Here is a 72,089-nt window from a genome sequence, read left to right on the forward strand (position 1 = left end):
CACTGTCAGTTTCAGTAGATATCTTATAAATTATAATATTCAAAGGTTTTCAACTGAGCTTTTAGTAAAGCATACTATTGTTTTCATTAGAACTTCTCAGTAGTCCAACAACAACAGAAAAAGAGGTTTTGCTTTTACAAGAATAACTATCTTAAGTCACAGATAGCCCTGGCCAATAGCTTGGTTGGTTAAAAAATCTTCTTAAAGCACAAAGGTTGCTGGCTCAATCCCCTGTCAGGGCACATACAGGAACAGATCGATGTTCCTGTCTCTCTCTCTCCCTTCCTCTCTAAAATCAATAAAATAAACATAAAAAAATACAGATAAAGGGATGTTCCTGACCTTCAATATCCCACAATCTACTGGGAGAAAAAAAGCATGAAACAAATAATAACAGAACAAACAACATAATGTATAACAACACTTTTCAAAATGTTCCATTCCCTTCTTTGCTTAGGTAAACTTGTACAGAAGCACAGAAAAGAAACAACACATGCATTTCCTTATCTCCAGGCAAAATCTACATACACACATATTTTCTAATGGGTCCTGGAGCAGGTGAGGGTTAATTAGCAGGAGTTGGCCCAATTCATAATCACATATCAGTGAGAGGCCCTCTCCTCCTATTGCCAAATCACCCCAAAATTCCTGTATAACCTCAGCTCCAGAGAGAGATCAGATAATTCACTGCCCATGTGTGAACTCCTCAGACATAAAATCTTTATGAAAATTCGCCATGAGAGAAGCAGCAGGGTATAAGTAAGTGGAGAAGAGACCCATTTAAAGGAGCACTGTTTCCAAAGAGGTACATTTTCCCTCTTCAGAATCATGGAGGCAAAATTCCCAGGGACACCAAAGACCTACACTGTGGGCAAGCACGTTTCCTGATTTAGGAGGCTGCTGCTACATGGAGCAGGGGATGCACAGGAGCACAAGACAGGGGATAAAGGACAAGCCAAGAAATAGACAAGGAACTGATCTGGTCCCACTAACAACTGCCAACCCAGCCAGCTTCCCCAGCAGCTGGAGACTGGTTGTGATTGGGCAGGGAGCAGGCAGAGACCCTCCACAGCTGACACTTGGTGTTCTCAGGAAAAACAGCAACTGTAGCTTCTTGGCCTCTGGCTGAGGCTGGCAAGGGGGACCTGCTGGAAAGAACACCTGTCTCATGCAGTGGACAAGGATCGACCGTGGTGCCACAGCCTAGAAAGTCCTCAGAGAATCCCTTGCACTCAGTCAGAAATAAATCAAGCATCATATGCTCAAGGGCTGGAAAGTTTTCCTGCCCTTCAGGAAGGAGTGAAAAGGAAAAAATCTCAGAGAAAAATACCCTCTCTAATGAAAGAACAAATGCAAGCTACTGCCACTTGCTGCTGGAAATCTGCTAAGTGCTGAGAATTTTGCCAGGAACTTTATAAGAATGGTCCATGTTTACATGTGTGATTAACCCACTGTGTTTATCAAGAAATAGAAGGTGGCCCTGGCTGGTTGGTTCAGCGGTAGAGTGTCGGCCTGGCGTGCAGGGGACCTGGGTTCGATTCCCGGCCAGGGCACATCGGAGAAGCGCCCATTTGCTTCTCCACACCCCCCCCCCCTCCTTCCTCTCTGTCTCTCTCTTGCCCTCCCACAGCCAAGGCTCCATTGGAGCAAAGATGGCCCCGGGCGCTGGGGATGGCTCCTTGGCCTCTGCCCCAGGCGCTAGAGTGGCTCTGGTCCCGGCAGAGCGACGCCCCAAAGGGGCAGAGCATCGCCCCCTGGTGGGCAGAGCATCGCCACTGGTGGGCGTGCCGGGTGGATCCCTGTTGGGCGCATGCGGGAGTCTGTCTGACTGTGTCTGACTGTCTCTCCCAGTTTCCAGCTTCAGAAAAATACAAAAAAAAAAAAAAAAGAAATAGAAGGTAAGAGAGGATAAATAACTTATGCAACTCACATAGTCAGTAATGATTGACTTGGGATCTTGGGATCTGACTCTAGCTGTAAAAGATAACAAATATTCTTTATTTCTTCATGTTTATTCAATCTGGTGTTGTTTCAATTCAGCTTTGAAGAATTTCCTTTAGTATTTTTGGTAAGGCAGGTCTGTTATTGATAAAGTCTCTAAGTTTTGTGGGTTTTTAAAATATCCAAATGTCTTAATTTCTTGTTAATTTTTAACAATATTTTTTCTAGATATAAAACTCTTGCCTGACCTGTGGTGGTGCAGTGGATAAAGCATCGACCTGGAAATGCTGAGGTCGCCGGTTTGAAACCCTGGGCTTGTCTGGTCAAGGCACATATGGGAGTTGATGCTTCCAGCTCCTCCCCACCTTCTCTCTCTGTCTCTCTCTCCTCTCTCCCTCTTCCTTTCTCTCTCCTCTCTAAAATGAATAAATAAAAAATAAAATTAAAAAAAAAATAAATAAAAATAAAACTCTTGGTTGACAGTCTTATTATTTCTCCAGCACAAACTATATTCTAGACCAGTTAGTAATGGTGCATAATCTCATTTGCTAGTATTTTGTTGAGGATTTTTACGCCTGTAGTTATAAAGTATATTAATCTTTTAGTTTTCTTTCTTGCTAGTGTTTTTGACTGGTGTTGATACTAGGGTAATTCTGGCTTCATTAAATGAGTGAGATAGAGTTCTCATCTATTTTTTGGAAGAGTTTGTGAAGAATTAGCATTAATCCTTCTTTGAATGTCTAGTAATATCCCAGTGAAGTGATTTGATCCCAGGTTTTCATTGTAGCAAGTTTCTTTTTACTAATAATGCAAACTCTTTCTAGATTTTGATTTTCTATTTCTTCCTGGCCAGTTTAGGTAATGTCTTTCTTTCTAGGAATTTATCCCTTTTATCTAGATTATCTTATTATTGTATACAACTGTTCATAGCATTCATCTACCATTCTTTATATTTCTATAAGTTTAGCAGTAATGTTCTCTTTTATTTTTTATTTTACTAATTTAATGTTTTTTCACTTTTTCTTGCTCAATCTAGCTAAAGATTTGTTTATGTTAGTGTTCTTTTTTGAAAAGCCAACTTCTCATTTAGTTGATATTCTCTATTGTTTTTCTACTCTCTATTTCATTCATTTCTTCTGTAATCATTTGTCCCGATTATTTGGGCTTTATTTGGTTTCATTTCTTAAGATGGAAGGTTAGACTATTGATTTGAGATCTTTATCTTTTTTGACATAGGTGTGCAAGCACTGTTAATTTCTCTCTAAGCACTGGTTTAGCTCTATCTCATAAGTTTTTGTGTGTTGTATGTTTGTTTTTATTCATCCTAAAGTGTTTTCTAATTCACTGTGCCATTTCTTAATTTCCACATATTTGTAAGTTTCCTAATTTTTTCTATTATTGATTTTAAATTTTAGTTCATTATAATCAGAAAACATACTTTGTATGATCACGACTCTTTTCACTTTATTGACACTTGTTTTATGGTGCAGCATATGGCCGACCCCAGAGCATGCTCCATGTGTGCTGAGAAGAAAGTGTTCTCTAAAGTGTTCTAAAGATATCTGTTAGGTCTACTTTGTGTATACTGTCTCCAAGCTTTCAGTTTTATTGTTGATTTTCTTCCTAGTGTTTCAACTCATTAGTACATTAAGGTATTGGAATCTTTAACAATTATTGTTGAATTCTCTATTTTTTACTCAATCCAATCAGTCTTTGCTTCACATATTTTGGGATTCTTCTGTTAGGTGTATATATGTGTATGATCATTATTACTTCCTGGTAGATTAAACCTTTTATCATTATAAAATGGACCTTTATCTCTAGTAACATTCTTTTTAAAGTCTGTTTTGTCTGATGATACTAGTATAGTCACTCTAGCTTTCTTAGAGTCACTGTTTGAATGATATATCTTTTTTTATTCTTTTGCTTTTAATGTACTCATAGCTTTGAAACTTAAGTGTTTTTTCTGTAAACAGCATACAATTGGATCATATTTTTATCAATGCTGACAATCTCTGCATTAATCATATTGTTTAATTTATTCACATTTAATATTGTTATTGACATAATTGGATTATGTCTGCCATTTTACTTTTTATTTTCTGTGTGTCTCAGTTCCTTTTTTGTTTCTCTGTTCCTCTTCTACTGTGTCCTTTTTCATTAAGTGACTACTTTCTAGGAAAACATCTTAATTCCTTGAATGGCTTTCTCAAGTAATTTGCTAGTAGTTGTTCCAGGGCTTACCATATACACTTTAATTTACCAATCTACTTCAGATTTATTCTAACTCAATTCCAAAGAGATGGTAGAAATGCTACTTTTAGGTAGCTCTATTCCTTTTCATTCTTTTCTGGGTCATTCTTGTTATATACATTATATCAACTATATATATATTAGATATTATATATACATATATATACAATATATATACACATTATATCTATATATTATAAATCCACTAACGTATTGTGATATTTCTTATTTTATAAAATTTTGCCTATTAAAGAAGTTGAGAAAAGAGAGCAATTATGTATTTATGGTCATATTTACCTTTTCACTTGCCATTTCCCATTGTTTTCATTTATCCTATGGTTTGAGTTACCACCTGCTGTCATTTTTTTACTCCTGAGGCAGAACCTCCATCCTGTGGTTAGGGATTGTATGGAGGAAGGGAGCCCCTGGTCTCTAGAACCACAATCACCAGGAATTTAACCTCTTCAATTTAGGGTTGAGGGGATGAGAAATGCTAGCTGCCTGTTCTTTTCAATAAGACAGGTAAGCTTTTATTAAGCTGAGGGACAAGGATATCCCAACTTCTTGGCTATACCCTCCCAGAATGCAGCTTTTGTCTGGCTGAGTTGGGGTAAAGGGAGTGAGGGAGGTCATGTTTCAAATGCCATGGATTGTCACTGTTCTTATAAAATTTGAATAGATATTCTGGCATGAATTATTTATTCAGTTTATATGCCTGTGGGATAATATATAGACATTCAATTTTTTTACAAATAGTTTTCACCAGCTTTGGCTATTTTGCTGAAGAATGCATCTATAGTGCTTTTCATGCTATCATCTCAAAAGTGAAACCTCTCCTCTTATATTTTTAATGTGTCCTTTATCCTCAGGTAAATCTCCTTTTTGTTTTGATTCTTATTTATTATTCATTTCTTTCTCTTTGGTTAGATCTTATTGACAAATTTTTCAAAATTTTATTCATTATTTCTAAGAAAAAGCTTTTATTTTGACTAAGCATCTTCTAGTTTTATTTTCTATTTTATTAATTTCTGCACTCATCTGTATTAATACCTTACAGCTTGTCAGTATCAATATTTTTCCTGTACATTATTTTATTTTATTATTATTATTTTTTTATTTTTTTATTTTTCAGAAGTTAGAAGCCAGGAGACAATCAGACAGACTCCTGCATGTGCCCTACCGGGATCCACCTGGCATGTTCACCAGGGGGCAATGCTCTGCTCATCTGGGGCATTGCTCTGTTGCTGCCAGAGCCATTCTAGTGCCTAAGGTGGAGGCCGTGGAGTCATCCTCAGTGCCCAGGCCAACTTTGCTCCAGTGGAGCCTTGGCTGCGGGAGGGGAAGAGAGAGACAGAGAGGAAGGAGAGGGGGAGGGGTGGAGAAGCAGATGGGTGCTTCTACTGTGTACCCTGACTGGGAATCAAACCTGGGATTCCCACATACTGGGCCAACACTCTACCACTGAGCCAACCGGCCAGGGCTTCCCTGTACATTCTTTTGATTTGTTCTGTTATCCTGCTTTCATTTCTTGAGTTAAAAATCTTAGCTCATTGATTTTCAATCTTTGTTGTTTTCTAATAAATGACTTAAAAACTATAAATTTTTTTTCTGGATAATGCTTTAGCTTGATTCCATATGCTTTTATATATAGGGTTTTTATCTCTGTTTAATATGAAGTAATAACTCCTAAATTCCATCTTAATTAATCTTTAAATCACATGATGTTCAGATGGTTTTGTTTGTTTTAGGTGAATTGTAGGGCTCCCTTTTTTTTCGAACAGCAATATATTATTTTATTTTTATTCATTGACTTAGAAAAAGGAGAGATAGAATGAGAGGTGGATGAGCAGGAAGCATCAACTCATATTAGTTGCTTCTTGACCAGGCCAGGCTGAAGTTTCGAACCAGCAACCTTAGCATTCCAGGTTGATGCTTATATCCACTGCACTACCACAGTCTGGGCAGCAATACATTTTAAATGATTATCTCAACCTTATAATTTCTCCTCTGAAAACTTTTTTGTGAATTACTTGTGAATGTCTACATGGCTATGTTTTATAATGTTAAGGTGTAGACTGTGGTAAAGCTAATTTCAGTAAAATTGCCTTCTCCGGAGGAAGAGTCATTTCCTGAGTTTTTTATAATGTACTGTGGCTATAAGATTTTCTGCTCTCCAAGCCTCTTTTATTCTCAGGCTTATATCCAAACTGACTCTGTCTGCATAGCCTCGGTGTTGCCCCTCTCCATCTCTTACACCTTTTTTATAGTATAGTATAGTATAGTATAGTATAGTATAGTATAGTATAGTATAGAATTGATTTTTTAAAAAATTTGTCCTCTCTCCTTCCCTGGGATAGATTCATTGTTTCAATTTACACAGAGGCTTGTAAAATAAAGATAAATCCCTTGATTGCATTTCACACAGATTATAAGATGAAATTAAAAAACATTAAGTGAAATGTCTAGTCATTCCTTAATCCAAAGACTTTGGGTATAGAATCTGGGGTTGAGAATAAATAGAAAACTCACCCACGTGTTGTCTTATATACCTGAGAACAAGGCTCACATCCCTTTCTACAGATAAGAAACTAGAGAGTGGAGAACTATGTTAGTTATTAAAGTAATACCTCCTGGCCATGTATAATGTACTTGGGCAAATAAAGTTCTTCATTGACCAGTAAGCAGTCAGTCCTGGGAGTCAACTTATTTGGTCAAATTACCCCTTTACTTAGAATAATTGTGAGTTAAGAGCTGTGCTAAAGGTATCTGTACCTGATGTAAGAAAAAAAAAAGTATAGGTAGAAATAATTTTATTTTTCTTGATAATTTTAAATTTAAATCAAATTTATAAGGGTGGCCATATGCCACTTTAATGTGACATCTGAGCATGTATTTAACCAATCCCTGAGTAAAGCTGCGTTAGAGGAAATATTAATCTTTACAGCTAGGGTTGGGAGTCCTTTCATAGGACCTTCCTTCCTAGACAGCACAAGAGGAGACCAGAACTCTCAAGAACTCAGAGAACTACTTGTAAATGGGGACTGTCTAGCTTAGACCCCAGACCTTTTAGGACCCCACTCTAAATATTTGTCCAAGAGTTTGGATACAGGACAACTACACTCCCATGGCCTACTCATGACTAATTACAGCCCCTGTGCTGAAAGACTGAGGGCAGCTTCCTAGGAGAGAGTGAACTTCTGGCCCTCTAACACTTCCCCATTCTCAAACTCTCCAATCTTTCAGCCCAGCCATCAGGATACCATTAGTATCTGGTGCCTGACCGTGCTCCACTTGTTTGGGCCAATGATAATAACTGACACCAAGAGAGAGTAAACACTTTACATTTTAACTCTGGATTCCTGGAAGTATAGTATATTATCTCAAATAAATGAAGTTCTAAGGTTATGGTTTTTGAACACCATAGCATTTCTCTGTTGGTCCCAAATCAGATTGTAGAGGGTCTCTTGGTCTCCTTGTTTCCTGCAGTCAAATTCCTCACTCACTGTCCCAGAGCAATTACTAATTCAAAAGGTCCGAGGCTGAGTGGCTTCAGTTGCCAAGCATAGACCGTCTACAAAGTAGAGCACTGAATTGTATCAGTAATGCAACGGGAACAGAGAGAACCTCTTGCACACAAATGGAATCCATCTGCTTTTTTATCTGCAGCAAGGCAAAGCACTAGAACAGCTCTCTTTAACTCTCTCTCAATGCCTAACAGACAGTTTTTTTTGTTTGTTTGTTTGTTTTGTATTTTTCTGAAGCTGGAAACGGGGAGAGACAGTCAGACAGACTCCCACATGCGCCCGACCGGGATCCACCCGGCATGCCCACCAGGGGGCGACACTCTGCCCCTCCGGGGTGTCGCTTTGCTGTGACCAGAGCCACTCTAGCACCTGGGGCAGAGGCCAAGGAGCCATCCCCAGCGCCCAGGCCATCCTTGCTCCAATGGAGCCTCGCTGCGGGAGGGGAAGAGAGAGAGACAGAGAGGAAGGAGAGGGGGAGGAGTGAAGAAGTAGATGGGCGCTTCTCCTGTGTGCCCTGGCCGGGAATCGAACCCGGGACCTCTGCACACCAGGCCGACGCTCTACCACTGAGCCAACCGGCCAGGGCCAACAGACAGTTTCTTAACCCTCAGCCTATCAACCAAATATTCATGAGACTCATACAAACTGGTATGTCCTTGTTAATTTTAGCTTGGAATTGCCAAAGAAGGAGAAACTTTATACCTCTATAATTTTGAGGTCAATATCAGGAATTTCAGTGACCAGTTTCTCCATCAGTCATCTCTTGGTACCCTTGTCAATGCCATAATTCTGGATTGGCAGGACTCTGGGCAAACCAGGACGATCACTCTGAAGGTGCACTCATTGCATGGGAAGGAAAAAAAGAGCTGAAATAAAGTAGTGGAAGTCAGGCTGCTCCGGAAAGAAGGAGGAAGAAGTAATTTGATCGATTGTATCACTTTAATTGAATCCAAAAACATATACATAATTGAATATATATATATATATATATATATATATATATATATATATATATATATATATATATACACACTGTCATATATATATGACAATAATTTGCTAGGCAGGCAAAAAACAAGTTATAGAAGGGTTGACCTTCTGAAAGGCAGGAGAATTTCTTGCAAGAATTTTGTATGAATTCATATACCATAAAGCACTATTGCATTTTTAGCACCTTTCTCCAGATGAAAAAGAAAAATAACATTCTGTAGGTCTCTATGAAAGGAGTTTAGGAAGGATCAAATTATAATAAATGAATTTATATAAGGAATAATTTTTATCAAACATGAATACTTAAGATGAAAGAATAAGACATATGCACCTAAGGAGAGCTAAGCCTCTTTAAAATAATGCTGTTAGAATGTGAATTTTAGGAGACGATAACTTATGACTGTCACCAGCCCCTGGCCTGTCACCTGCGTCTTCTCCATGCCAATCTATTCAAAACAAGGAGCTGCTAATTCCCAACTGTGTAGAATTTACATTTTATCTACTCTCTCATTTCAAGTTCAGCAGAATGGGCAGAAAAGACTGTCAATCTGAAATACACTCTCATATCCTGTGTGAGTTCTGCAGGAGGCCTGGACTGCAAAGTGAGATGTACACAGTACTTAGAGACTGCCCACCATCACTACCACTCACATACTGCCCACAGGCATCAGGATGAGAGCTAGAGAAGTAGTTTTCTCCCCGACAGAGGTGCTGGCAGGAGCCATTGCTCCTTTGATGAGCCCTCCCCCAGTAGAGAGGGCAGGTGGGCATCATATCTGAGTCTCCATCAGCTTGACTATTACTGGTTGCCCCACCCTGGTGATTCCCAGAGACCCCACCCACTCAAGCTGTTTCCAGTAACTTTTCCATAAAAATGGCCTTTCTTGACTCATGTTTCAGACTTCCTGATATCTCTCAAACAAACAGCATCTGGCCTCAATGTGCCCCGTACTTCTCACTACATGGTTGCAGACCTGGCACTGGCAGCTGCCAGCCTCGGTTCACAGCTTTGTGTCTCCTGTGCCCCTCCAAGGTCAATACAGTAGCAGCCAGTTGCAGACTGCTTTGTAGCTTATGCTGGGAGGCCCCAGGCAGAACATAGGTGTTGGCTTACTGTACCCTGAACCACCCGGGGACGCCCCAGAGCCAGCGCACACCATAGACAGCTTCAGGCCATGTCAACATACCACCCAACCATCTGCACAAGGTGCTCACTGAAGGGGGCACTCCGCTGGCACAGATCCCTGCTGAAATAAGTCCTGCTCTGTAGGGTGGGCCCCTATACAGCTGATCTTCCACAGGGGTCCCAGCCAGTCCTTACACTTGATTGACCTGGGGGTAAACTCCTCTCATTAAAATGGCAAATAGTTATCAAGGTTTAACTACAACAAGACGGTGTACACAGCCCACATGAGGGTCGGGGGAAGTTGCAACTGGAGTGCCCAGCTTGGGTGAATGGAGAGCCTATGCCACTGGACCCTATAGGATACCTAATTCATTAAGCCACTCAGTCAAGCCCCAGAGACACAGCAGCTCTGCCTAATACACAGAAACAAACACAGGGAAATAGCCAGAATGAGGAGACAAATAAACAGGTCCCAAGTGAAATAACAAGAAAAAGGAACTAAATAAAATGGAGGCAAACAGACACAGAGTTCAAAACAATGGTGATAGGGACACTCAAGGTATGTAGAGCTTCAACAGCATAAAAAAGACACAAAAACCATAAAAAAGAACCAGTCAGAAATGAAGGATACACTAACTGAAATGAAGAATAATTTACAGGGAATCAACAGTAGAGAAGGTGAAGCCAAGACTCAAACTAGCAATTTGGAATATAAGGGAGCTAAAAACACCGAATCAGAACAGCAAAAAGAATAAAACAAAAAAATGAGGATAATGTAAGGCGCCTCTGGGATACCTTCAAGCATACCAACATTCACATCATGGGGTGCTGAAAGGAAAAGAGAGTGAGCAGGAAGTTGAAAACCTGTTTGAAAAAGTAAAAATGGAGAGTGACGTCACGGAAATGGCACCGTGAGCAGCGCGTCCGACAGCTCTCCCCTAAATCACAACAAATTTATCAACTAGAAACAGAAAAATTTATCCTCGGAGCATTCCGGAATTCCACACAAACTGATAGCGAAAGGACTGTTATCACTTGAATCTGAGAGACGAGGGTGTGGAGGAAGCTACCGCAGGGACGTTCATTCAAGCCGCGAGGAAGTGCGCCTGTGGTGAGTCAGCCCACACTCGGGAGCCGCGAGCAGCCGCGAGCAGCCGCGCGCGCGCCCGGTCCGGTCGCAGAGCGAGCACCGCTTACGTTCCCAGCGGCCGCGCACTGCGAGTGAGAGTTGCCAGCCACCGGTACCCAGAGCACCCCATTCGCACGCGTGCCCTGGGCATTCCACACGTCCAGAGCGCCCTACTGGCCCGCACACCCAGGGTGCTCCATTATCCTGCGCCTGGTGCGATCCAGCCGCCAGCGGCAGGGCGAGCGGGAGAGGCCCCAGGGCGGTATTCCCTACTTGGGAGATTCTCTCCGTGGGCGGGGCACCTCACCCAGCCATTCAAGCTAACAATCAAGCGTTGGGGGAGGGGCGCGCAGGCAGCCTAAAATACCTTCGGGAGCACAGCTGCGACCCAATCACTGAAATTAGCTTAACCCATGAAATCTGCGCACCCTCGGTTCTAATTGATAAGATCTCTCTCAGTTCAGCGATCCAAGACAAGAGGCGTGATATTTTTTAGTGCCTCTCGCTAAAGGGGCGGGGGCAACTTCTGATGGATAGAGCCTCCATATTCAGGGATAAACGCTAACAAGAAGGACTTGGCAGATAATAAGATCTATACTACACTAGTCGCAAGCAGAGACTAGTGCCTCTTTTTCCCAGCAAAAACAGGCTACAAAGTGTGGAAAGCCTGGGTTGAGTGGTCCAACTGAATGATAGGTGCTGAACAGTCACCTTGACAACAATTGACTCCCACCCCCGCCTGATTACACTGGAGGCCCTGACTGCCAGAGCCTTTCCCAAAGCCTTGCACTGAGTGGGGATAGAGTGGGGATTTCCCAGCTCTTTGAGCCTCTTACTCCCCAGGCAGAAGCAGTTGCAGCCTTATAGCTGGATCACCAGGCTGCTCATTCAGAAAGGGGGGACTAGGAGAGAGAATCCAGGAAAGCAAACTCTCTCATCGTTGGACCCTGCAAACGCCAACAAGCCTTGACTACCAGCAAGACTAAAGCCAATTATATGACATTGCCATAGAATCCCATCAACTGCAAATCCCTACCTAAGTGTGACACAGGGGCAGAGCCTGGGGTACAGAGTCACCAACCAGGAAGAGGGAGAGAAAAGAAAAAGGAAGAAGTTAACCTCTCAAAATCAAGAAAAATCCACAGACTTTACAACTTGTTCCACTAATTTTTTTGTTGTTTTTGTTTGTTTCTTCTATCTTATTGCCTTTATTTCCTCCACCTCGGTCCTTCTATTCTCTGCCCATCTTATGCTTCCCTTTTCTTGAACTACACTACCCATGAGTGTTACATTTTATTTCTCTTCTTCATCCTCACCCTCCTTTAAGGTTATACTCCAAAACACTTAACTCTCACTCTCTCCTCTTTTGTTTTTTTTTGTCTTGCTTTATTTTGTTTTTTTCTCTTCCTATTTTATTTCTTCCTTTGTTTTTCTCTTTTTCTTATTTTTTCCTTTCTATTCGTTTTTTCTTTTCTCATTTTACTTTCCTCCCATTTAATCCTCAATCACGAACAAATTAGTTAATTTGGGACTCAAGGCTTTTTTTTGGCTTTATTTTTCTTTTTTGCTTTTGTTTTTATTTTTTTCTTGTTTGTTTATTTTTGTGGCATTTTGGGTCCTCCCAACCCAAGGTCTCCATGGTATTTAGTCTTCGCTCCACTTAATACAACAGATTTTTACTTATTATTTTTATTTTTTTTCTTCTTTATTATTCTCTTTTGGTCCTTTTTTCTGGTTCCCTCTTATCCCTCTCATTATATCTCTTAGTTGACCATCACTTACAAGCAAATCATCTTATGCTTGTCTAAGATTTTCTTCCTTTTTTTTTTTTTTTTTTTTTTTGCATTTAGTAGGTCCCTACTCCCTTTTTCTGCCCCTTGAACTCTTCACCCCAAATCAGGCCCTCCATTATAGGCACAATATTTCCCTGAGGAGGGGAGAGGAGGGAAAGAGAAGACAGAAAAAAGGGGGAAATAATAAATTATTACTGTTTTTTTTTTTGTGGGGTGTTTTACCTTTTTTTTTTTTTTTTTTTTTACTTTTTACTCTTTATTAATTCTAATTAGTGCTATCAACAAGACCACCCTCAGATGCCGATAAGAAAGAGGAAATCGAATATTATGGATACAAAAGAAAGAGAGGTAACACAAATAGATGTGGAAAAATCTATGGAGAAAAGACTTAACATATTGGAAGCCTTGGAGCTAAATGACAGAGAATTTAAAATAGAAATCTTAAAAATACTCAGAGATATACAAGAAAACACAGAAAGGCAATATAGGGAGATCAGAAAACAACTCAATGAACACAAAGAATATATTACCAAGGAAATTGAAACTATAAAAACAAATCAAACAGAAATGAAATACTCAATTCACGAGCTGAAAAACGAGGTAACAAGCTTAGCTAACAGAACAGCCCAGATTGAAGATAGGATTAGTGAAATAGAAGACAAACAACTTGAGGCACAACAGAGAGAAGAAGAAAGAGACTCAAAAATGATAAAAAACGAGAAAGCCCTACAGGAATTGTCTGACTCCATCAGAAAGAATAACATAAGAATAATAGGTATATCAGAGGGAGAAGAGAAAGAAAATGGAATGGAGAATATACTCAAACAAATAATAGAAGAGAACTTCCCAAGCCTGTGGAAAGAACTAAAGCCTCAAATTCAAGAAGCAAACAGAACACCGAGTTTTCTTAACCCCAACAAACCCACTCCAAGGCACATCATAATAAAGATGACACAAACCAATGACAAAGAAAAAATTCTCAAGGCAGCCAGGGAAAAGAAGAGTACAACATATAAAGGAAGGCCTATTAGATTATCATCAGATTTCTCAGCAGAAACTCTACAAGCTAGAAGAGAGTGGACCCCAATATTTAAAGCCCTGAAAGAGAGGAACTTTCAGCCATGAATACTATACCCATCAAAGCTATCCTTCAAGTATGAAGGAGATATAAAAACATTCACAAATTCAGAAAAGATGAGAGAATTTATCAACAGAAAGCCCCCACTCCAGGAAATACTAAAGGGGGTTTTCCAACCAGATTCAAAGAACAAAAGAAAACAACACCACAAGTAACAGCTCCACCAAGAACACAATAAAACCAAACTTAAACTGTGACAACAAAGAAAAAAAAGGGGGGAGAGGATGGAGATTAACAGTAGCAAAGGACGATGAAGTGCAGAAATACTTATAAGATAGGGTACTACAATGAATATGGTAGGTACCCTTTTCATTACTTAATGGTAACCACCCTTGAAAAAACCACCACAAAAACACTTGACTTAAAAAAGGTAGCAACAGAGGAAAGAAGTATGGAACACAAACAAACAAAAACAAATGATAGAAAAACAAAAGAGAAGAATCAAACTAGATACAAAACTAACAGAAAGCAATTTATAAAATGGCAGTAGGGAACCCACAAGTGTCAATAATTACACTAAATGTAAATGGATTAAACTTACCAATAAAAAGACACAGAGTAGCAGAATGGATTAAAAAAGAAAATCCAACTATATGCTGCCTACAAGAAACACATCTAAGCAACAAGGATAAAAACAAATTCAAAGTGAAAGGCTGGAAAACAATACTCCAAGCAAACAACACCCAAAAAAAAGCAGGTGTAGCAATACTCATATCTAATAATGCTGACTACAAGACAGAAAAAGTACTCAGAGACAAAAATGGTCATTTCATAATGATTAAGGGGAAGTTGAATCAAGAAGACATAACAATCCTTAATATATATGCACCAAACCAAGGAGCACCAAAATATATAAGACAGCTACTTATTGACCTTAAAACAAAAACTAACCAAAATACAATCATACTTGGAGACCTCAATACACCGCTGATGGCTCTAGATCGGTCATCCAAACAGAGAATCAACAAAGACATAGTGGCCTTAAACGAAATACTAGAACACCTGGATATGATAGACATCTACAGGACACTTCATCCCAAAGCGACAGAGTATACATTTTTCTCTAGTGTACATGGAACATTCTCAAGAATTGACCATATGTTGGGCCACAAAGACAATATCAGCAAATTTAGAAAAATTGAAATTGTACCAAGCATATTTTCTGATCATAAAGCCTTGAAACTAGAATTCAACTGCAAAAAAGAGGGGAAAAACCCACAAAAATGTGGAAACTAAACAACATACTTCTAAAAAATGAATGGGTCAAAGAAGAAATAAGCGCAGAGATCAAAAGATATATACAGACAAATGAAAATGAAAATACGACATATCAGAATCTCTGGGATGCAGCAAAAGCAGTAATAAGAGGAAAGTTCATATCACTTCAGGCCTATATGAACAAACAAGAGAGAGCCGAAGTAAACCACTTAACTTCACACCTTAAGGAACTAGAAAAAGAAGAACAAAGACAACCCAAAACCAGCCGAAGAAAGGAGATAATAAAAATCAGAGCAGAAATAAATGAAATAGAGAACAGGAAAACTATAGAAAAAATCAATAAAACAAGGAGCTGGTTCTTTGAAAAGATCAACAAAATTGACAAACCCTTGGCAAGACTCACCAAGGAAAAAAGGCACAGGACTCAAATAAATAAAATCCAAAATGAAAGAGGAGAGATCACCACAGACATCATAGATATTCAAAGAATTATTGTAGAATACTATGAAAAATTATATGCCACCAAATACAACAATCTAGAAGAAATGGATAAATTCCTAGAACAATACAACCTTCCTAGACTGAGTCATGAAGAAGCAGAAAGCCTAAACAGACCAATCAGCAGGGAGGAAATAGAAAAAACTATTAAAAACCTCCCCAAAAATAAAAGTCCAGGCCCAGACGGTTATACTAGTGAATTCTATCAAACATTCAAAGAAGACTTGGTTCCTATTCTACTCAAAGTCTTCCAAAAAATTGAAGAAGAAGCAATACTTCCAAACACATTTTATGAAGCCAACATAACCCTCATACCAAAACCTGGCAAGGATGGCACAAAGAAAGAAAACTACAGACCAATATCTCTAATGAATACAGATGCTAAAATACTAAACAAAATACTGGCAAACCGAATACAACAACATATTAAAAAAATAATACATCATGATCAAGTGGGATTCATCCCAGAATCTCAAGGATGGTTCAACATACGCAAAACGGTTAACGTAATACACCATATCAACAAAACAAAGAACAAAAACCACATGATCTTATCAATAGATGCAGAAAAGGCTTTTGATAAAATACAACACAATTTTATATTTAAGACTCTCAACAAAATGGGTATAGAAGGAAAATATCTCAACATGATAAAGGCCATATATGATAAACCATCAGCCAACATCCTATTAAACGGCATAAAACTGAGGACTTTGTACCTTAAATCAGGAACAAGACAGGGTTGTCCACTCTCTCCACTCTTATTTAACGTGGTGCTAGAAGTTCTGGCCAGAGCAATCAGACAAGACAAAGAAATAAAAGGCATCCATATCGGAAAAGAAGAAGTAAAGGTATCACTTTTTGCTGATGATATGATCCTATACATCGAAAACCCGAAGGACTCCACAAAAAGATTATTAGAAACAATAAACCAATACAGTAAGGTCGCAGGATACAAAATTAACATACAAAAGTCCATAGCCTTTCTATATGCCAACAATGAAATATTAGAAAATGAACTAAAAAAACAATTCCCTTCACGATTGCAACAAAAAAAATAAAATAACTAGGAATAAACATAACAAAGAACGTAAAGGACCTATATAATGAAAATTACAAAGCATTGTTAAGAGAAATCGAAAAAGATACAATGAGATGGAAAAATATTCCTTGTTCTTGGATAGGAAGAATAAATATAATTAAAATGGCCATATTACCCAAAGCAATATACAAATTTAATGCAATTCCCATCAAAATCCCTATGAGATTTTTTAAAGAAATGGAACAAAAAATCATCAGATTTATATGGAACTATAAAAAACCCCAAATAGCCAAAACAATCCTAAGGAGAAAGAATGAAGCTGGGGGCATTACAATACCTGACTTTAAACTATATTATAGGGCCACGATAATCAAAACAGCATGGTATTGGCAGAAAAATAGACACTCAGACCAATGGAACAGAATAGAAAGCCCAGAAATAAAACCACATATATATGGTCAAATAATCTTTGATAAAGGGGCCAACAACACACAATGGAGAAAAGAAAGCCTCTTCAACAAATGGTGTTGGGAAAACTGGAAAGCCACATGCAAAAGAATGAAACTCGACTACAGCCTGTCCCCGTGTACTAAAATTAATTCAAAATGGATCAAAGACCTAAATATAAGACCTGAAACAATAAAGTACATAGAAGAAGACAAAGGTACTAAAATCATGGACCTAGGTTTTAAAGAACATTTTATGAACTTGACTCCAATGGCAAGAGAAGTGAAGGCAAAGATAAATGAATGGGACTACATCAGAATAAAAAGTTTTTGCTCAGCAAGAGAAACTGATATCAAAATAAACAGACAGCCAACTAAATGGGAAATGATATTTTCAAACAACAGCTCAGATAAGGGCCTAATATCCAAAATTTACAAAGAACTCATAAAACTCAACAACAAACAAACAAACAATCCAATAAAAAAATGGCAAGAGGACATGAACAGACACTTCTCCCAGGAAGAGATACAAATGGCCAACAGATATATGAAAAGATGCTCAGCTTCATTAGTTATTAGAGAAATGCAAATCAAAACTACAATGAGATACCACCTCACTCCTGTTAGATTAGCTATTATCAACAAGATGGGTAATAGCAAATGTTGGAGAGGCTGTGGAGAAAAAGGAACCCTCATTCACTGTTGGTGGGACTGTAAAGTAGTACAACCATTATGGAGGAAAGTATGGTGGTTCCTCAAAAAACTGCAAATAGAACTACCTTATGACCCAGCAATCCCTCTACTGGGTATATACCCCGAAACCTCAGAAACATTGATACGTGAAGACACATGTAGCCCCATGTTCATTGCAGCACTGTTCACAGTGGCCAAGACATGGAAACAACCAAAAAGCCCTTCAATAGAAGACTGGATAAAGAAGATGTGGCACATATACACTATGGAATACTACTCAGCCATAAGAAATGATGACATCAGATCATTTACAGCAAAATGGTGGGATCTTGATAACATTATAAGGAGTGAAATAAGTAAATCAGAAAAAAACAAGAACTACATGATTCCATACATTGGTGGAACTTAAAAATGAGACTAAGAGACATGAACAAGAATGTGGTGGTTACCAAGGGTGGGGGGAAGGAGGACATGGGAGGGAGGGAGGGAGAGAGTTAGGGGGAGGGGGAGGGGCACAGAGATCTAGATAGAGGGTGGCGGAGGACAGTCTGACTTTGGGCGAGGGGTTTGCAACATAATTTAATGACAAAATAACCTAGACATGTTTTCTTTGAATATATGTACCCTGATTTATTAATGTCATCCCATTACCATTAATAAAAATTTATTATAAAAAAAAGAAAAAGTAAAAATGAAAACCTCTCCTAACCTGGGTGAAGGAAATAAACATACAAGTCCTGGAAATGCAGCGAGTCCCAAACAAGATGAACCAAAGAGGCCCACACCAAGACACATCACAATTAAAATGCAAGAGGTTAAGGACCAAGAGAGAATCTTAAAAACAGCAAGAGAAAAGCAGTTACTTAGGAGGGAGTTTGCATATGGTTTCAGATGGGCGCAAAGGTGATCATTTAGTATTGATAAATTATGTTAATGCCTAATCACCGGGGTGTACACCTGAATCTAATCTAATATTGTATTTCGACTGTAATTGAAAAATAAAAATGACTTTAAATAAGTAAATAAAAGTGAAAAGAACAAAACCAGGTTGATAGATTTAAAAGGCAGCTTTCACCCAGGAGTTTTAGAAAATGTTCAAAGCCTTTATCCTGTGAACTTCAAGCTGCTTCCCCCGCCCACTTAGGGTGTAGCTTGATCTTGATCGTGTCTCCATGGGCACACCCAGCTTCCAAACAGGACAAACCCAATTTCTGTCTCTCAATGTCAGGCCTGCTCCTTACTTTTTTTGTGCACCTGTGTCTTAACAACAGTATTTTAATGATTCAGTTTAATCCATAGGATGAGAAGACAAAACAAAATTAAAGTAACACCAAATGCCAAACTCTAAGGTAAGCACTGAGTAGCCTGCATAGGAACACGAAAATGTTATCCTGGGGAGAATGCAGGTGCTGAGCAGTGTTCACCCAGTGTAAAACCAGGGCAGACTCTGGCAAGGTGTGAATGCTTAGAAAACATGCAAGCGTCTCTCTGGTTATCATTCCCCAGTCCCAATAATTTCACAGTGACTATTTTTCACTGCAAGTCACCATGGTGATTGATCAGACACAGTAGATGACTCTTCCATCTAAACCAAACTGCACATCGGTTATGTTTAAAAAAACAAAAACAAATCTAAACTCCTCTATTTCCTTGACACATGAAACATTTATGAATAGAGGCACATTATCAACTTCCAGATTTCACTTTTTCTTTTTAACTATCTTCTTGCATCTTCACTCTATGAGAGTCCCAATCTAAATGCTCAGCATGTCAATCAATAAACACAGCATCTCAGGGCACAACTAAGCCGTGCCCTCGGTGAACTGATGAATCTAGACTCAAGAATCCAGCATATTTACTCAGTGAAACTTTCAATTAAAAACCAACAAGAAAGCCCAAGATAAACACAAATATTAGAGAAATGAGAAAACTGTCATGTGTTAAGCAAATATTCATAATGCAAAATGTGCCATGTGACAATTGAATGAAAATCTAGATGCTGGAGGTTGCAGCAGAGGCAATTAGATTCAAAGAATTCACTTTTCTTTGTGAAAAAAAAAAGAAGTTTAAATAGAAGGAGGGGCAAGTTGCCTCTGTTCTATTGTCTATTAATGATATTTATTGATGAGAATATTTTGATGGTTTAACCCTTCCTAGAGGTGACAAAGTAGAATTTTTATTTGATCCAGGATATACTTTTGATGTTTTATATCTTTAGATTTTGAATATATTTAAGTTCAGGTCTAGTTCACACTGATTCCCTGGTTGGTTAAAATGGGAGAAAAAACAGGTTTGATTTCTGTTGGGAGAAAAGTATATATTTTGAATTCATTTATAAATTCAAAAAATTAATATAGCTACTTGCAGGTTTCAGAATTACAGTTTCATTTAAAAGCAACTTCCACACAGAAAATTGTGGGCATATGTATGCCCCTTTTGTTTCTTGGTTTAACATTTGTCTCACACGATAGCTATACCCCAATTGATAGTAAACAATTGGGTATCTTTATTTCTCCACATAAAAATTGCATGACTTTTTGTTACCATAATGTTTTATTTGCACCTCACAGTTGTGATACACAACACGAATTGATATATCTCATCCTAGAACTGTTTGTAACACAAATAGGTGGGAGCTGACAGTTTAACTTACTTCTTTACCAAAATCCTCACTTCCTTGCTTTCTCAATTGTGGACCTGTAAGTATAGTGTCATGTATCAGTAATTTAAAATAAACACTGTATTTCTTCTTATGATGGCTTCCTTCCTTTATTTCCTTCTTAAATCACTATGTTGGGACAGCAAAGCTGACACCCACATGTCACTGTTGTATAATAACAAAGATAAAATATCTGCCACATTTACCTGATTTTTTGCTTCTTTCCTCTTAAAATTTTAGGCATTACCAGACAGAAGTCTTTTAAACCACAAAACACAATATTAAACAAAATTCTGAGATCTAGAACAATACTCTTCTGGAGAGAATTTCTCTAGGTGCCTGTTATGACAATGTAAGGTGCTTTATTTTCCCAGATAGCTTCCCCTTCCAGGACATTTATCTTGTCCACATGCTCCTAGTTTATCAAGGAAAGTGTTTGCGTAGCTCTGAAAGACATCGTTTGTGCATTATTGCTTCTCTGCACTCATCTACAGCTCGGAGAAGGCAGCAGTAAACTAGAAAGTAAAGCGCAATCCTTCACAACATTCTTTTATGGGGGCAAAAACCACTCATCCCCAAGTCCATCCTAGAACAAGCACATACTGGTAAACAAATTCAAAATCAGAGGAACACAGCCAGTGAGCACAGTGGCACACACCCAGGGCAGGCAGCATGACCATCGTTCTAAGTTCCTCTGAGGGGATTTTCAGGCCCCTGTGTTTCTCCCCAGATTCAATGGTGTTTTCCAGAAGTTTCAAGTGACTGCCTATCTCGACATTTTCCAAGGCAGGATATACCTCATGCTTATTCAGTGCTAAGACTATTCTAAGCAGGACATTTTAACATTACCATTTGAGGAGGTTGTTTTGATGCTTCAAAACATCCAAGATTAAAAGTAAAGACACTATTTATTTTTATTATATAAAAAAATGTACAATTGTTATCCCAATCCTCACTCCATCCTTGAGTGTTACCCTCATCCTTGACACCCACTCCTCTGTTTAAACTTATCCTGAGGTTCACACCAGATGGATGCTGGTTTCACCTTCCAGTTGACAATTTTAAAAAGGTAAAATTTTAGTGGGTTGTGTTTTGGATTATACTAAAATGCTTCTATTGTAAAATGATTGCATTAAACTATCTCAGCGACATGTCAAAATAAACGTGCTCCTGGATGTGGGTGGGGGTTGTAGTCCTGCCCAATGCTGGTCAGGATCTTAAGTCATACCTGCCATCTAGCTCTCACAGAAAGCCTCCGCTCCCCCCAGAATAATTCTGAACATCACCTATCAAAACTTGCCCATCACTGGTCACATCTGCTGGGGAGCCAAGGCTCTGATAATACAAGAGTCTGATTGGAGCTCTAATATATACGGCTAGTAGGGAAAAGCAAAGAAAGGATCATTTTTAATCACCAACTTTATAATTTATAAACATTATATAATTCACTACACACATACATAAAACGTGTAAGGTATTATTGGACTTAGGTTACGGATGAGAAAACTGAGGCCAGAACATTACACTTATTTCCATATTCAGTCATCTAATAAATGACAGAGCCAGAATTAAATATGTGCTTCTGTCTGATTTGAACATCAGACAGATGTATGGTATGTTCTTTGTACAATATCAAGTTAGTTAATCTACTAATATGCTCAAGGATTATTTGCATTTTATTTAGAGCTTCAGCATCTTAAAAGCACCTGACAGGGCTCCATAGCAAATGCAGTCTGAGAGGAATAAGTTTCTAGAAGGCCAAGATGAACTGCCCATCAAGCCAGCAGTGAGACCTGAATATGAATGACCCTCTATCAGCTTCATTTAGATTGCTCTTCAACAAAGTTCCAATCCATGTCCCTCTGGTTCATTCAAGGGTTAGAGGACAATGAGGCTGAAAGTACTGGCTGACTGCCAATAAACTTTCTTCACTCTTTCATAGTAATAAAATCCTGGATTTTTTAGCTCAGTCTATGGCCATTCAGAAACAAAACAACAACAAAAAATTGTTTCTTAGGTTCCTAAAATATGGAGCCAGATACCTAAGGTCTAGCTGATGAGACCTAAACAAAAATGATGTGTCATACCTCCAGGGACTATTCTTCAAGCCAGTTGGCATGAACCCCTTATCCCAGCCTCTCCTCTTTCTTGTAGCTTGGAATATGAAATTGATGGCTGATGCTATTGCAGTCACCTGAGTCATCGATTGAAATCAGCAACAGGAGGCACAGAAAGTGGATCAATGAGCTAGAAGGAGACTGGATTGCTCACAGCTTATAATACAGGGACACCTTAGGCTGCCTACACACCTCCATGCACCCAAGTCAGAGAGGAAGAATGAATCAAACCAATCTTTAGTGAGAAACACAGAGAGGGTTGATACTAAATATTTCCAAGGCTTGTGGGCTTGGTGGACAATGAAATAGCCTGGGAAAAATCAATTTTGTTCAATAAGCACTAGCTTTGAATATGAAGATCTCAAGGAATATTAATAAGGAGAATAATTATAAAAAATGGGATAAAATTACACCAGTGTGGCCTTTTATCTATTCTTAATGTAACCACCATAATCTGAATACTATTGTGTCATTTTCTATAACCAATTCATTAGCATAAATAGAACATTCAAGTGTGTATCATAATTATTCAATTATAATGATCAAAGGAAACAGGCTGTTAAAAATCATCCCTAGTTCTGAATCCCTGCCTAAGAAAATATTATTACATTTTAAGAAAAGAGACCAGCTCTGATGCCATTAGCAAAAATGTGCTGTTTTCAGAATTGTATATCTACCTTCTTTAATAAGAAAGAATGAAACAGCATTTGCCCTGCCTGAGAGACAAAGAGAAATGAAATATTTCATTATTCCTAAAAGTTTTCCAACTGTGATTGCAAATCAGTAACTTTACAAGGATTTAGAAACAGACCAGGAGCCCTGATTCTGGGGTTAAAGGTGAGATTGCCTGGTTGGACCAGTTGAAGAACTTTCAAAGACAGTTATGTCTACTCTGTGCCTCTGCAATTATATTCAGAACCAAGCCCAGAAGCTGTGTTTCTCTATCTCCTGGGGATTTTCTCTTGCCTCAGAAAGATGCTGATGACAAGAAATTGAGAACAATGTACATTTTTGAAGCATCGTGAAAGTTTTTCTCTCTCAGATCATGGTCCAGACGGCACAAAATCACCTAGGAAGCAACACTTAATCGCTATTCCATGCACCTTCTGTTTCAGACATGTGGGGAAGTAAAGTGTAAGCTGCCCCAAGATTATCCTGAGGCCAAAAATCTGCCCAGTTCTTCTCTGGGGAGATTCTAGGCTGTTGTAGCCCGATTTCGAAGAGGCAGCTGTCAGACACATTTGGCCATGCACCTAACTGGGAGCCTCTGGCATTCTCAAATTGGCACAGCTGAGACTGCGGAAGAAGAGTCCACGACAAGGGGTCTCCATAAGGAATTGGAGAAGCAAAACAGTTTTTCTAGTTTTTTTCTTTTTAACTTTTGGCTGAACCTAAAATCAGAGATAATATTATGAACAAAATGTGCTTCAGAACTTGCATTTTGAAGGTCAGGCTTCTAAAATCATAAGAAGCAGGAAAAAAGGAAATTCCATTAATTGATTCTTAAAAAGATCTATAGGAACATTTAAGTTCAAGATACCCAGAAAATTTACCACTGAGACTGTAAATCCAGTAACTCACCAATAATCCTTGTGCTCTTGGTCCTCATATTCTAATGGCCCTGAGTCCCATACACTCCTAGAAATCTATTAACTTGCTTACTGCAGTTAAACTCTGCTATATCATGGCGCCAGGTGGCTTTGTTTTAATTAAGGCAGGTTAGTTTGTGCTATGGTAATAGTTAAACCCCATATACCAGTGGCTTATCTTAAGAAAAGTTCATTTCTACTCATTGCATACTCCAATGTGAACTGGGGTGCTATGGTCTAACCATAACTGAGAGACCAAGGCTACTTCCATATTCTGAATCTATCAACTTGTGACTTCTTGGTAGATTAGCCCTCAGATGATAAGGAAAAGACTGTAGGGATACTAAATCATTCTCAGCCTGGAAGTGACACCTGAATGATCAGAATTAGACACATGGCCATTCTTATTGCAAGGGAGTGTCGGAAATATAGAGGACCACAGGGATTCAGTGAGCTGGAAGTCTCTGCCAGAGCTGCTAAGCAAGTGACTGAATGTGGGCTTATCCAATAGCTACTCTACAAACCAGTTTTTTAAAAGATCCTATGAAAGAGAGAGAAAGAAACAAAGAAAGAAGGAAAAGAAGGAAGAAAGGAAAGAAGGAGGAAAGAAAGGGAAGAAGGGAAGGGAAGAAAAAAAAGGAAAAAAAGAAAAAAGTACACGTACGCATTTCTGTGACAACACATAGGAATTCTGAAACAAGGAAGAAGGACTAACAAAGAAGGTGGAAATGGTTGAATGACAGACACTGTAAGAAAAGCTGGGTCCATTTCTGGTAATAAGGTTTAGAGGGCTATGTACTAAAAAAGAACTGAGATTAAGATAACACTAAAATAAACAAAGAATAAACTAGAAATCATTTATAGCCAGAGAGAAGCACCAGAAAACAGGTTTTTAGAAGTAGAGGCACAGAAGAGATGGGGGGGGGGGGGGCGGAGAGAGAGAGAAAATTACCTCTGTGACTCAGGCAATGATGGGGTTAAAAACCATATAACCCTGAAAATTGGTCAAAAAGATATAATCACCAATTCATAAACATTCTGGAAGACAGTGGAAGAGTTGATAAGGAGACGATAATAGAAAATATCATCATAACTCTTCTCTACAAATAAATAGGAAAGGAAGAAATAATTTTAAAAGGCTTTCAGAACATGTATGAAATATAGATGATATTACACAAAATGTTTAAATTCATGAATTAAAAGTAAAAATAATATATATTTAGAAGCAAAAAGAGAACATGTGGTAATAAGGACAATTCTTTTTTTAATTAGAAAATTGTTCTATGTCTGAAAATTACCTTTCCTGGGTGAGTAAGGGGGAAGGATGAATGAAAACTGATCCTCATATAAAACAAAATTTTAGAAATCAGTTGGAAGCCCTAGGAGAAATCTTCACCTAAGCCTGTCTTATTAATTAAAAAAGATATTATTTTTCAAACTCAGCAATTATAAAGAAAAAATATAAAGTGGGTATTTCCTACAATAAATAAGAAACCATTACTAAAATAAATTAGTGATATGTAATTTAATATCTGCAAATGCAGGATCTTGTTTGAATCCAAAATTCAACTACAAAGGAGATATAATCGGGCATCTGAAAAAGGGGGCGGAGTTGGGATAAAGGAAAATTTAGGGGCTTTAATGAATAAGGGATGTGAGTTCCTCTGCTCTGTTCCAAGCTTGATCAGACCATATCTGTCATATTGGTCTTTAAAAGGTAACCTCAAACTGTTCAGCGCCGCATGATTTGAATGACTTATGTCTTTGTGCGGTCACCAGCTTTAAAATAAAGATTCCTTAATTTGGCTACGTAATTGTGTGGCAAAATGTCTGTTTCTCACTGTTCCGATACAACAAGATGAGTAGCATAAATTTTTCACTGTGGTACCTTAGTTGTTCATTGATTGCTTTCTCATATGTGCCTTGGCCAGGGCGTTGCAGCTGAGCCAGTGACCCCTTGTTCAAGCCAGTGACTTTGGGCTCAAGCGAGTGACCACGGGGTCATGTCTATGATCCCACACTCAATTCAGCAACCCCGTAGTCAAGCTGGTGAGCCTGCACTCAAGCCAGCAACCTTGGGGTTTCGAACCTGGGTCCTCTGCATCCCGGGATGATGCTCTATCTCCTACATCACCATCTGATCAGGCAAAGCTGGAAATTTTTTTTAATTTACAGAAAAAGCTATAGCATCATAAAAGTGATCCTCTGTAAAATGAGAGGGAATACTTACCAGTTTTCAAAAAAAAATTGAAATGAATTGTGATAAAAAACAGATTTCAAGATTTTCTGTGCTAGACTTTAGATTAAAATGGAAGATTGTCAATGATAGATGATAGATCAATCAACAGATATTAGAGCTTAATATGTATGTTAATATGTACATACTATGTATGCATTTATATAACAATATACATATTAAACTCCAAAGAGATAAGAGTCCCTTCCCCTCAACATTCCTAATTTTGACCATTAAAGACACAGCTGAAAAGAACCAAAAAATAAAAACAAAACAAAAAAAACCATTTTCTACTTCTAAATTGAGAACATACACACTTTGGGGAGCAGCACTCCCCTCAAAGGGTTGCTGATTTCATCAATGAGACCAAGAGGCCCGCGGAGCAGAATTCTCTGTTGGGAGACTTCTAGCTGAAGCTAACCCAGAGGATGTGGCCTGCAGCAGAAGAGACCATCAGTGCCTGATGAGCAATTTGGGAGTGGGCCTCTCACCAGCAAGCAGCATCAGAGTGGCCCGTGGACAGATGAGTGGATTAACAGTAAGGACCAGTCCAGGAGAGGACAGCAACCTCACAGTGTAAGGAACAGCCTTGGACTCATTAGGCTCCTGTTTCATCTCCAAGCACTGGGGTGAAAAGGAAGGAGTTGGGAATAGAGAATGGCTTGATTTCTGCAAGAGAACAAAGTTTTAAAAGAGTCAGGAGTGAATCTCATAGAACTTACTTGAGACTGCTTTGTTAACAAAAATATCTGAAAAATTAAGAAATCAGACTAAGGCCATAAGGAATCATGCTTCCTGAGATAAACGTTGGGCAGTGCACAGGTGATGACAGCTGTTGAGAAAAACAAAAGTACTTCCTGTTTATATGCCCAGAAGTTGTGTCCTTTCACTACTTGTCACATATAATGTATGTTAAAGTTTCCTAAATGAATATAAACATTGCCTGCCCTGATGTTTCTCATTTTACTCTCTATATATTTAATTATATGCCTATAAAACAATTATAAATGACTCAAATTTGTATGGTGCACTAAATTCCATGATTCTTTTACTTTTTCATCTTAAAATAATTATGTTGTTAGAAGCACACAGCCAGAAAATGGTGGCTCCAGGACTCCAAACAGGCTCTCAACGCCCACAGAATTCAAAGTCAGGTATTGGGGGAAAGCCCCAAAAGTCTAAATTCAGAATTAGTTCTGAAGAAATGACACATAGGCTTATCCAAATTCATATGAGCTTTAACAGGAGAAACTTACAGACGGAGCACAGCAGCTGCTTCCTCCCCGTGACGGTGGGCTGGTCAAATCCACACCCCTCCCAGAACAGGCAGGGTCCCCTTTTTATAAGGGGTTAATAGCAAAACCATCTGGTAGGTAGTCACATAGACCACCAGAAGGAACAATACATTTCTAAGTTAGAAGATAATATCAGGCAGTTGTTGCATTCTATGCCTTCATTAACCTCCCTCCTGGAACATGATGTTTGTGTTTGGGCCTCAGCATTCCAGTCAGCCCAGCATGAGACTGCAGAGTCACAGAGAGCACAGCACTTCCCAGACGCCTTTGCTGCTGGAGCCATATTGCGTCTCTATGGTGAGTTCCCCTACACAGGGTTTCTGTTTCCATCTCTAGCTGGTTTCCCCCCAGCTCTCTTCTTCTGTGTGCTTTTGTGATGCAATCCAGTTGGGTCACTTATTCTGTTTCATTCACCTCTCTGCGCTCTTCCTTCTTTATCTGCTTTTCTGGCTTTTCCCATTTCCTATTTTTCTCTCTGGTCATTACTCCTTCCCTCCCTTACCTCGTCTCCCTCACTTCATTTTTTGTTCACTCTCATCAGAGAGAAAACAGTCACTGAATTCAAAAGCCGTGATTGGTGGTGCCTGCAGGAAACTAATGGAGCAGAAGAAGAACACTCAGCAGTCAACAGCAGGAACACTGGGTCCTGAAGAGGCTACTTCACAGCTGTTGTGAGAAGGAACGTTTTGAGTGTTGTTTCTCTCCCTTTCGGCTAGAAGGATAAGCTTGTCAAATCAAAGCTGGTATTTCTTCTTCAGTGTCTGATTTAAGAGATTACACATCAGAGAGAGGCACTTGTAGTAAAAGGTCTACAGCATTATAGAAAAATAATTGGAATGCTTCCTCTCTCTGCATATTATAGCTTGTTAACAGAGCTGTGGTAACTAGTCAGATTAATTAGAAAGAAGGAATATGCTTATTTCTCTACCTTGACACTGTGATGATCAGAGATATCCTGCTTGTCTTAGTAAATGTTGAGTCTAGAGATAAACCAGAGGAGCGAATTGAAGGAATTAACCTGAAGCTTTTGGCAGCTTCCAAATGCTTATTCTCCCCCAAAATGATCTACTTAGGATACATAAGGAAGAAGTGGATTATAATGTTGCGCCATTGTTCACAACGCCGTGTCTAGCACAGTCAGATCTGGGATGTGAAGAGAAATAACATTTGTTGAATGCCTGCTCTGAACTAGTTGCTTTATAAATGTTACATCATTTAATTCTCCTCATAATCCCATGAATTTATCTTCATATGCAGGAAATGAACTAATGCCTGGAATTCAAATCAGTCTGATCTCATAAACACTTTCTTCAGCTCCACCAGGCACCAACTCGGGATTAAAGGTGTTTATCAGTGATAATGGCAGAGATCCTCCCAGATACTCATCACATGTTTTCTCCTTGGGCACTGTCCAACTTCCTTTGTAGTTAAGTTGGGGCCACTTGACTAAGTCATGGCAAAGGAGAGTGTCAGTGGGAGGAACACATTTCTTCCTGTTCGAGACTTTTAGAGCAGTTGTGTCTCCTCCACCTTACGCTTCCCTTTGGAAACGCACGACAGCCACCTGAGGGAGACAGCCCTCGAATGACGGACTCAGCAGGTGAAGAGAAGCCTCGCTGACCGTGTTGGATGTCCATGAGTAAGAAATAATGTTTCTTTCCTAGCCAGAGATTTCTGCATATGTTTGTTACTTAGCTTATCGCATGTAAGACAGTAGTAATAAGTACATCATTTTTTGTTGACCAAAAAGAGGGAACTGCAGGAGAAAAAATGACAGAAGAGTGGGGACCTCCACAACAAAGCCAGGGAAAAGTTTATCCTTCCAGTCTGGGGAAATCAAGCAACTGAATGACCTGTTAACAAAAAATAAGCTTTTAAATTAATGCTATTATATAAATAAGGCCTGATCATTGGTAGTCCAGTGGATAGAGCATTGACCTGAAACATTGAGGTCATGGGTTCGCAACCCAGGTCACTGGCTCTGTCCTGAGGTCACAGAGTTGAACCCAAGGTTGTTGGTTCAATCCCTGGTCAAAGCACCTATGAAAAGCAATCAATGCACAACTAAGAAGAACAAATTGATGCTTCTCTCTCTTTTTTTTCTCTCCCTTCTTCTCTCTCTTTCTCTCAAAAAAAAAAAAAAATGTAAACGGTCATCATACCACTTCTTGTGATCAATTTCCCATACCTTCTCACTATTTGTGCACAACCAGCGTGGTGTCTCTTTAATTCCCCAACTGACCAAAAAAATAAATTAGCCCACCCTTCTTCCTTGAACAGAAAGAATGTGACAGGCTAAAGCCTACAGTAAAAGGATCATTTTCCTTTTCCTTATGTCTCAAGGAGTGATTTAAAGGACATATGTCAATTACTTCATTCACATAAGTAATACAGTCAATCCATAGAGTTCATTACTCTGAATGGGTGTTATTACAAATCTGAGATAAGCAGTTTCATAGTATATTATAATGTAATATGATATAATATAATATAATATAATATAATAATTATAATTACGGTTAAAGTCTCTCTTTTATAATGAGTTATTGATCTGCTCCCCAAATATTTAAACACAAATAAAAAAAGCAACAGAAGAGTTAGAGGCTGGGAAAATTCTGAATTTAGAAAGATTATCACCCTGACTGGATAGCTTGGTTGGTTAGGGCATCGTCCGGAAAAGCAGAGGTTGCCCGCTTGATACCTGGTCAGGGCACGTACAGGAACAGATTGATGTTTTGTTTCTCTCTCTCCCCCCTTCTCCTCTCTCTAAAATAAAAAAAAAATAAACATAAAGAAAGATTATCTTTAGTGCTTCACTTTTTCTTTCCCCCTGTGCTTTACTACTTTCCTCTTACCCCAAGTATTCAACAACCTCACATACCTTCTTCATTCCCAGAATCTCCATACCTGTCACCTCTAGTAATACTCTAGTCTCTAAAAACTGACTAGACCTCTGTCCATTTCACAGAATCAGCCACAGGTAACCATGCTTTATCAAGTAACCCATGACCCACGTCTTCACAGTTTGTATATTACCATTCTTAGGTTATTTATTTGTACAGCATATTATCTCCTAGTTAACCTGATTATTATTTTGCTAGGACTTTGCAAAATATACCTAAATGCACAGGCGCATTTCCAAGCCTGTGACAGGCCAACGGAGAAATGGATTTTCAATAGGCCTTTACTGGCCTCCAGATCACACCACATAGGCAGTTGCCCTCATGCTCGTGCCTGGGACCTCATTGCCCTTCCCCGGGAAGGCTGACATTCTGTTCTCATAAAAACCTTCCTCCATCACAAGTGCATAGCCTCTTTAGTGGTCTTATGTCAACCTCTCACCTACAATAAACAAAAAGTAAAATTATTCCAAGTTCTCTTTAACTGTAGAAGCATCCCCTTCTTCTCTCTCCTATTTCTCACAGACTCACAACTCCAGGGGATCTTACTGCTGTGAGGTCTCTCCCACAATATTCTGAAATGCATTTCCTGTGAGCATAAGGTCCATGCCTGCACTCTAGTGTTCAAACACGGAACTTAACAGTGGCTAGAAGAGGAATGTATCTGGGGGTTAAATACCAATAACACAATAAAACCACCTGAAGAATCTGGAAAGCCTGAAGGTAAGATTAGAAGCTAGATGACTAAGCAAGAAAAAGCCCTCCTGACAATCAGCCTAACTGGCTGACAAGATGCCTCAGGCCAGCCCTCCCCAGACACAGGGAATATGTCTTCTTTCATTCCTGTCAAATATTTAAATCACTTTTTAAGATGTCTTTCTACAGATCACCTTCTTTTGCTTCTTCTGTACTTCATTTTTGCCTCACTCATTCAAATTATGCACACTGAGAGAGCACTATGGAAAATGCATTCTGTTAAGATTTTTTGGTAGAGTCTGGCCTGCATTAAATGGTATCAAGCTAGATACCCAATGCAAAGCTTTCTGATAACAGCTGACTCATAGGACATAAATTTGATTTCAGTCTTAAGTCTGCGTGCGTGCGCGCACACACGCACACACACACACACACACACACACACACACACACACAACTCTACCCCCACTAGCACCAAACAGAGATTCTCAGGTCAGATAGAGAGAAGCTCAGAGAACACTAATATGTGAAGTAGGAGAAATTAGCCTGCCAAGGTTCCCTTATCACATAGGAACAAGAAGTACCAAAGTACTGAAGATAGGCTTTACCTTCAAAGCAGTGATCGTGCTTACAAATAACTGACTCCCAGCTGGTTAATACTGAGTAGCACCCTTCACTCTTGAGAACAGGATGTAAAGCAGAAGAAATGGGAAAAAAGATATTCAAAGGGGCAGAAGTAAGGAAAAAAGAATAAAAGATTTGTTTCCACAATATAAAGAAGAACAAGTATGGACCAGACATTTAGAATGCTCAAAATCAAATTGCAGAGATCAGAAATAGAAAACGATAACAGGCCCTGGCTGGTTGGCTCAGTGGTAGAGCATCAGCCTGGCGTGCAGAAGTCCCCGGTTCGATTCCCGGCCAGGGCACACAGGAGAAGCACCCATCTGCTTCTCCACCCCTCCCCCTCTCCTTCCTCTCTGTCTCTCTCTTCCCCTCCCGCAGCGAGGCTCCAACGGAGCAAAGATGGCCCGGGCGCTGGGGATGGCTCCTTGGCCTCTGCCCCAGGCGCTAGAGTGGCTCTGGTCGCGACAGAGCGACGCCCCTGAGGGGCAGAGCATCGCCCCCTGGTGGGCAGAGCGTCGCCCCTGGTGGGCGTGCCGGGTGGATCCCGGTCGGGCACATGCGGGAGTCTGTCTGACTGTCTCTCCCCGTTTCCAGCTTCAGAAAAATACAAAAAAAAAAAAAAAAAAAAAAGAAAGAAAGAAAGAAAAGGATAACAAATGTTCAATGGAAAAAAAAATACTATGAACAATAAGTTTCAAGAGTTCAGAGGAAGAAGACTGGAGAAAAAAAAAATAGGTGGGAATGTAGGAAATTTGCTGAAGGGAATGAGACCTTTTACAGAAGTGACTCTGAAGCAACACACACAATCTAAGCCAGAGCAAGCAATAAATAAAGTGGACTTGTCAACCCAGACAAGTGTGGCCTTTCATTATTTCTTCCACAGATCTACCAGATTGTACATGTGCAACCAAGAACAGAAGCGGCATGGGTCCGTTTACCCTGCAGAGGAAGCAGCTGCCCTCCTGGTCACGCTGCGTGAGCTTCACTGTGAATTCAGACTGGAATGCTTACTGTTGTTCCTTATCCTTGGTTAGACAATTTTCAACTCTCAGATGCAGAGTGTAAAATATTCTGCTCTCTCCAATGCCAGCAGAGCCTGGACTTTTTGTTTTTCACTTCAATTAAACACATCATAGTAGAAATTTAATTAAAGGTTATATTTTGTAATTTGTTGGTTAAATGTCCAGAGGTGAGACCTGAGACTTTCTACCATAGCAAAATCTTAGGTGTATCTGTCAAGCTAGCAAAGCTCCTCAGAACACACTGACCACATGTTTCTAAAGTTAGTGCTTCAGGAAAAAGGTGTCTGGCATCTCATCTTTTCTATGTGTGCACCAAAAATGGGGCCACTGCATTTCATGTTTTATCATTATTCTCGATCATAATTTGAGTAGTAGCACTAGGAAATAAAACTTGGATCAGAGGATATCTGAGGTCAGAAGTAGGAGGTCAAGGTCAGGTACAACAAACAAAACCCTGAACTTAGGCAATGGGAAGATCTGAGAGGCACATGAACTGACTCAAACAGAATAAGAATTTACAGCCAGCACTAAAATAGAAGAGTAATAGAAGGTCCATGAACTGCGCATAGCAAGCAATAGAGGTAAAATCCAGAAACGTCTCAAGTGCAGTCTCTCTTTCTCCTACCTTGTAGGAAGAAAAAATCAGTAGCGAATAGGTTACCATAGCCTACTTGAAAGGTATGTGTCAGAGAGTTATTCATACTGATTGGTCCAAATTTACCTCTTAGAGACCAAGCCTGCTACCATGTTATTGTTGTCCTCATTACTGACCTAGAAGAGATCCCTCTGGAACTCTGTTAAGAAAAATAGCAAATTTTTCTAGAACTTTCCCTGAAACCTAGAGAATGTTAACCATTCTCTCTTTTTTTTCCTTTTAAAATGCTGCTTTTTTGGAGCCTGTAACTAAACCTGTACATATATGGTCAACTAACATTTGACAAAGAAGCCAAGAATACTCAATGAATAGAGATAGACAAAGGCTTCAATAAATGATGCTGGGGAAACTGGATATTCACATGTACATTAATGAAACGAGACCCCTATCTTATATCACTCACACAAATTAACTCAAAATGGATTAAATGCAAAACCCGAAACTGTAAAACACCTAGAAGAATAAAGCTCCTTGACATGGCATTGGTGATGATATTTTTGATATCACAACTAAACCACAAAGAAATAAAAAATAGAACTATCAGAGAATCAAGCAATTCTACTTCTGCATATTTACCCAAAAGAAATAAAAATCATTATATTGAAGAATTATCTGCACCACCTGTTTATTGCAACATTATTTCCAAAAGTCAGGACATGGAAACAACCCAAGTGTCCATCAACAGAGGAATGAAGAAAGAAAATATTTTATATATAATATAAACATTGTATATTATATAAATATATATATAATATATTACATAATACATATAATGTAATACTATTCAACCACAAAAAGGAAACCTCTTGGAGCATAATTCAACTTGTTAGATAGGAAACTGCTTGATTCAAAAATTGCTTAATAAAGCCATTTAGATCTTCAGATTTACTCAGTTAGTTGTATCTTGTTTTTTAACAGACTGATGGCAATGGTGGAATTATAGCAAGACTCTGATGGAATTCATAAAGAAAGAGAAACACAGGTATGATACTCATGTCTTTCTCACCATTTCTGAGCACCATTGGTAACTCTCTCTTTGTTTGAGCTTCCAGTATAATTAATTGGCTTTCCTTTACTGGGTGGGTCAGGTTGAGCTGATAGACAATTCAACCTGGAACCCAATTGAGCTGGCAAAGAGTTCTCAGAGCCAACTGAGCTGGCAGCTGGCACTATCCAGAGCCAATCCTCTAGTCTTACAGACTGCAATTCCCCAATGAAAACCCCAACCCTTAGCTATATTCCTGAATTTTACATTGGAATCTGCTGATGGTATAATCTATAATTCCCCGGTTGTTTGAAATCTACAGATTCCATGCTGGGAACTGTTGATGGCAGTTGCATTTTATTTATTTTTTTTGGAATTGGTCCACAGTCTCTATTCTTTGGGGTTTGCTGCCCCAATCCTTTCTCCAATCTAAGGTTCCATTAGGATTGGTGGAAATTAATAGGCCAGAAATTGAACTGGTTCTAATCTGAGGTGGAATGGATCCAGTAGGAAGCGTAAGTAGCTATTAAATAAAAACTAATTACTAAAGGGAATCTCAGAAGCCCCAAATACACAAAATTGGTAAAGACTTGTTAAATATTAGTGTGGCTACAAAAACCCCACAAGCCTAGATAAAGGAATAGGATCCATTTTATCCAAAGAATTGAGCATGCCACCTTATTGCACACCTACTTATTATGTGTTTAACAACTATAGTCACAGAAGTTGCAGATATCTAGCAAGATGGAAAAATCTTACTAAAAGCAACCTAGAATTGCAATGGAAATTATGAGGAGCATTCCAATTAGAAAAGACTTTATTTAAGAAGAATACCTAAGAGAAGTTGACATAAAGAATGGATGCTGCCTGACCAGGTGGTGGCACAGTGGATAGAACTTCAGACTGGGACATGGAGGACCCAGGTTCAAAACCCTGAGGTCGCCAGCTTGAGTATGGGCTCATCTGGTTTGAGCAAGGCTCACCAGCTTGAGCCCAAGGTGTTGCTGGCTTGAACAAGGAAAGGATCACTTGGTCTGCTGCAGCCCGCCCCCCCCCCCCGGCCCCAGCCAAGGCACATATGAGAAAGCAATCAATGAACAAGTAGGCACTGCATCAAAGAATTGATGCTTCTCATCTCTCTCCCTTCCTGTCTATCTGTCCCTCTCTCTTTCTCTGTCAAAAAAATAAATTAATGGATGTCTACTTTAATTCATATCAGAAGCTTACAAAACTTTAAAAAATTTAAAATAGTTTTATTAAAAGATTTGTTACAAAAGGCTAATGAAAATTTAAAAACACAAAAGACTTAGAATGAACCTAATTATAAGTGTGGCTCCTACTCTCTGCCCCTTTCTTTTTCACCAGAATATTCACACTTTACTAATTCTCTGTCTGAACTGCCTTTCCACTCTGAAGAAATTACTGGACAGTTACCATTTAAATTAACACTATCCAAGGCTCCAGACAAAATCCCTCAGGTGTCCTTTACCCTTTGATCAAACACTGACCTAAGGGCTCTATTTAAGAAATTTTCTGAACCTAAGGAGGAACCCCAAAAGTTCATTGAAGAATTTAGTCATTATTGGGGCTTATAACCCAGGGCTGCCAGATCTTTATCAATTGTGCACATGTTGATAAAACCTGGGGAAGCCCCAAAAATGTATGCAAGAAAGAAACTAGCAAAAACCCAAGAGACATTCAGGAGCTTCCACCAGAAAGGGCTCAAAAATAACAACTGACCTTTTACACAGCGTTCCTAGGGTCCTCCCTGTCTATATTGGATTGGTCTCTAGTATTCAAAGATGCAAAGAAAAGGAAAATGAAATTGTTGCAGATTTTAAAGTTCCCTTGGAAGCCCTTTTTATGGTATTCGGGGTGTCATAGAGAAGATAAGCCATTCCATCTGTTCTAGTTGCCCTCTTTGTAAAGGGATTCTCTCCTGAGATCTGTGGATTAACTAAAAGGCAGAAAAATAGGATGGGAGGCCATCCTGACTGATTTTAGGACTATAGGTGAACATTTTAAAACTTTATTTATTTTTATTTTTATTTTTTTAAGTGAGAGGAGGAGAGATAGTGAGACAGATTCACATATATGCCCCAACCAGGATCCACCTGTCAACCCCTGTCTAGGACCGATGTTCAAATCAACCCAGCTATCCTCAGCACCTGAGGCTGACATTGGGACCAATGACCTATCCTCAGAACCAATCAAGCCACTGGCTGTGGGAGGGGAAGAGGGAGAAAAAGGAAAGAGGGAAGGGAAAAGAAGCAAATGGTTGCTTTTCCTGTATGTCCTGACCAGGAATCAAACCCAGGATGCCTGTACATGTGGCTGATGCTTTATCTACTGAACCAATCAACCAGGACCTGTTGAACATTTTGAAAGGACCCTGGAGCAAGATTGTAAAAACTCATCAAGCTCATAGATTTATATCTACAACAGCTTCAAGACCACTAATTCAAAATAACACCTAGACCTTCTGCATTTTGTCCCTCCCAAGAGCAAAAATAAATGTTGGTCGTAAGATTGATCTCAATTGTAATCAACTAGAACACTAGGAAAAATGATTATCAAAGATCCTATACACATTCTTGAATGCCCCCATACCTACCTCCAGAGAAGAGCTTCACTGTGGGCCCATCCCACAATTGATAGGGTTCCCAAGGGTTTCTCCAGCAAACTATTACCAATAATACCTTTAAATAGCCAAAGGAAAACTAAAATCAAACTTAAGAAGAGGTCTTGCCTAGTTTTAGTGAATACTAGAGCACTTTCGTCATGAGCAGAGGAGTATCCTGAAAGGAGTCACTCACATATGTTTGTGTCTTTTCCCAATAACAGGTGTATTAAGGGAGACCTCCCCAATAAGCAAATAGAGTTACACACAGGTTACACATAGAAAGGGGAACTTAAGCAATAAAGTAAGCAGAGTGAGTGTTTGGCAAGGAGTCTAAGTCACTAGCAACACCCGTAGACAGAGAAGTGGGTATTGGTCTCAAACCAGGCAGCTGCAGTGGCAGTACAGGGTCAGTACAATGAAAGTCCTGTTGGACTCTGAGCATGACTTGTGGTACAGCCAAGCTCAAGCACTGGATGGTCAAAGCTCTCAGTTCTTATCCCCACAGTGGGCAGTGGTCCCCTTCATATAAGTGTCCCAATGGATTCCTTGTCTGAGTGTCCAGACTTGTGGTCTGGGTATTCTGGGCCCCTCCAAGGGTGTTCTTATTACATCCTATTACTTCACTCTTGGCATAGCAGTTGACATAACTATCATGGCGTACAGTGATTCCATCTTGGTTTGTCAGTGTCACAAAAGACCACTCTGCTCTTGTTCTATACAACTTTCTACTTTAAACCCTAGTTTCAAAAGACAACAGATCCCTTGGAGTAAAAAGAGGGTTTCCATAGTGGAAATATCTAATAAAGTTCAGGATAAATCTCAACCAGTACAGGTGACTCTGGGCCCTTACACTGAAGAAAAGAATTCCCTTTTGCTGTGTGATACAGTCTCAGTCAATCTATTAGATAGAGATTTCGTTACTGGATTAAATGGTCTAATCATTTTGCCTCCAAAGCAGATCTCACCTTAAAATTTTCTGGCCACATGAACCTGAACTTTTATATTCTTTATAGTTGGTCCTTAACATAAAACAGAAAGGATTGCAACAAAAGTCCCCTGATTTAATCAAGGTGCCTGAAAACCTGTGGGCTATTTCTAATACTGACATTGAAAGAATAAAAACTGCAGAACCTACAAACACTCAGATACATATAACTAAATGCCCTAAATGACCTCACTAGCCATTAGAGCCTGAGGCCATACAAGGCCCCACATCCATAAGAAAAGACTTAGTCCTTGCAACATGCCAATCTTGCCAGTCCAGAAACCTAATGGATGGGGATGGGGATTTGTCCAGGATATGAGAGCTATTTCTCAGTTGTTCCAAACCCAAAGACACTGTCACAAGATTCATCCAACTCTATATGGCTTAATGTCATAGAACTTTGTTCAGCCTTTCAGTATTCCTGCCAATCCCAACAGCCAATACCTGTTTGCTTTTACTTGAAACAATCAACAATATACCTGGACAGTTATGCCTCAGCGGTTCACTAAGGCCCCTTCTTGTTTTTCCCAAATATTTCACCAAGTTTTAAGCACCTTTCAGTTATCTGGGAAATCAACCTTTTTGCAATATGTAGTAATGTTTCACTGTGCTCAGTTACCATAGAGGAGTTTATAAATGATTTGCTGCAACAGTTGGCTGAAACAGAACACAGTCTCTAAGGACAAATTACAATCATCTCAACACTGCTCATTACCTAAGTCACAGTGTAAATGCTGAAAGAATTCAGCTATCTCCAAAAAGAATTAAGTTAATCTTGGAATTTCCTAGACCCACAACTAAGTGACAGCTTCATGGATTTTTAGGCTTGGCTGGTTACTGCAGAGTGTGAGTCCCTAATTTTTCTCTATTAAGACTTCCCCATTCTATGAATGTACTAAAGTTCCAATGCCTGAACCTCTGGTTGGGAAGATAAATATGAGCAGGCTTTTATAAGATTAAAACAAGCACTGCAAGAACCACCTGCCTTAGAGCAACCTAACTATTCAAAACCTTTTATTTGATTTGTGCATGAAAGACAATCAAACACTCAGAATGCTCATGCATGGTAATAACATAGGCCCATTGCCCATTACAGCATACAGCTTGATCCAGTTGCCCATACCTACCCTAGCTGTCCTTAAGGCTACAGCTGCGCTTTACAAGTGGAATCCTCAGCCGATTTGACCCTAGCAAATGACATTAATTTGCAAACTCTACATGCTATCCAAGGTTTTCTTAACTCCGAATTGACTCAACATATCTCTTCAAATAGATTAACTTTCTATAAAATCCTTTTGTTTCACCACCTACATTTTTTTTTCCTTAATTGAATTCGTTGGGGTGACAATGGTTCACAAAACCATGCAGGTTTCAAGTGTACAACTCAATAAAACATGATCTGCATCCCTGCCACAAGCAAAGTACCTTTCTGTTCCGTTTCCCCCTCTGCTGGCCCACTTCCACCTACCACCACCCTCCTTTCCCTCTGGCTATCACCACACTTGTCTGTGCCTATGTGTTATGCATATATGTTTTTTAGCTAACCTACATCTTACAAGTTATGAAATTCTTAATGCTGCTATATGACTACCTCTAGCTGACCCAGGTGAGCCCCATGATGGCAAGGTGATAACGTTCCATTCTGTGACACTGTGTTTTGATTTACAAAACATCCTTTTAACCAATCCTGATTCAGTCTTGTTTGTTAGTGGGTCATACTCTAAAGATGAAAAAGCTGGTGGTGCTATGACTACCCACTCACAGGTTGTGCTATTACTACCCATGGCCTACTCAAAATAAGAAACTTTCCATGGCTAAATCAGCCCGACAAGCAGAGTTCCATGCCTCTATCAGAACATGCCAGTTAGCAAAAGGACTAACCGTTAATGTTTAAAGAGAGGGCTCTAATAGAGAGAGCTCAAGTGCCTTTGGAGTTGTCCGTTATTTGGAGATGTTATGAAAACAAAAGGGTTTTCTTACTGCTCTGGGAACCTAATCAAAATGGGCAGCAAAGAAACAATCCTTTTACTGCTGTTTTCTTACTATCTGAAATTAATGTCATCTAAATTGAATCTTATACTAAAGGGACTTAACCCAAGTATCAGGGACATTCCCCAGCTGATATTCATGTGAAGGCCGCAGCCAGAGAATCTATCAAAATTGTGGCACAGATGAACTTCATTCTGTTTTTGCAACATATACCTCTCACTGCCAGATTTTTGTCATCCTGATGTCCTTGAACCATGGCAACATTCTGTTCCCTGAATCAGAGAAATTAAGATGGTTAAACAATGGTTTTAAATTAAACAACTAGTTGGGGCTATGGGAAACTCAAGATGGACAGTTGGATCTTACAAAGTTTCTTAGTAAACTTCACTTTTTTATTTTTCATTTCTTCACTCACCGTCATGCACTATGATGACACAAATTATAAATCAATAGTGGTTGAAAGACTTTTATAAAAGTACAAAAACAGTCTACCAGAAGGTCCACAGCCTTGAAAAAAAACTACCCTTGTTCCCAGAAGCCTTAGGTCTCCACCCTCTGGGCCCTTTAAACACCTGCAGCTGGACTCAATCCCAGGGCCACTTAGTAAGGGTTATTGACATGTTCTTGTTATTGTATGTGAGTTTTCCAGATGAGTTGAAGCCTTCCCCTGCCACAGGCTGATGTTCTTACAGTGGCAAAAAAAGAAAAACAAAACCCTGTTAGAAAATGTATCTATTTCCCACTTGGGGTTTCCTTTCACCACCTCCAGTGAATGAGGCACTCACTTTACTGGGCAAATTAACAAAAAAGCCTTGCAAACTTCTTGAAATTGTCACTGTCTCTGTAGCCATCAATGATCAGGCAAATTCGAGAGAACTGCCTGACCAGGCAGTGGCGCAGTGGATAGAGTGTTGGACTGGGATGCCCAGGACCCAGTTTCGAGACCTCGAGTTTGCCAGCTTGAGCACGGGCTCATCTGGTTCGAGCAAAAGCTCACCAGCTTGGACTTAAGGTTGCTGGCTTGAGCAAGGGGTTACTTGGTCTGCTGAAGGCCCACGGTCAAGGCACCTATGAGAAAGCAATCAATGAACAACTAAGGTGTCGCACTGAGCAACAAAAAACTAATGATTGATGCTTCTCATCTCTCTGTTCCTGTCTTTCTGTCCCAGTCTATCCCTCTCTCTGTCTCTGTAAAAAAAAAAAAAATTGAGAGAACTAATGGGATCTTCAAACATAATATCTCTAAACTTGTTGAATCTACTGAGCTCCCATAGCCTATGTTATTGGCTTTGGTCTTCCGGACTGTTCACAGCTCACCTTTGGGAAACATAAACTCATTCCACACAGAAGATTATCACTGGTAGGCTGATGTCTATTGGTATACAATCTTCTGCTAATACCTTGTTGTCTTGTGAAAGTACAACCTGCTAATGTAAATCTCTAATGTTTTATGCTCAAGTTCAAGTTTTTTGGCCATTTTTCTAACAATAAACTCTTAGAATTAGAATTACACATTAAAAAAAAAGGAAAAGAAAAGCTGCCCTGGCCGGGTAGCTCAATTCCTAGTGAGGGCACATGAAGAATCAACCTATGAATACAGAAATGGGTGGGAAAAATATTGATGCCTCTTTTTCTCTCTCTCCCATTCTTGCTCTAAAATCAATCAATAGAAAATATTTTTTAGACCCTGGCCAGTTGGCTAAGTGGTAGAGCATCGGCCTGGCGTGCGGAAGTCCCGGGTTCGATTCCCAGCCAGGGTACACAGGAGAAGCGCCCATCTGCTTCTCCACCCCTCCCCTACTCCTTCCTCATTGTCTCTCTCTTCCCTCCCGCAGCCAAGGCTCCATTGGAGCAAAGTTGGCCCGGGCGCTGGGGATGGCTCCATGGCCTCTGCCTCAGGCGCTAGAATGGCTCTGGTTGCAACAGAGCGATGCCCCGGATGGGCAGAGCATCGCCCCCTGGTGGGCATGCTGGGTGGATCCTGGTAGGGTGCATGCGGGAGTCTATCTGTTTTAACAGCTTCTATAGCATTTTGTCATTTTTATTATCTAGGTTTTGCACGAAATTTCTGATTGAGAAAAATCACAGGTATTTTATATTTGAACTGCTCTCATAGGTTATATTTTTCCATTATAACTTTGAAGTAATAGTAGCTGTATAGATAAAAGTTATTAATTTTTTGATATTTATTTTAGATCTGTTTATCTTTTTACACTCTTATTACTCTAAATTTGTCTCCATAACTTCTCTTAGTCTCCACCTCCTTTGGACAATTTTTCTTTCTGTTCTCCCCATATAATATATGACAATAAAAAGTTCCTGTATACCTTGTGGTTTGGGATGTCTGTAGTCTATGGTCTCCCACAGCAAGTGGTTTGGTCCAGGTAGTTTAGAATCCTTTGCAATTTTTTATATGAACATATTCAGCCCTGGCTGGATAGCTTAGTTAGAGCATTGTCTCAAAGTGCAGAGGCTGCCAGTCCAATCCCCATTCATGACACATACAGGAAGAGCTCAATATTCACGTCTCTTTCTCCCTTCCTTTCTCACTGAACTCAATAAATTAAAAAAAAATAAATATGAGCATATCCATCAGACAGAGACACAGAATGAACATCCCTATTTTATTTCCTCCTACATTCAACCAATCTGATATCCTTCAGATTTTTCCCAGCAACTTCTGCCTGGACCCCTCTTTCTCTAATTCATTTCTGCTCTATTTACTCTTTTAGCTTCTGTTCACTTTCTCCTAGAAGGCTTCTCCTATTCCACAGAATCACTCCTTGTCCAGAGTTCTGAAGGAACATCTTTGTTCCTTTATTATGAATCTATGTGCATGTCTGTCTCCAGACCAAAATCTAGAGCAGGGAATGACAATTCTCAAAACCTAGCTCTGTGTCTGGCACACAGCAGATGCTCAACACGTGTTTGTTGAAGTGAATTCCATTGAGTGAAATGCTCTCTTATATGTCTAAGCAAGTTAATAAAAAGAGAATCGAGAGGAACCAGAAGTGAATTCTCACATCTCTCACCATACTGATATTTTAAAAAAAAAAAAAAAAAAAAAAAAAAAAAAATTATTTGATTATTTGAAAGCTAGTGTTTGCTTAAGTCACAGCCACCTGCTGCTCTGCAGCTGTGTCAAAGAGCAATTCTGTCCTCTAAATTACCTACTCAGAGCTTCCTGGTGGCTTTTCTACTAACAAGCTGCCAATTGCAGAATGATGGTGTTTCTGTTTTAGCTGTCAACCGAAACAAAGTCTGGCTGCTCTAAACAGACATCTTTTCACTTCACCTGCGCCTTCTATAGCTAAGGTGCCAAATGACATACGAACCACCAAAGCCTAAGGCCAGGATTCCAATGGTAGTCCATGCATTTTCACATGTGGCATTGAGGAATTGCTTGCATATTATGTGTATATTCCTATAGAAATCACTCGTGTGAAATATGGGAAAACTTTACAACCTTAAAAGCTGTTCCAGATCTTTCCTGTCCAGGAACCTATTTCTGATGATACACCAAGAGCTAGAATGTGGGTGGGCTCAGTTTTCTGCCAGTTTTCTCACCTTGAAAAAGAATGCATGAGCTAATCAAACTTACCATTGCTCCTACAAAACTTCTCTTGCTGTTGGGCAAAAGAGTGACCCATAGTGCAAATCTTGGACACTGAGACAAAGTGATAAAGAGGAATTTAGGGACTAAGAGGTCTTCAGTCCCACTCACATTAACCTTGGTGTCTACTAAAACCTAGTCAGAGGTACTGAGTAAAATATGGATGAAAACATCATCATCACCACATTGGGTCCACTCTCATCTGGGAAAGTCTCTCGTCTGCTTTGGTGGAACCCATCTGGTGTGGGGGCAGAGAAGAGGAGGCCTCAAAACATCACAGATTGGAATAAAGTTATCCAACTTCCACATTCCATATCACTGGACAGGAGGAGGACACTTTCAATTGTCAGATAGTTTTAATATATCATAAACAAAAATAATGTTTCAATAACAATAATTCAAAAATTATAAAATATTAAATAGTTTATCCAGTATATAGTTACTATGTGTCAACCGCTATGGTACACTTTAAATAAATTAAAATCAGCACCCCCTCCCCAGGTCACACAGCTGTTAAAAGTTTGAGTAGCATTTGGACCCAGGAAACACTCCATGATTTGCTCTTATTTCATCTTAATCCAGCAAATTTGGAAGCTGTCTTTTCAGACTATCCAAATTATAGAGAGAAAATTCTCTTAATCCATAGAAAGAAATAAAAAAAGTGAGACGTTGTCCAGGTAGACCAAATGGATTTCCAGGATACCTGTCTTTCAGGAAGGGTTTCACTGTAACAAGGACTTTAGAAATGCAGCCTACACAAAAAGGACCCAGACCCTGTGCTCCATCATTCTATAGGGACACCTGATCCTGCAATGAGTTTCTGAGAACATTTGTCCAGAGATAACTCTCTCTCTTCCAGGAAAATGCCAAGACTCCTGCCTCAGTTATGACAGCCCCCACCATGAGTGTTTTCAGTTAGCTTTAGCTTTAGATAAATGAAGTTCTGTATTATTAAAAGTTGTCCTTAAAATGCTAATTGTAAAATGCTCTTTGATAGAAGCATGTCCTGGGTGCATGGTCTCTAGGTTATCACTTGGGCTAAGCAATTTATTTAATTGACAAAAAGATGTATGTACATATTTTGAACAATTGTGTTTGTTTTGAAATATAGTATATTTGTATTCTCTCTCAGTTACTTGTTTATTAATGAGTTGTTTTTGGTTCCTGACAAAAAAATATAATGATAGAACTTATTTTCTTCCTAAAACTTTTCATTTTCAACTAATATTGTTTGAACTTAGGTGGTACCAATATACATTTTATCACATAAGGTTAATAAATGTTATTAAAAATTTTAGCTATTTAGAATAAAATAATATTTGTTTATTTATTCTTTTTATAAAGATTATTCTAGTGACCAGTATTTGGCATCTTAGTCAATCTTGATTTTCAGCAGGAAATCTGTAGGATTTTTTTCTCAGTCCAATGATTATTACTTTTATTTATTTATTTAAAAAAATTTTAATTTATTGTGTTGACATGGTTTCAAGTGTCCTACTCAATGTAACACCCTCAACCCCCCACATCGTGCCCCCTATGCCCATGCAAATCTCTTTCCATTTCCATTTCACCCCCTTGCAGGATTTTTTAATAAATAAATTCTGACAATAGTGAACTACTGCTCTAATGATAGACAAAAGCAACTATTAAAAAAAAAGGCAGGTACAAGAAACGCAGAAAATATGTTTGTACCTATAGGGTCCAGTCTGTGTATACGTATACATCCGGTCAGCAGGAGCTATCCTACCCTATTCCAAAAAGAAAACAATACAAAACAGACACTGTTCACTGCCCCTTCCTCGTTCAAGATTATATAAGGATTTACACCAACTTTTCTTCTAATATTTTAAATACTGCTTAAAGGAATAGGCTTAATTTATAGCTTCCCTGGTCCTCATAACTCTCAGATCAAAGGCACTGTGAGACTTGTGCATTTAGTCATCTAACCCCTGGTTGGGCCTACTAGGCCTCAGGTGCCAAAACAACATAATCTCTACTGTTGTCCAAGATGTGGGTGGGAAATGGTGAATTAAAGCAAGGACCTTCTGGAATTCAAACTAATGATTATTTGCTGGACACACCACCAAACTCCTGTTTAAAATAGCAATCAATACTGCTGATAAATCCCACACATTGTCTTCTTGTTTTCCTTTGCACACACACCAATTATAAATAGGAGAAATGATGTATCTCTTAATGGGAACACTTGCATTCTCCCTGCCTCTTGCTTTTCTGTTTCTGTGGAAGAGAGTTCTCCATTCCTCCCCAAAGCCAGAAATGTGGACAAGGCAGATGTGAGCCCTGATTTACATGTTCTGTACTCTTGAGTCCCAGGGGAGAGAGCTCCTCTGATTAGTGAGAGCTGTCACTGATTGTGCCAGAGTGATCCCTGGATTAGTGAAAGATGTTCCTGATTGGCCTGTAGTTCTAGAGGATGGGTCCAATGCCAGATCTTCAGCACATGAGCAGTATGGATCTGGAATACTGGTTCTTGGCTGGCATCTGTGGATGAATTAAGTGCTGCTCTCCAGACAGCTTCTAACAGGTCTCGAGTTTTAACTAATGTGTAAATGGCACCTCTGTCCAGTGAGTAGAGGAGGCTCACTGCTTTCTCTGTGCCCCGAAAAGAGCTGAGAGTATAAGTATATACTGTTGGTTGGGAACATGTGCTTAAAGCCCTAGGCAGCTCTTCCCAGAACTGGGTCCCAGACCTTAATAAGGGTGGGGGCAGCCCTCATATAAGCCACATTCTCCACATGCATATGGCCATGTATTTGGGTGTAAGTTTGCAATAGTTTGGATGTTAACCAAAGACTTTAATCACCATATATCTAGTGAACTTCCTGTCTCTGTCATCCATCAGAATTCAGAAAGGTAAGAATTGGGCTCCCCTGACTCAGATATCATCCAAGTTCCTCACCAGGCAGGAGGCAGCAAAAGAATCTGAAGTCAAGTCTTCTCATTCCAAGTCAGCCCTGTCACAAAGAGCACACGGTACAATCAGAGCCAAGTTTGTAAGAGTAAGAGGTGGGAGAAGAGAGTGGAGATATGATTAGAGTCTGATTAAAAGTTACCAGTGTGTAAAAAATTAAAATTATTTTAGAGTAGTGATTCTCAAGCATGAGTGATTTTGTACTACCACTACCCCAAGGGTCATTTGACAATGTCCTTAGATACTTTGTGACATTTTTGATAGTCAAAAGTGGTGAATAAAGGACATAAATGCTGCTAAACATGCTCATAATGCACAGCATAACTCCCCCAATGAAGACCCGTGGGCTCCAAATGACAATAGGCTGAGATGAAGAGATCCTGTTAAAGAGGCTCCATAAAACATGGATGCTTAACGGAAATGCAGCATAACATATAAATGCATCAGGACCTCAGACTGATGAGAAGGGGAATCAGCCCTGCAGTGCAAACATGGCAGCTTTCTCACCACTCTCGTGGACCTGTCAGTCTGGCAGGTCAACACCAAAACTGTCAGGTAGCTGAAGCTTGCATTAGTCCCTAATATTCTCTTGTCTATTTTCTCCCCTCAGTCTCTCTGCACCCTCACCCTCCAGACTCTCCTTGGAGACATCATGACTCCTCCACCCTGGCATTCAGCCTTGACCAGTTCTTGAACCAACACCAAGCAGGACTGAAAAACAAAACCAGCAAGTTAATGCTTTTTGTCCCTAAAACAACTTCCCATAACTAGGAGAAAGAGTGCCTTTGCTATGCTAGCTAGCTATTTTCCATATCGCAGGCCATTAAATTTAACAACAGTCTTATGATATGCATATGATTTCTATTTTAAACTTAGAGAAACTCAAAGAGGTTGAGTAATATGACCACTTCCCTAAAGCAAGCAAGCACACTCTTGTGCCACATTTAGTTTATATTTGACTTTCCTGTTCTATAGTTGTATCAAATTAAATACAAATTACATATTTTTCAGATGCATATTTTAAATTATTTGAAATAAAACCACAAGCCAAATAAATTATTAGAGTCTTCCATGGTCTGTGTTTTAGTTAGGGTCCTTTGATTGCAAGTCACAGAAACCAGTTCAACCTAGATAAAATGAATTGGGACTATTTATTAGAAGAATGTAGGAATTCTTACAAAAACTAAATAGGAAAAAAATTAAGAAGCTGGCCCTGGCTGGTTGGCTCAGTGGTAGAGTGTCGGCCCAGAATGTGGATGTCCTGGGTTTGATTTCCAGTCAAGGCACACAGGAGAAGTAATCATTTGCTTCTCTATCCCTCCCCCTCCCCTTTCTCTCTCTCTTTCCCTACCACATCCATGGCTTGATTGATTTGAGCTCAATTGGCTTGGGAACTGAGGATGGCTCCATGGAGCCTCCACCTCAGGTGCTAAAATTAGCTCAGATGTGAGCATGGCCCCAGATGGGCAGAACATTGGCCCCAGCCGGGGTTTCCAGCTGAATCCTGGTCAGGGCACATGTAGGAGTCTGTCTCTCGATCCCCCCTCCTCTCAATTGGAGAAAAAAAAGAAATAAAAAGAAGAAAAAAATGAACTGAGAAGCTTTTGTTGCTTTTTCTCATTTTTACTTTCAATCAACTTTTTCTCTTCTAAAAGGAGGAAAACATGGCTCCCCTAGTCCCTAATATTTTTGTTTCAGTTTACTTTCATTATCTCTCTCTCTCCCCCTCTCTTTCTCCTTCTCTCTCTTCCAAATCCTATAAAAGAAAACATTCTCATTTTGAGGCAAATTTCAAACCATGATAAAGTTAGTTCTTCCCTAGGAGAAGAGTCATGAAACAAACATGGACCCAGAAGCCCATGCCTAGAGATTAAGAGAGGAGAATAGTTTCCCATAAATGGGAAGAGTCATTGGGTCATGACAGTGAATGACTCATCACAATGAGAATGTCTAGCACTCCAGAGCCCTTTGTCCCTTTTTTATTGAATTTATTGGGATGATACTGTCTGTGAGATGAGCACCAGCCCAGAACTGACAGTTGGTAGAGTCCTTTACAAAGAATTCTGTAAGGCCAATTGAAAGAATTTACACAGTGAAAGAAGATTATAATAACTTTTTCTGCTTATTTTTGAATTTTGATGAGTACAATTAACAGAATAGAACTGATTAGAAGACCTTCTGATTTCTGAATTATTGAGCCTGAAAGCTTTATTACTTCACATTTTTTCAGGACTCCTTATTCAAGAAAATAAAACAAAGAGTCCTATTGGGTTCTATGTAAGTCTTGGAATCAGAGCAAGAGTTAACTAAAAATTGGCTGCTTTCTCTCTATATAGGACATGCAAATGTGCCTTCCATAGAAAAGAACTTTGACTATTTAAAGGCAACCTGATAATAATCTTACTAGAGTATCCTTCTCCAACATCATATTTATTTATTCTTAATAAGGATGCTTGGCAACATGGAGGTAAAAAATAAAAACAAATAACTAAAATTTTCACTTCTAGGATTTTAGATTACCCAGATAGCCATCTTGGTCAAAATGATAACAGCAAGTCTTGTTTTCTCCCTCCTCCCCCCTCAAATTGCCCTTCTAAGTCAGTCTGCTTCTTTGCTACTGTAAAAATAAAAGAAAATACCTTGAACACCAGAAAATGGTATTGAGAAGCAGACTAAGTGCACTGAATAAAAAATAAGCCAGGGCAAGTGAAAACACTTTCTTTTTTAGCCTATAAAATGCGGATAGCTGAAAACCTACTGCAGACATCATCAAATGGCTGTACTTTTAACCCCTACTCATTACGGCTCTTAGTGACTAGTTGCTTTGTTATCTTAAGCCATTCATTTTTAGAGAAATAGGGCATTTCTCTGTTTATTTATCTCTTCAGAAATGTGAAAACATAAACTGTTGCACTATAATAAATTTTCTCACTCTTTTTTTTTTTTTTTTTTAATTTTTCTGAAGCTGGAAACAGGGAGAGACAGTCAGACAGACTCCCGCATGCGCCCGACCGGGATCCACCCGGCACGCCCACCATGGGGCGGCGCTCTGCCCACCAGGGGGCGATGCTCTGCCCATCCTGGGAGTCGCCATGTTGCGACCAGAGCCACTCTAGCGCCTGGGGCAGAGGCCACAGAGCCATCCCCAGCGCCCGGGCCATCTTTGCTCCAATGGAGCCTTGGCTGCGGGAGGGGAAGAGAGAGATAGAGAGGAAAGCGCGGCAGAGGGGTGGAGAAGCAAATGGGCGCTTCTCCTGTGTGCCCTGGCCGGGAATCGAACCCGGGTCCTCCGCACGCTAGGCAATTTTCTCACTCTTAATAGTCCAAATGGTTCAATAGTAAAATGAAAGTTAAGCATTTTTTTCCTTAGATTTTTGTCATTTTGAGCATTTAGCACCATTTGATGTCAGGATCCCTAAGAATGGACACAATTCAATTATCTATCTTCTGAAGATATTTTTCTCAAACTTTAGACAGTGAAAAGTAGACTACAAAAGAGCTTACCCATCTCTTCTTGCTTAAAGTATAAAGAAAGCAGGTGTTTTAGATACCTAATTTCTAACTCACCCATGCAACTTCCAAAATGTAGAGAAGTAAAAACAGAGATGACTAAAACTATCCCAAAATAAGGTTTTTTTCTAGGACAAAAGGAACTAAACAACTCCAAATTATTTTTGACATGGAATTTAACTGCAAATTTAAAAAGCTAAAAGAATTTTGAATGCACCAAGAATATGATTTAATGACACTTTTGCTATTCAGACAGAGAATTAATTGTCCTGTGTTTTCATGTGAAAAGATTGGTGTTGGGTTTATATACTTCATCTGCTTCAACCTGGTTCCTGAGAATTATAGTACAAGAGATGTTTCAGATAAATGCAGACTCTCTATTTTTGGACAGATCTTCTACCCTGACTCCCTGCCACTTTTCATATTCGCAATGAGCTGACAGGGACAAAGTAGAAAGGAATTTGAAGGTTCTTTTCTCATCCTTGAGTTCAGCACCATAGCTATGTAGCCCACTTTCTCATTGTTTCTGAGCTTTCTAGACTCAAAAGGGACTCCTGCTAGGAAGGCATTTAAAGAAGGAAAACAGTAAGAGAGTGAAAAACTCTCAAAAGCACTCACAAAAGCACTCAACTAAAATACTTCCAACCACACAGGCCCTCAGCCACTGCCTTCCTCCCCAACTCAAATCTCCAATCAAAATCTCTAAAAGTGGTTATCCTTATATTGTATTTCTATCAAAGATCCCATATACAATCTTGTCATGTCCATGGTGAAGTGAGGAAAGGACATGTCCATCTCACTCTGTAGATGGAAGAATTTCTTGTCTCCTAATTTTTCCCTGTATAAATGATAAACTTTTAATGAATTGACTCGTATTCTGGGCCAACCTCTTCTCACGAGTCACATCTAATGGGTCAGCAAAATGTCATCTCTTTGATTCAGCGTGTCTGCCTTAGATTGTAATCCTTCATTTCTTACTAGATTATAAACCACCTGAAGTGAGAGCCATTGTCTCCTGCAGTGCTGTAGTTAATAGCATGGTCTTTGAAGTCAGACTGGCTGATTACTAATCATGAGTCTGTCTCTGACTGTCTGATTTTGTTACTTTACCTTCAGGTGTCTTGATTTCCTCACCTGTAAAATGAATGAGGATACTGCTGGTGACTACTTCATGGCAAAGTAGATAGAGTCAAATGAGTTAATGTATGTAAAGGACTTGGAGTACCGTGACCTATGATTACTTGTCACTCAATGCTCACTGTTATTTTTTCCCTAGAGTGTGGTGCAGAGTGGCCACCAGTCTTGTGTTTGATGCATGAATGAATCTGAGAGGCATTTGAGTTCTCTCTCAGGACATAGTCTGGCTTCAAAAAAAAAAACTGGGTAATCTCAGAACCCTTTTGTGGCTTGAAAAAGACACATCCAGAGAGACTGGCAAAATATACAAATCTTCCCAAACAAAGGTTTGGGACCAAGCCTAATGGAGTCCACATTTTACCTATTGCTTTGTTTTTCACTGTTTATGACCCAAGAAAAAATTATCTTTGAGAAAACAGAGGAATTTAGAGTTAAGATAAAGATCATGTGAAAGGGGAAAGTATGAGTCTTTCATAGGTAGGGCTCTTTGTCTCCTATACAGCCTGCAAAATGGTCTCTACCTAGGAAAGAAATGGGGTGCAGAGAAAATTAAGAATACAAGTGGAAAGTTGATTTTGGTTTTTATGAGCACTTGAGTAGTATCTCAAAAAATTTAGAAGCCATCTAAGAGTACCTTCTTTTATTTATGGTTTCACTTCCTGAATGAAATATTATCTGTATTAATCCCATCTGGAATTACATGGCCTCTCTATGTTTGATGCCTCCCGGAACTTAGAACACAAACACCTACCAAAGAAAAATATACGAGGAAACATAAATTAGATGTTTGTCCCCATTGGGATGCATTCATGCACCATAGCTTATAAATTTTTGTCATATCTCTACTGCCATCATGTGATAGAATGTTTTTTAGAGGAGATATCTTAAAAGGAAAATAAAAAAACTCAGAACACAAGGAGCTTTCAAGGAAAAAGGCTGAATTCTTCTGTATCTGACTGTAAGGCCAGGGGCTGTCGCCACCATCATGGCCATTCACATGCAGGTTCTCACTGAATTTGGGCAGATGGTAAAGAAACAGCGGAGTCGGAGGATGGCGGGCCATTCTATTTATTGGTGTCTTACCAAGACAGGCAAGCCTCGAGATAAGCCAAAGCAGAAAACATGCTTTTCCCATGGAGGGCAAGGGATTAGGGAGCAGAAAAAAAAGAAATCCTCCTGCACCTCTGGGTGGTGGGGACAGAATCTCTTTTCCAGTCAACATTAGCAAGACAATGGCTCCTCCCAATCAGGAAGGCAACCTGCAACCTCACAGATCACTATATCATGCATTGCTCAGCCCCCAATACAAACTATAAGTGAGCAAACATACACATAATATATATTTACAAACTTATTTGACCAACATCTGCCTATCAAGCAATGTCACCTTTTCTGATGTTTGTGATCAAAACAAAAATTTAGGAAGCATGCCTAACCTGTGGTGGTGCAGTGGATAAAGCATCAACCTGGAAACACTGAGGTTGCCAGTTCAAAACCCTGGCTTGCTTGGTCAAGGCACATATGGGAGTTGATGCTTCCTGCTCCTCCCCCTTCTCCCTCTCTCTCTAAAATGAATAAATTTAAAAAAAAAATTAAAAATTTAGGAAGCTCTCTTTTTCTTCACTCAGAAAGAAAACAGGGAGGCAGATTACAGAACACTGAAAGAACATGAAGGCAGTATCTAGCTATTTTTCTCAGCCATGTGTAATGAAAGAATAATTTTATTTTGTTTCACTGTAGATGGGAAGCTCTAATTTTAGAATGCTATACCCTTGCCCACCCCACACCTATCCATCTCCCAGCCTAGAACTCTCTGCCCTATAATGGATCAGGCCATGTGAGCACTATTCTTTCCTTCTGTATTTCCAAACAACTATGTCCTCACTCAACTGGGGCATCCCCATTCAGGTCCATTTTTTTTTATTTATTTATTTATTTATTTATTTATTTATTTATTTATTTATTTATTTTGCTGCTTAGATTTCTGTCTTATTGACAATTACTTCCATCATTTTGAGTTTTTGGAAATTTGAAATATACTGCTCACAAAAATTAGGGGATATTTCAAAATAAATACAAAGTGATAAAATATCCTCTAATTTTTGTGAGCAGTAAGAGAATAAATAGAATGTCGGATTCCCTCTAATCTTGACTGGATTGGCTGGGGAGAATTCAAGTCAGAGAGTAAAGAGAGTAGGTAAATTTTATGGAAAATCCCTCAGTCTCTGCTCAACTTGAGAGAGAAGGTAAAGGCAAGGAGGAGCAGAAGTGTCAGACACAACTGGGGAATTTAGGAACAAAGGGTCCCCTCTCTTAGGGTAATAAGAACAGTTTCCTGCACCAGCATGGTAGAACAGAAATTGAGTAGAGCTTAGACTATGATGTGTTCAGCAGAAATGGGATTTAAGACAAATTTCCCCTCCCTCAAAAAAAAAAAAAAGAACAGTTTTGTCAGAGTGTCTTGAAAGTAGTTTGTAAGGACTTATAAACCTAAAAGACAAAATGTAAATACAAGGGCGGGCAGAGTAGGTTAACAGTTGTGAATACGTCAAACTTAAGAGTTTATTCTTGTTTTACATTAATCATAACCTGCATGTTCTTTTCCATACAGACAACTGTAAACCTGCTTTGCCCAGCCCTGAATATGTATAACTATAACCAGGTAACAGAGAGTTAACACAGACATTTCAGTGGATTTTGGTAGAAATGAAGACCAGTGACTAAGAGCCATTAAAGATGATGAACATATTGTCCAAGGTCATAATTATGAAGATCCAGATAACCCTCCTGACATCTGGACACCTCATAACCCAATTCTCTTCCACCCACCTTAACGTCCAGAATCTAAAGAAAGGGCAGAAATCCTCAACTGACTGAATGTATACCAAATGACCAAGAAAACCTAGAATGAGAGGACTTAGCTGTAAATAACTAGACTAACTAAGGAAAATGGGGGCTTGAGTTAAAAGATAGGCTGTTACATTAAAAAATAAAGGAAGCTGTATTTATACTATACTTTTGAGCTTATGGTCAGAACCATATAGAGAGTGTTATGAGATCTAGGGAAGCATGGAGGACAGAAACTCTGAGTAGATAATAAGGTAAAGGACCTCCTTGGTGTCCTTGAAAACTCATTTAAGCAATCTATATTCCCTACATTGATCCAGCCTCCACATCTACACAAGATCACCAGGTTTACTACACTGAACGAGAGTTAAGGCATTTGCCATACATTGTCTCTCATGCAACCAGGTCAGCGCAGTAAAACTCCAACTAACCAGAGCACAAGGGAAATAAAAGTTTCCTGTAAATAGCTTTCTGGTTAACCAAGTGTTATCCTGAATCCCAATATCCATTGTGAGATTTATCCTGAATCTTTAAGTCCACTGCCTTGAGTCTTCAGGGTCATCATTCTAAGCCAGGGGTAGGGAACATTTTTGGCTGAGAAAGCCATGAATGCCACATATTTTAAAATGTGATTCCCTGAGAGCCATACAATAACCTGTGTACGTTATGCATTATCCAATAAAAATTTGGTGTTGTCCCAGAGGACAGCTGTGATTGGCTCCAGCCCCCCGCAACCATGAACATGAGTGGCAGGAAATGAATGGATTGTAATACATGAGAATGTTTTATATTTTTAATGTTACTATTTTTTTTATTAAAGATTTGTCTGCAAGCCAGATGCAGCCATCAAAAGAGCCACATCTGGCTCGCGAGTCATAGGTTCCTGACCCCTGTTCTAAGCAATGCCCATGCTCTTCTTCTTTCTCCTCCATATCTTTTCTGAAAGGTCCCAGACCAGGCAGGAGTCACATCAACCATGCAGAGGTCAAAGTGTAGTAGAGAGGATTTATTGCAAACACCTGGAAGCAGGTGGGCTGAATTCCATAAGAGTCAACCCTGAGCAGGGGTGAGAGGGTTAGTTTTATATTCTGCTGCCTCCTTCTGACAGTTTTTATTGAAGATGGTTACCAGGCCTCCAGCCTGAGCTTGTGGTAATCTTCTGTTTCAGTTCCTGCCTCCATTGGTAACAGGTTTGTTTCGGTTCCTGTTTCCATTAGTAATGGGCTTTTTCTATTGTTCTATCTCCTGACTCCATTTGTAATGGGCTCCGGAGGTAATGGGCTCCTGTTTTGTCAACTTAAAGCAGTGGTTCTCAAACTTTTTGAAGTCAGGGCACATTTAAAATCCTAAAAATAATTGTAGGCACAGTATATATAAATTTTTGAGAAATGTGTTAAAATAATTAAGTCAAATATTAAAGAAAAAAAATATAAAGTCCAAGCATGCTCTTATGGTAATTAAATGAAATAAATACAACAAAATTAAATTTATTCTGACATTAAAACATTTTTATGTTACATTTTTTGAGTTATGCTCATAAAAATTCATAAAAAAGAGAGGTTAAAAAATAAAAAAATGATAAAAAGTTATCTTTTTATAAATATAAATACATTCTTAGTAAGATTTAGTCAATTTGGCAGGTCCCCGCATCAATGTGTTAAGTTTTTTCATTCTTGTGTTTATGAGAAACATGAGCCTGATGTGTCCTAGTGATTTCTACAACATTTGGGCTTATATTTGAAAGGCAAACTCTCATTTCCTTGTCAATATATTGAAGAATTCCTCTCTTTTTACTCTTAATTGTGTTGAGGGTAGAAAATCTTATTTCACATAAATAGGATGTTGGAAATTGTAGTAAAATGTTCAAAGTTGTTTTAGATATTGCCACATATTCTTCTTTTATAGAAATCCAAAAGGCTTCAAGAGACAATTTCTTATGTTTAATCATCAATCCACGATCACTGGATACAACTGCCAGTTCTTCTTCTGTTAATGTTAGACCAAAATCACTTGAAGCTTCCATGAATGGGTTTCTAATCCAATTGTATTGTTCAGTGTTAAGTGATGGAAAATGCTATAAATTAAATTCTGCCCATCAGCCTTCAAGTCCTATTTTATTTATACTTAACTTTTGCTCACTTCCAGAATCAGATTCTTCAATATCATGCTTCTTTTTGAGAAATCTATCCATTTTATTTGGGTGTATTTATCTAAAAATAATATAATAATGTGTTAATAATAAATATAATAATGATGTGTTAACAAAAAAACTGTATATCTGTAAAGAAATGGTATAATAGAGTAACTATACTTATTTTTATATGTGGGCACATGTCACAAACCAGCGCAGCTAGTAATTTCAGGTCCTGAGTGGGAACAGTGCAGAATTAAGAAAATACTCAGAATTAAGAAAATATGGGGTCGGAGGGTTTTGTAATTGCTGAAGAGCAGAGCATGCCCAAAAGCTGCATCTTGCTGTATTTATAGGAAAAGTGGGCTATTAGCAAATCAATAAGATCTTAAATTATGTTTCCAAGGCAACCCAAGAATTTTTACCAAGTGCAGAAAACTCCTACCATACATATAATCTTAACTTCATACCAAAGGATAGAAGAAATTTGCCTCCAGTCCTTCTGGGGAACATGGAGGATAGTGTAAACAATCCAGCACCACAGTTTAACAGCCTTTTGCAACCTAATCAGGCAAGTGAGGTGGAGGGTTGAGCAGACTGTCAGCTTACAGCCAATTCCCCACACCTCTGTCCCCCAAAAATCTAAACTCCAAAAACCTGTTGGTCTTCTGGTCCCCAACAGGCACATATTTCTCTGGAATACCATAGGGCACACCTGGAAATCTTCTAGGGCGCACCAGTACATCCTGGCGCACACTTTGAGAACCACTGACTTAAAGGTTAGGTACAGTTCATCACATACGGACAAAGGGCTAGAAAGGGACAGTTTTGGGCCCTGAGGAAATATTTTGCCCTAACACTTTCTTCTCTATGACAAACTCTCTGCAGCTCTTCAGCTTTTTTGTATATGACAGATTCTAAGGCACTCTCCCATTAAGTGTCTGGTTTGGGTTCATCTCTTGAAAGAGTCATCAGAAAGTAGAGCACAAATTTTCAGGTTGGCTTATGTAAAAAGATTAGATCTAGACATTAAACACTCTGCTTTGGTTAATTTCATCTATAGTCCCAAGAGACCTTTTGTGACTACATCAAGTTGTATGAATCCACTGGGTCAGGGATTCTTAGCATTAAGTTTATGGATGGGCTTCAAGGATATATGAATTTCTTAAATGTGGTAGGCAACATATATATATATATATACACACACACATATACATATATATGTATATGTATATGTATATATATATATATCAATATGCATACTTATCTGTGCATGTGTATATTTATGTGCATACATGTGCTTTGTCAGATGCTGAAGGATTCCATGACTTAAAAAAGTAAAAATTGTGTCCTGAAGTGTCTTTTTCAAATACTGCTGCTAAGCCCAGATCTCTACTCCTGTATACTTCTTAACTTAGTACTGTTTTCAGAAGCTGAGAGAATTGTGCATTTGATGCTGGAGACAGTAAGAAAAAAAAATAAGATCAAGACATATTTAATCCTCATTGAGTCTTGCCATCTCTCTCAGGCATCAACCGTCTGTCCACACAGTGGATGCACTGACTCTGTATCTTCATCCATGTTATAAAGAATATACCAGGATAAGATAAAGCACTCCAGAGTATCATGAGGCCCCTAGCTCCTAGTAGATATCAAATTTACAGCATCCCACTTATTCTTAAACCACTGAATTGTGGTAACCACAATCCACATGTTGACATTTTGTATAAAAATATATAAAAAGCTCTCCATGTACCTTATTAAAGTCCAGAAACATTAAAATTTGATTTTTCTTCAAGTGTTCTCAGCTGAGTGAGAATTTAGAAATCATCTATGTCAATCCTTTTACTTTATAGATAGGAATAATAGAGTTCAAATATAAATTAACTGCTATAGATTAAATGTTTATGTTTTCTCCCCCAAAATTCATCTTTTTGAATCCTACCTCCCCCAAGGTGATGGTATAAGGAGTCAGGGCCTTTGAGAGGTAATTAACTTATGAGGGCACAGTTCCATGAGTATTGTCCTTATTAAAGAGACTCCAGAGAGCTCCCACTCTCTTCTGCCAGTGAGAGCACAAAAAGAAGTCAGCAGACTGCAACCTGAAGATGTCCCTCCCTCAATCTAGCCATGCTGGCACCCTAATCTCAGATTCCCAGTCTCCCAGAACTGTGAGAAATAAAATTTCTGTTGTGTTATAAACCACATGATCTGTGATATTTTATTATAGCAGCCTAAACTGCTGCTATACTAAAGCTAAAGCTACTCAAGTAATGGCAATGGCAGGGGTGGCCTAAGGCATTAGTCTCTTGACAGTCAGCCCAGGGCTGTTGCTGCATTCCAAGGAGCCCATAGGCCATGATTCATTCCTCTTACAGCTGCATCAATCCCATATTATCTTTGTGCCATTTCTAGCATGTAGCTCAGACTCCCAAATGAGATGTGCACCATTATGGGGGGTGTAGGTGGGTCTCAGCTGGTTTGTTTTTCTCTCTCAACAGAGACTACAATGATTGTGAGAATGTGAAGATATGAACTTTTTGCCAGAAAAACAGGGTCCACTTTGTTTCCAAGAACAACGTAAATCTTGTGATTTTCAAACAAAGGCAAAAAATTCCTTTCTGGCCCCTTCCTGGAATGTCATCGTAGCCTGAAGTGCACTGCCCATAACTGACAGCAAAGGACAAGCTTGCACACCATGCAGTGACCTTCTGTCCAGCTCCTGCCAAACTGGGCTGCCATTGCAGTGACCAGACCTGCATCATGAGGACAGCGTTGAGAACTCTTCACCTCACTTCTATTTAGAGAGGCATTAATATGTAAAAATGCTATTCAAAAGCAAAAGGAAAGGAATAATTAGTGCGAAGGTCACTTCATTAGGCTGACAAGCCAGGACTGGGGCAGGAGACAGGGAGGCAGGGGTAGCAGACAGACATTATATTAAAACAAAGAAAGAAGCAAAAACCTGGGATGAAGACCTTCTGTTCTCTTGACATTACCAGGACCATTGTCCCAAAGTCTGGAGTCTATAAGTAGGCAAAGTTAATGTTCAGTGCCTCCGCCTCAGCTTCTGTCTCCACTACTCATCTTAGGACCTCATCAGATGCCCATCCTCACCCCCCTCGGAGAGCCACAGGGTATTCACTTTTCTCCCTGTCTTCTTTTCACATCTTGCTCACTGACATTTTCACACTAAAATGTAAATATGTTACCTTTTCCCAGAGACATTTGTTTTTAACTAGGTCAGAGCAGACATTTTATCCCAAAGAAAAAGATTATGGAACTAATGGTGGAGGTGGGGTGACAGGGCAAGTGGCATGGAGGAGCTTCCTGAGTAGAAATTCCTTAAGTAAGACTCATTGCTTTCGAAGGTCCATTCCACCACCCCAGGCACTGTGTCTTCAACTCTCTGAGGGGATACAGTACCAGTGCATATGCACGTGCATTGGTAGAGTAACATTTCACTCACTTTATAATGTAATTCTTGTATTGGCTAATGTGTTTTCTGGTCTTTCTTATGTGCTAACCATTTAACTTCATGATTGTATCTAATACAATGTGTCCGTAAAGTCATAGTGCACTTTTGACAGGTCACAGGAAAGCAACAAAAGACAATAGAAATATGAAATCTGCACCAAATAAAAGGAAAACCCTCCCAGTTTCTGTAGGATGATGTGGCAGCATGTGTGCGTGCACAGATGATGCTGTAACACCGTGTATACAGCAGAGCAGCCCACGGCCATGCCAGTTGAGATGTGGACAGTACAGAGGAAAGTTCAGTGTGTTCTATGGCTCGCTAAATTCGAATCCGTGACCAAAGTGCAACGTGAATATCGGCGCGTTTATAACGAAGCGCCACCACATAGGAATAACATTATTCGGTAGGATAAGCAGTTGAAGGAAACCGGCAGTTTGGTGGAGAAACCCCGTTCTGGTAGGCCATCAGTCAGTGACGAGTCTGTAGAGGCTATACGGGATAGCTACCTAAGGAGTCCTAAAAAATCTGTGCGTGAGCTCACATCGAACTGCACTGAATAGGTATGAAACTGGGAGAGTTTTCCTTCTATTGGGTGCAGAATTCACATTTCTATCATCTTTTGTTGCTTTCCTGTGACTGGTCAAAAGTGCACCATGACTTTACAGATACACTGTAGTTTTTTAAAGTGTGCTTCTTGATTAAATAGGGGATTTTGAACACCTCTTTAAATACAGCTAGAAATTAAAACCAATTTATAATGCCATATTTGCATATTATACTAGCCTTACACATTTGTATATCTCCAGAAACCGAGATATGCCTCACCAATTTTCCTGTATCTAATAAAATCATATGTTCAAATTGGCATCAAATTTCAGCTTCCTGTGTATGACAGAACAAGGAACCAAAGTTTCCAATGGGTTTTTGTCTACAGACATTTAGTAACGTACAATACCTGTTTTTATACTGAAAGGTTTATACAGGTTTATTAATAGCAAGTGCAACTAACTAACTGGTGGTACACCTTGCAAACCAGTTTGGATATATTGGCATGCTTCTGGGTAAAAGCAAACCCTAAACCTGTTCTCTTTTGCAGTCTTTCTGAGATCAGTAAAAAAAAAAAAAATTCATATGCTTAAGTGGGAATGAAAATATGGGTATTTAACTTTGTATAGCCCACGTACCTACTTTATAAAGAAAAATAATTTAAAACATTTGAACTGAAGGGGGTAAAATAAGAAAGTCATAAAGTTTTTTGCATTTTTATTTAAATAAAGAAATTCCAAATGACTCACTGGCAAAGTTTTAGTACAAATATAGCCATTGTAAAGTGCTAAGATTTTAAATAAATAATTGTTATTTCTGAGAAAAAAGGTAACTCTGATCTCAGTTACAGTTTTTTTGTTTCTTAAGTTGGTTGTTTTTTTGGTACTTTGATTTTTTTGAGGTAGTACTAACTCCTATTGCTAGAATAAATTACTACAGGAGATATTATATTCTAAAAGAAAAATAACTGAAGTTACATATAACCAATTAATTTAAACTGTTGTCTTTTGAATTACACACCAAGAGCATATACTATGCGATACAGGTTTTTCTGTTCATTTATTTTTCTTTATTGCAGTAAGTTGATTTGAAAAATAGAGATATTGAATCACTACATTTTAATAAATTCACAGTTTATTAAAAAAAGAAAAATTGAACTCAAATTTTGTTTTGGAGGTATTTACAATTTATATCTGTTTTTGACAAGTCAATTTCAAAATAATTTTTCCTTTTTTAAAATAAGAACAGCCATTTTTAATACCCCAAAGAATTGGGTTGAAACCTAAATGACATCAGAGGTTGAGCCATTTATCTAAATACTTTATCTTATTTTTGTAAATTATTTAAAATAATTTTATTTTAGCTTAGGGAAGAAGGTCTTCTAAGTTTTGACACAGTCTCTAATAATTTTAATTCTATCTAATTTTATAGATAGATATTTTTAATTGTACATGAAAACATTAATTTATAAGTATCAAACAATTCTCATCTCAGCCGCCTTAGTATTAAAAGGATGCTGACTGTCAGGCTTGTCAGTCTCCAAGGCATGATTTCCCATGTTAATGTTGAGATCTATAGGGCTGGAACAAACTTCTAAAAAAAATTAGCTTTTATGGACACGTCTCCAGATGAGTCAAATGTCAATATTCCTACAGAATCACTTTATACCAGGGGTCAGGAACCTTTTTGGCTGAGAAAGCCATGAACGCCACATATTTTAAAATGTAATTCCATGAGAGCCATACAACAACCCGTGTATGTTAAGCATTATCCAATTAAAAATTTGGTGTTGTCCCGGAAGACAGCTGTGATTGGCTCCTGCCACCCGCAACCATGAACATGAGTGGTAGGAAATGAATGAATTGTAATACATGAGAATGTTTTATATTTTTAACATTATTATTCTTTTTTATTAAAGTTTTGTCTGCGAGCCAGATATAGCCATCAAAAGAGCCACATCTGGCTTGCGAGCCATAGGTTCCCAACCCCTGCTTTATACTATAGAGAAAAATTTTTTCTCAGGCATCTCCATAAAGATTCTTAGTCACCTAAGAGTACCACAGCAAGGACCTTTTCTAAAATAAAAAGAGCCATTTTTAATTCTCCAAAGAATTGAATAGAAACCTCAATGACAGTGTCCCTTTATCTGGTTTTATGAAAAAGTAGCCTTAGAGTTTAAGAACTGAAACACTATTTAGATCAAGATGATATCTTTAGCCTGCAAGAGTTTCAGATCTTGTGGCCATTAATCAGGTTAAGGCTATTGTGTTCTACCTCAAATGTTACTATTCAGGGGATAAGCAAGGTATATAAGAGGTGTATTAAGAGAAGAAAAAAAATAATTTTTAAAGCTATACTCACAACTTATATTAAAATTGTGAGAACCTTCCATTTCACCTATAGAGGATTTTTATAAGTTTCTTTTTTTCTTTGAGCCAAACTGACAATACATGTTGAGGAGAAAGATTGAATGCTCTCAAAAATAACTATTTTGCAGTTTATGTATTTAAAATTTTTAAAAGAACATAAGGAAGATTACATGAAGGTGGGAGAGAGCAAGTTAGGGATAAGATCATAGGATAATTAAAACTGTTTTCTCTTGAGAGTGGTCATAGTTTAGGACACATGTATAATGACATATTTTTTATTATAATATCATAAAGAAAATTTTCACTGTTGTAAAAATTCTCTGCACTGTGACTATTCATTTCTCCTTTCCTGGACCATTTTTTATATTAATTTCTTGGATTGGACATTCCAAATTAAATAGTATTTTTCAATGTCAAACTCATGTGAAGGCAAAGCTGTTATTAAGAATTTTTATGAAAATAATTTTAAAAATTCTAAGCAAAACTTAAGCCAACCACATATTTTTTTGTTATTTCCCAGTTAAGTTGTGTGGGGACTAAACTATATATATAAACATGCATACATATATACACACAAATACAGTGGTACCTCGACACATGAGTTTAGTTCATTTTATGGCTGAGCTCATGACTCAATTTGCTTATGTGTAAAATTGAATTTCCCCATTTAAATTAATGGGAATGCAATTAATCCATTCTGGCTCCCAAAACCACATGAATATTTTGTTTTATATGCTTTCAAATAAGAAAATGAACTTTATAAATAATATAAATAATAAGCATATATATCTATATAATAAGAGAGAATGTAAAGAAATAAACTGGTCTATGAAGTATATTTGCCTTCAAAGACAGGCAAAGATGTTGGCAGAGGGGGAAGAGTCTGGCAAAGAAAGTTTTCATTTCATGTGATATCGCTTAATATAAGTTACTCTCTACACTCTTAACGCTACATTTAATTGCAAAATTTAACTTACACACTACCTATGATATGTAACTTTATTACTAAACTTAATTGCTATTTTTTTACTTTGCTTAATCATCATTTTCTTCACTAATTTTTGGCTTTTTCACCATACTTTCCTCGCTTTCACTTAGAGGCCGTTTCAACAAAATCCTTTCCATGGAAGCTTGTTTCTTCCTCCCTTTCAGAACATTTGGCAGGCCATCTAGTGGAGGGTGACAGAAGCTTCTTATTTAAATATCTGCTCATGACTTAAAACAGTGGTCCCCAACCTTTTTTGGGCCACGGACCGGTTTAATGTCAGAAAATATTTTCACAGACCGGCCCTTAGGGTGGGATGAATAAATGTATCACGTGACCAAGACAAGTGTCAAGAGTGAGTTTTAGACGGATATAACAGAGGGAATCTGGTCATTTTTTAAAAAGAAAACGTTGTTCAGACTTAAATATAAATAAAACAGAAATAATGTAAGTTATTTATTCTTTCTCTGTGGACCGGCACCAAATGGCCCATGGACCGGTACCGGTCCACGGCCTGGGGTTGGGGACCACTGACTTAAAGCAAAAAATCTCGCAAGTGACTGCTCGTCAGTCACATTGCTAGTGATTTAAAGTGCTCATGTGTTTCAAGGTACCACCATGTATGTAAATATATAGTTTCCTACCGCCTTCCAAGTTCTTCTAGTGGGCTTATAATCAAATTGATAGATACAGAAGAACAAGAAAAATGTACAAAGTTTATTATACAAAAGCACTTAGAATAAATGTATAGAAAGATTATGTAGGAGTAGTAATAATATAGAGAGGAGACATTGGGAATTTAGATTCATGGTAAATAGAGAACAATATAGAGAAGTAAAAGACAAAGACCAATGTGGACAAAAAAAAAGGGGGGGCCAAAGGTTCCAGGAAAAGTAACCTCACAAGGTGAGCTGATCATAAATTCTAAATGGGGCACATCATGGTGTGTGGTTATACCCCAGGCATATAACCTTTTCAGTAAAAAGCTTATCTTTGCCTTAAGAAAACCTTTTCCATTCTTTCTGTGCTTCTAGTTTAACACACTTTTGAAATGCCTCTTTTCAGACTTCTAAAGTGTGACCATTGTTCACCTGACCTGTGGTGGCATAAAGTGTTAACCTGGAATGCCAAGGTTGCCAGTTTGAAACCCTGGGCTTGCCGTGTCAAGGCACATATGGGAAGCAACTACAATGAGTTGATATTTTCTTTTTCTATTACCCCTTTTCTCTCTCTCTCTAAAATCAATAAGTGACCATCTCCAAGAGAGGACATAATCCAATGCCTGCCTTGCCTTTGCCTACCTTTGTGTAATCTTTCTTCATCCCCTCATTTATCTCAAATAGATTAAAAAACAACAACATTATCCTCAGTAGCATTTATATCAGTCTGTAGAGATCTTGCTTCTAAGTGATTTTTTTCTTCGGTTCAAATGAAGTTTTTTTTAGTGAATTCTCTACAGGTTTGGATACTTTTATGTTGATATCCTAGTCTTTTATTTTTCTCTTCTTTCTGGTATTAACATAAAAAACATACAAACCTATAGAGAATTTTATAAGTGTTCATTTGAGCCCAACTAATGACATATGCCAGGGAACAATACCTCAAGCTCTCTGGAGAATAACAGTTTTGCAGCTTTTATGCTTACAAAGGAAATATAAAGATTACATGGAGGTGGAATGAAGAAGGTGGGGATGGGATCACAGGACAGTTAACAAGATTATGACCCTCCCAGCTAGGAATTTATGATCAGATCATACCCTGAGATGATATTCTGTAGGACCTCTTTTAAGTCTATAGTAAATCAAAATAATAGTGAACACAGACCAAGTCAAACAATGTTAAAGTTAAAGTGAAATTAGAGAATATCAAGTTTTATTAATCTAACCATTTTACAATGAGACCTAAAGTGCTAAGCCTTGTATTTCAGTAAGTGGTCCATCCAGGAGTTCATCCTTGCTCTCAGGATAAGACCCTCTCCACTGTTGTAGATAAGAGAGGGAAGAGGATGAGGAACGAGGCAGGAAACCGGAAATGGTGAGCAGTGCTGATGGGGAAATGAAAGGCTCGGTAAAAAGCATGTGGTTGTGGGCAGCAATGGGTTTTTCAAATAGGGAAGTTGGCAGCAGGCAGGTTTCTGTTGCAGAGAGGGGGCTAATAGAATAGAGTGTGAGACTGTGATGGGTGGGGACAAGCCATCAGAGTTCTCAGGAGAGTTCTCTCTCTGAGAAAACAAAAATCACCCACTGAGGTGAACTTTGGAAAGTGCCACATAAGAGCTCAAGGAGAAGTGAACATGGGGATGTCTGTGGCCTGAGCACCAATGGGACAAGATTCAGGAGCCCTGGGAAGACTAGTGATGGAGGGAGAGCACTGGGTTCCCCCAGGACGGCCAGGACCCTCTAGTCAGACTGGATGTTAATTACAGAATATCTCATTTATCTCAGATTACTCCTTTGGGATTATGTATGTCTAGAGGGCTTATATAACCATTTCCTTCTCCACCTATTACATTATATATAAACTTTACATTTTGGGATCTTTGTTCATAAGTATTTACTCTTACAAATAGTCTGTCATTTTTCCTTCTTATGGAGTCCATTCTTGTAAATGCACAAGAACTCCATCTTTTTAATATGACTTTTCTTAATTCAAGATAGCTTTGTCCAGTCTAGTAGCACCATGACTCACTTGCCTCCTTGTAAACCAGGTCCTTTAACTCTGCACATGCTGCACGTCCAAATAATCATTACACCCTTAGAACATCAGGATTTAGTCAGTATCAAATTATTTTAAGAAAAAATGTCAGGTCTATTGATCAAAGAACAGAGATTTGGTCAAATCAAAAATGGCATCTTGACCTCAATTGTGTTTTAGTCCCAAGCCCATGAAACTGAAGCAACCATATCAAACCACAACCACATGAAACTAGACAGCATGATGCCATGGTTGACATAAGGACCTGATACAATAATCAACTTACTCCATACCGCAACTCCATTAGTCATTATGACTAATGATTTTTCCCATATGTAACCTATCTTCTTGAAGCTAGCTGTAAGCCAGGTTTTAGAGCATTAGCTGGCCTGTTTCTCTGGGTTTGGCACTACTTCTTTAAATTAACCTTTACTTTTTTTGGGCGGCAAACTCTTATTCTTGTTTTATTGGGCTTTAATGCAGACACAAGTTAACCCCTTTAATTCAGTAACATTCTCCCCACCTCCCTTTTCATTAGGAATTGAGCTATATGAGACTTTGTCTATAAAACTGACATACTTAGGAGTTTGAATTATTTTTATTAAAGTGAAATGTCTATGTGTAAGCTTAATATAATAGTATTTACATTTTAGGTACATCTCTCAAGCAGAGTGCTAAATAAATATGTAGGATTTTTTTTTAATCAAATGAGAGGGAGGCAGAGAGACAGACTCCTGCATTCGCCCTGACTGGCATCTACCTAGCAACCCTCATCTGCCCATCTGGGGCTGCTGCTCCATTGCTTGGCAACCAAACTATTTTTAGCTCCTAAGGCAAGGCCATGGAGGCATCCTCAGTGCTGGGGGGCAACATGCTCATTTGAGCTATGGCTGTGAAAGGGAATGAGAGAGAGAGAGAGGAGGAGAGGGGGAAGGGTGGAGAGGCAGATGGTTGTTTCTTCTGTGTGCCCTGACTGGGAATTGAACCCAGAACTTCCATACACTAGGCTGATGCTCTACTGCTGAGCCAACTAGCTGAGGCTGAGAGAATTTCTATTGCAGTGTACAGCTAAGAGATTTTGTCAGTAATTCAGGTCACACATAAAGAGAGCAGAACTATATTGACCTAAGAAAAGTCCAAACTTGTATAGAATGTTGATAAGAGTTTACTTGAGTCAGACTGATAATATATGCTGAGAAACAAGATCTCAAATGTTCTGGAGAAGAACAGTGTTGCAGTTTCTTTTATGCATTTAAAATTATGGAGGGGACGTAAGGAAGATTACATGGGTGTGGGAGAAAGCAAACTGGGGAGCAAATAGTAAGATTATATATATAGTCTTTTGAAGGTGGTTTTGGTTTATTTCTAAGGTGTGTTAACTTAAAAGCACAGGGCTTTCTTAAGGCAAAGATAAACGTTTTACTGAAAAGTTATATGACTAGGGTATGACTACCCACCATGTCCTGCCCACTTAGGAAGTTTTGATAGATCACACTAAGAGGCTACTTTCTATAGAAGTGCTTATTTTTCTTTTTTGTCCACAACTAAATGTCAGTGAAGTTAGAGAATAATAAATGGATTTTACTAATTATAAATAGAAATGATATAGTGACATGATGACTGTGGGGAGTAAAGGAGAAGTTTCTAATGAATGCAGGTTTCTAGGTTCTATTAGATCATTTCATGGGTATTCCATGTTATAGGATGGAACTGTTACCTAATTTTCTAGTTCCCCTGATGGAAAATTTTCCCTACTTTTAAAAAACTTATTTCTTATTATTTTCCATGAAAATTGAGTGAAGCATCTCATTATGAGTATGAATGAACATGGGTACATAAACTTTCTCAATGGCTCCCTACTCTTTATCTCTCCAGTCAGTTGCTCTCAGTAATAGTTTTAGTTCTTGTCTCCTCCATGCCCCGATTCCCACAAGAACAAGTCCTCAAGTGAGAGATTAAGGATTTCTTAGCATTTCCTGAACTGAGTGAGTATATTAGTCTGTCCAGGCTGCCCTAACAAAATAACACAGACTGGGTTAAGCCAGATATTTATTTTCTCACAGTTCTTGAGACTCAAAGTCCAAATAGTTTGGTTTCTGGGAAAGGCTCTTTTCCTGGCTTGAAGACAGCTGACTTCTTGATATCTGGCTCCCACGACCCTCCCTCAGTTTGTGGAGAGAGGCAGAGAGAGAGAGAAGGAAAAAGAGAGCTCATTTTTTGATATATCTTTTAAGGATTTCATTTATCTTAGTGACTATCTTAGAGACCTTATTTCCAAATCCAACCACACTGCAGATTAAGGGTTCAACATATGACTTGTGGGAAAACACAAACATTCAGGTTTTAGCAGTGAGTAACACTACTTTATTTGGAGTTCAATGCCAGCAAGATTAGTTGTATTACATACTTAATGAAAATTATTTTATTTATTTATTTATTTACTTAGTTAGTTAGTTACTTACTTACTTGTCACGGTCCAGCCATGATGAGTCTAATACCAGGTCTTGAATGGGAAAAGGTATGGAATTGAATAAATGATAGAGCCTTAAAGATATATACATACAGATCGGTTTGGGAGGACGCCACGGCGAACAGTCTCTATTGTTCTTGAACCTTAGCGCAACTGCTCCCAAAAGCACATCCGCCTTTATTCAGGAAAAATCGTGGTCCATTTAGCAATTCAATTAAGTTTCCAAGTCAACTCAAAGACAACTCCCACCATACCATTCAAATCTAACTTTACACTAATAAGAAACTAGCCTCCAGCCTCTTTCAGAGAACATGGCTAGGACAAACAAGAATCAGGTGTAGCTCTTTGTTAATTAGGCAGGTGAGGTGGGGATCGGGCCCAGCACCTCTGTCCAGATTGCAAAAATACCCTGTTTATTTATTTATTCGGTGCCCAACACTTACTTACTTATTTATTAGGTGAGAGGAGGGGAGATAGTGAGGAAGACTCCTGCATGTGCCCCGACTAGGATCTACCCAGCAATCCCATCATGGGTCAATACTCGAGTATCATGCTATTTTTAGTACCTGAGGCTAATGCACTTCAACAGAGCTACCCTCAGTGCCGGGAGACATGCTTGAACCAATCAAGCCACTGGTTGTGGGAGGGGAAGAGGGATAGAAGGGGGTAACGGATGGTTGCTTCTGATGTGTGCCCTGACTGCGAATCAAACCTGGAGTGTTCATACACCCAGCCGACACTCTATCCACTGAACCACCTGCCAGGACCTTAATGGAAATCTTTAGAATCTTTATCTAAAAGCTTAATAAAAAGTTGACAATCTGATTTATATACTTGATGTTTTATATTTTTATTTTATTTGACTCTGAATATAGAAGGGGAGAGAATATTAGTCACAGGGTTCTGTAATATTAACCAGTATATATGGGTTGTGTTGCAATGATAAATAAACTTGAGTATCTTAGAGTTCATTTCTCAGGTAGGCAAACTCTATGTAGACCAGGCAGCCTTGCTCTGTCTTGAAGCTCTGCCACCCAGAATAGGTGACTTCTGAGCTGACACTGCAGGACAAGCTTATCGGATGTGATATTTTACGTGCTCAGGTCTGGAGGTGGCTGACATTTCCAGCACAGAACAATCCATTGCCCAGTATTCAATAAATGGCCATAACACAATTACAAGAAAGTAAGAAGATTATAATTTTCCTATAAACCCACAGTGGAAAAATGTGATAAATATATAACATTGCATCAGCTATAGCTTCCTAAACCACAAACTAAGAGTTTGCCATTGACCAGGAGATTCAGGCAAAGATGAGGTCTGGGGCATTGTGAGTGATTTGGGAGAAGTTTATCCTATGTGTAGTTTTTGGAAGAGCTTATAGCTCATAAAAATTGCCAAATATCTGTGGCCATAATAGAAAGAGCTCGTTAAGTGTAATTTCCAGACTCATTATTAATGTTAACAAATATAAAAAAGAAATAGTGTGACAAATGAAGTTTTAAGTTACTGCTTCTTGCATTCAATAATTGCTTAAATTTTTTTAAAGACATATAATAATGAAAACATGGCCTGAATATTAAAAAGAATCTGTGTTCATGTATTCACACACATTAACCAGTGCGTGTCACTGACAAATCACCAACTACTTCTCAAAAGAACTAAAATAAACTCAAATATTAATAAACGTTATCTTTTTTTGCCAATGTATTTTTATCAGTTCACAAAATTTAACTCTAGTGTGAATTTTTTAATGTCTCCCCCAGTATCCTCTTAAAAAGTTGCATTTTCCGAGTAGGAAGAGAGGGCATAATGGAATCTGAATGCAGAGTTGAGTGGAGAAACTTAAAGCATTGTGATCTGTTTAAGCAAGCAGGGTCCAGAAAAGCCAAGTAGTTTCTGTTTTTTTTAAAACCATTTTTTATTTTTCAATTACATTTGTCATACAATATTGTATAAGTTTCAGGTGTACAACCCAGTGATTAGACCTTAATTATATAACTTACTAAGTGATCATCCTGATGTCTTTTGCCTCTCTGACACCATACACAATTATTAAATTATTATTAACTATTTTTCTTATGCTGTACTTTACATCCATTTCTATAACAACCAATATTTACTTCTTAATCCCTTCACATTTTTTACCCATACCCCCACGCATACTCCCATCTGGAAACTGTCAAAGTAATCTCTGTATCTATGAATCTGTTTCTGTTCTGTTTGTTCATTTATTTTGTTTTTTATATTCAATTGATATGTATTTATTACTATATTATTGTTCATATTTTTAAACTTTGTTTTTTCTTCTTCTTAAAAAAGACCCTTTAACATTCATATAATATTGGCATGGTGGTGGTGAACTCCTTTAGCTTTTTCTTGTCTGGGAACTTCTTTTGTGCCCTTTGGTTCTAAATGATAGTTTTGCTGGGTAGAGTAATCTTGGTTGTAGGTCATAGCTTCCCATCACTTTGAATATTTCTTGCTACTCCCCTTTGGCCTGCAAGAAAAGTTGAGAAAGCAGTTGATAGACTTAAGGGAGCACTTTTGTATGTAACTAACTTATTTTCTCTAGCTGCTTTTAAGATTCTCTCTTTGTCTAAACTTTTGCATTTTAATCATGATGTGTCTTAGTGTGGACCTCTTTGAGTTCATCTTACTTGGGACTCCTTATACTTCCTGGACTTTATGTGTATGTCTTTCACCAGGTTAGGGAAGTCTTCTGTCATTACTTTTTCAAATAGGTTTTTCATATCTTGCTCTCTCTTTTCTACTGCCAGCACCCCCATGATGAGAATGTTGATATACCTAAACTTGTCCCAGAAGCTCCATATGCTATCTTCATTTCTATGGATCTATTTTTCTTTTTGCTGTTCTGTTTGGGTGTTTTTTGCTCCCTTATATTCCAAATTGCTAATTTGATTCTCAACTTGATGAACTGTAATGTTGATTCCCTGTAAATTATTCTTCATTTTAGTTAGTGTATCCTTCGTTTCTGCTTGGTTCTTTTTTTTTTTTTTATGGTTTCTATGTTGCTTTTTTATGCTTATTCTTTTTTTCTTGAAGTTCTCACTAAATTTCTTTAGCATCTCTATAACCATTGATTTGAACTCTGTATCTAGTACTTTGTCTCCATTTTGTTTATTTACTTATTGTTTGTTTGTTTTTTCTGGAGATTTCTCCTGCTCTTTCATTTGGAATACATATC

The sequence above is a fragment of the Saccopteryx leptura genome, chromosome 3 (genome assembly GCF_036850995.1).
Source record: "Saccopteryx leptura isolate mSacLep1 chromosome 3, mSacLep1_pri_phased_curated, whole genome shotgun sequence".
NCBI classification, from domain to species: Eukaryota; Metazoa; Chordata; class Mammalia; order Chiroptera; family Emballonuridae; genus Saccopteryx; species Saccopteryx leptura.